Raw genomic sequence first — 72,089 nt, 5'->3', positions numbered from 1 at the left:
TTATTCTCTGCAGTGATATACTCAGCTGACAGCTGGGAGCTCTGGTACCGAGGAAGACAGGGAAATGGGCATTAGGAGACATAAGTGGATTCTGCCACATAGTCAAGCATAAAGTCCCCCCGGCTAAGTTCTCCCGTGAAGTGAAAACTATGGAGTGATCAATTCATGTTGCTTTAGGCCAGATGTGGGTCTTGGCACCTAATAGGCCCTTCGGTTTCTCCTTCAGCTGGTATAGACAAGATACAGTAGAATCACTTGTTTTCCTGACCTGTTGAATCATTTTATTATCCTTTACATATATTCGATGGAAGTACGGCCCAGTACAAAAATATGAAAGGGAAATTCCCCCTAAAAAACAACCAAAGAGTCAAACTCTAATTTTCTACCCTAAATTTCTTTTCTTGGGAATTTATTTTTACTAACAATTTACTTCAAGTCTTAAGTGCTCTTTCCATCCAGGGCTTGTCCAAAGACACAAGCACTAGAACATGAATGAATTATTTTAACTCATGCATTTCTATAAATTCACAAAAGAAACTTGAAGGGAAAACAATATGTTTATGATTCAGTGTGTATTGGTATCTACCTAAAATCACATTTGTTGATGACTTAGATGGACAAATTTTGTATTTATATAGGAAAAATAATTTGTTTCTGTCTAAGGAATGTCCATCACACAAAATGATTTCATCCTTTCTCTGCAGGAGAACAGCCAAAAGTTTCCTGGCAAATATTGTACTTTGGGCTTTCGGTTTGCCAAGGCAGCATCAGATCTGCCTCTGCTCAACTTTTAGTGAATTGTCTTCCCCGGGAAGGAGGCACTCTCGCCCAAGGCTGTGCATTCCCAACCCCAGGCCTTTGCTGTAACTAACTACCCTGTGGCACGCTTCCGCCTTGTGGAAAAAGGTGGGCATTGCAGACCTTTCATCACAGAAGAAAATGGATTTTGCCTTCACATGCACCTGAAAAATCTTCACTGTTCAATTCACAGTAGGCACACAAGTCACATTGGACCTTGAGAAAGATATTATCTTAACAGAAATTTATCCCCCAAATGTGAGTGTGTTTATTACAAAAAACCCCAAAACACTTCGTGTATAACACTGTATAACATGGCTATGTTTGTTTTACACAATGGGTTTATTACTCAAAAGTTGTCTAATTAGCTTTATTATAGTGTCAACCGTACTTTTAGTGCACCATGAGAGCTGACTTCCAAGAGGAGACATCTGGCTTTTTATAAAGTGAGGAATCATCTTATAAAGTAAATAAATAGTATATGCCTCCACCCCCCCCCACACACCAGTTCATTCTGTAAGTTGTTTGTAACGTGAAGTATTTCTTAAAGTAAGGAGTTCTTTATGCCATTACTTAACTTCCTGCAGTCGTTCTAGAATTTTCCCCCACCTTGTTTGGGATCTGCATGGGATATAGTCATTGTTTTTACAAGCTATTTCTTTCTTTTCTTTTTTTTTTTTTTGCCACATCTTGTGGCTTACAGGATCTTAGTTCCCCAACCAGGGATTGAACCCGGGCTCGCGGCAGTGAAAGCGCCAAATCCTAACCACTGGACCGCCAGGGAATTTCCCTGCAAGCTATTTCCGAATGAACAAGTCGATGAGCGGGAGGCCTCCACCTGCCCACTTTCAGCGCCGTGGACCACACGAGCTAAAACAAGCAACATCAAATCCACAGTGCGGTCAAGAGGAACTCACGGTTTTCCCTCACTAGGGGGCTGAAGACACTCCCACTTCCTGCTCCTCATTTTAAATCTTCTTCAACTTTTCTTCTTTGGCCTGTTGACTGAAAGAAAGCCCACCACCTAAAATTGGAGAATGATGTTTTATTTGGCGGACTTTCTGAGGACTCAAGCCCAGGAGGCAGCCTCTCACGTGCTCTGAGGGACTCTGCCCCGAGAGGTAAGGAAGTAGCCAGGATACACAGGAGTTCTGCAACAAAGACCAGTTGTTGGAGCATCAAAAGGCTACTGTTGGGATTTCCTGGTGGCGCAGTGGTTGAGAGTCCGCCTGCCGATGCAGGGGACACGGGTTCGTGCCCCGGTCCGGGAAGATCCCACATGCCGCGGAGCGGCTGGGCCCGTGAGCCATGGCCGCTGAGCCTGCGCGTCCGGAGCCTGTGCTCCGCAACGGGAGAGGCCACAACAGGGAGAGGCCCGCGTACCGCAAAAAAAAAAAAAATGCTACTGTTAATTCAAGAAAACCAGACATCTCAAATTAATGAAGTTAGCACTTTTTTTTGTATGGGAAGGTGCAAGAGTCTGGGCTTATTGAACTCATTGCTTTGACACACACCTTAAGTATCTAGGGCCAGTATTCTGCCCTTCTCCATCCTGAATCCCCTCAGAGTGCACAGTCTGGGCAGCTGCGGTGGCTGAGGGCTTGATGGCTGCAACATCCGTTGTTTACTGATACGGCAGGCGACACTCCTCATCCACAGGCCCTAAGAATGCTCACGCTGGGCCTTTTGTAGGAAATCAGGATATTGGCTCTGGAAGAAGCATCAGAGACCGCTGAGCCCAATCCGATCATTTAGAGACAGACTGGGTGCTGCGTGTCCTGACCCCTGGCCCAGGGCTCTTCTCCCTGCGCTGCCCGAGGAGGCCACTCCACACTCCAGTTCCCTAGAAGCAGGGCACCTTCTCAGGCCACAAACCAGAATCTGAGATCCGGTGTGCAAACCACACCATGGTCAGAGGCGATAAGGATAGCAAATAAACGACCTGGAGGAACAGAAGCAGAGACTTGGCGCTCAGCAGCCTGCAGATAAGCAAGTGTTTGACCTGGGCTGAGCACATCCGTTATCTGGTGACAGATAACATTCACACTCGAGGAAGCCTGTGCCTGCAGTAAGAGTGGAGCTGGCCTGGTCCTCACAGCCACAGAACAGTGGCTCTGAACGATGGACTCGGGAACAATAGATGGGGGGAAATGTTAACACCCGCCCAGGGGGTGCTGAGCTCCTGTGGGGGGGGGTGGTCACAGGCTAAGAGGACGTACCCAGAAGTCTCGGGAGTGCTCGCGGCCACAGTCCCTACTCATCTGCAAAGGGCCATCAGGCTTGCTCTGGATTTCCCAGATCTGCTCAGTAAAGCTTCTTAGGAGAAACGTCAGAAGCCTCATTCTCTTTCTCACTGTTCAGGCTACTGAAACTGAAGAAGCCCGTGAAGGGTGAACGAGGAGGGAAAACCATTAGCTTGCTTCTAGAAAGACTTGACCGAGATAACATATATAGATAGTAATATTGACAATCATAGCAGGTGATATTTACTGTGCACTATTCTAAGTGTCTCCCCTTCTGCATTAGATTCTTCAGTCCTCACCACAGAACTCTGAGGTCAGCACTGTCGTTGTGGATGTTGGCAATTGAGGGAAAGTCTTCAAGAGGCTAGGAGGTTTGCCCAAAGCCCCACAGCCAGGAAGCAGGAAGTGGAAACATGGTTTGTCCATCTCTAGAACCCAAACTCTGAACCTCACCTCTTTGAGACATTGGTGGAAGCTGTTGGGGCATTTTTTTTTTCCTATCAATTTTGCCCCTTTAACTTAAGGATATAAGTCCTGTTAGAAGGTGTTATCAGGGCTTCCCTGGTGGCGCAGTGGTTGAGAGTCCGCCTGCCGATGCAGGGGACATGGGTTCGGGCCCTGGTCCGGGAAGATCCCACATGCAGCGGAGCGGCTGGGCCCGTGAGCCATGGCCGCTGAGCCTGCGCGTCTGGAGCCTGTGCTCCGCAACGGGAGAGGCCACAACAGCGAGAGGCCCGTGTACCGCCAAAAAAAAAAAAACTGTTATCAGAGTGAAGGGAGACTTTGGGAGGGATTCTGGTGGGAGCATAAGGGAGCAGGGAGCACTGTAAGGGCAGGAGGGGAGAAGGAAAACTACCCCTCACGGGTACACTGGCACCGGTTTCCACCACACCTAACGACAGCCGGTGCCCACGATTTCCCCCTTCCTCAATAACAGAAGCCCAGTCTTTATTACAACACATAATGAAGATTACACTTGTCGGCCTCCCTTTCAGGTAGATGTGGCTACCATGGGGAGGGGGGCACCCTGAGGAAGACGGTAGAGCCTAGAATGTGGGGAGCCTGGGGCCTGATGGCCGGGGAGACCCCCCTCTGCCGACGGCCTGCCCCAGCCTGTTTACTTTCACTGCTGCCTGAAGACAAATGAACTTGTTTCTTTTTTAAGCCAGAGACAGCTTGGGAATTTCTTGTATGCGTGGATACTCGTGCTAACTACTGACTTTCACCCACATCTTACAAAGGGGAACTCAGGCTCAGAAAGAGTAAGTATCTTTATCCAAAGTCATCCAAGTATTACCTGGCAGAGTTCAGATGTGCATCTGTCCGTCTGACCCTAGAGTTTTCATCTTTCTAGCACAGTCTGTACTAGCAAAAGGAACAGGAACATGCATGTATGTAGTGCTTTATAATTTGAAAACATTTTCACATGCATTATGCAATGTGTATGGTTTGGGATTTGGGGGCTGCAAGCAACAGAAATAGACTCTAGATAACTTATATTAAAGAGGACTCTATTAGGGGGATTGGGGGTGGGTATCAGTTGGTGTTCAATCAGAGAAGCGAAGTCACTAGGGCTTGTTTCAGGGATGTGACCATACAGCTTGTGGAAGCTGGTTAAGCAGTCTCTGTAAGGCTGCCGCCCCCAGGTCTGATGCCGGAGCTCGGTGTCCACAGGGCAGACTGTGACCCAGCCTTCTACACACATCTGCGGTCCCGGCCGCCCAGCTGCAGGCCTGCTTCTCTGCGGGTGCAGCCTGACTTTGCTGTGGGAACCACCCCAAACTTCACGTTGCTTAGAATCTGTGGACCTATGATTGGGTCTTGTTGATGAAAATAATCAATAAACAATCTATAATAGGAATAGAAAGTTTTATTTGAGCCAATTGAGGACAATAGCCTGGGAGACAAACTCTCAGATGACTGAGGAAGGCTTCTGGAGAGGCATGGTTTCCAGCACAGTTTTCTATGTTGTCAGAACAAAGAACATTGAACAAGTCAGGGATATATTCCTTCAAGGTTTCAAAAAGACAGAACAAAACAGAACAACAACAACAAAAAAACACCACATCAGCACATACACAGTGGGTCCATATGGCCTTGGCACCTGGAAAGGAAGTCTTACCACGGAAGGAGTACCAGCATTGGTGTCCCAGAAGGGAGGCATTTAATCTTTATTTTTAACATGGACCATCTTTACTTCTGGTCAATGTGCCCTTCTCTTTAATAATTAAAGCACATGTACACCGTATGCTTGACAGGCCCCAAACAGGCTGTTTTAGTTGACATAAAATCCAAGTTAACTCGTGGCTAAGCCAGAATGACTTCCCCAGACCTCAGTATGTGATCATTTCTTTTATCAGCCTGGGTCATGAGATGGAAGCACTCCTTCTTTCTGACCATCCCGATTAGCTCAGGAGAGCCCAGGCCCAGCCAGGCCAGTGAGCTTCGGTCCCCAGACTTCTGTTCCTTCCCCTACAAACAGGCAAAATGACTCAGGTGGCGATGAATGATTACTCAGAACAGAGATCCCCTTGGCCTGACTGAGCTTTTGTCACACATGATTCCCATTTGACAAGTTCTATAGGACCCCATGGAGACTGAAAAGGAATTTTATTTGCTGTCTTTATTTACCAGGAAAAGTGAGATTTGGTTTGGGACTCAGAGCTTACTTGTCAGGCGCTCTCTGTGACACCTGTCGCCAGCAGGGTGGGGCTCCTGACGTAGAGTAGAGAAGACCCCGGGGAGGGAGGGGAGGTGATGGGCCACTACAACGGTCAGGAAGGATCCTGGTGGCAAGGTCACTCCTGCCAGATCCTCACCAGGGACAGGAGAGGCTCAGCTGCTGATAAAGGCCCCTCAGTCTTTGGAAGGCCACAGACACCACATTTATTCAATAGCAAATACGGATTGTTAGGCAAAGCCAACCATGAGTTAGGACAGTAGTCTCTTAATTGTGCTGTTGATATTCATCACTGTAATAAAACTGTCTAATTGAAAAAGTCCACATTGACAAACCAACAAGAATTGCATTGATGCAATAGTAGTTTTGAATTATTAACTCTGCACATTTTTATTCCGTGGACGTGTCACATCAGTCATCAGTCAGGACGTCTCTTAAAGCAGCGGTCCCTGACATTTTTTGGCACCAGGGACCAGTTTCGTGGAAGACAATCTTTCCACGGACCGGGCTGGGGTGTGTGGTGGGAGGGTAGGGTTTGTTCAGACGGTAACGCAAGCGATGGGGGAGCGGCAGATGAAGCTTCGCTCGCCCGCCACTCACCTCCTGCTGTGCGGCCCTGTTCCTAACAGGCCGCGGACCGCTACTGGGGCTTGGGGACCCCTGTCTTAAAGAGTGCTGAAGGGTTATTCTGGAAAACTCCTGAGACTGGAAGATAAGGAAGTTTTGTGGATCCTGCGAGAAGCTGTTTGGTTTTCTCTATGCACTGGTGTGTGTGTGTGTGTGTGTCTGTGTGTGCACGTCCATAGACTGATTTCCTTAGGTGATCTGAGCCAAAGATGAGAATGTCAAGTTTGCTCAGTCCTGTGGATTGAGATCACCTTTGAGGGAGAAAGGATGGGGAGTCAATGTACAAGGCCACACACCTGGTGGCACTTACCCCTCCAAGAATGACAGCCCAATTTGGGGATGGGCAAGGGCACTGTGATAGTAATGCACAGCACATGACTGGGCTCGTCATAGCAAGTACTCAGTAAAGACTGGCGTATTGGTTAAATGTTTGGAAGGAAAGGTGTCATTTAGGAATTGCATTCAGTTGCATGTAACAAAGACCCAGAAGATCCTGGGTTTATTCTCAATAAAATGGAAGTCAAGATGTAGGCAGTCTAGGGTTGTAGGGTGGTGCTCCATGATTCTGCCTCCTTTCTTTCTTCTCCACAGTGCCTAGTGCATGGTTTCTATTCTCATCACTTCATGGTCCAAGACGGCTAGGGGGATGCTAGCCATCCAACCACCATGCATGTTGGAAGGAGGAATAAAGGCAGAAGGGCCAAGAGCGGCATTACTTCCAGTAAGCAGTATTCCAGAATGTTCCACACAAACACTTGCACTCACAGTTCCGTGGCCAGAAGGTAGTCACGTGGTCACACCTAACCGAAAGTGAGTCTGTGAAATGCAGCTTTTAGTTAGGCAAAACACCACTCTGAAACGAAAAAGGGTATCTCTTACTAAGGAATTAGGGGCAAATGGACACTGCGTTGGCATTAGTAGTTTCTGTCACAAGCACCATTACATTAGCACACTTTTGGAGGGAGACAAATTGGTGACATCCCTCAAAATGTGAAATATTCATACTCTTTGAACCAAAAATTTTATTCTTAGAAATCCTTTCTGCAGATGACTCTCACATACGTACGCACACACACGTTTATTACAGCACAGCACTATTTATAATATCAGAAAATTGGAAACAACCTAAATGTCCATCGATTATCCAATTGTTCAAACACTGTGGTAATATGATGGAATAGTATTGCATCTATGAAAGAAGCATGAGGCGACTGTAAGTATTGAGATGGACTAGGATATGTTCTTAAACCAAGAAGCAAGCTGCAGGATATTATACATATTGTAATAAGTATATGATCCCATTAGTAACATTTTATTATACATGTTCCTGGAGATGTATCAGAGTCTTAGCAGACAGAGAAATGAGCCTGTGTAATTTGAAAGAGCTGTCAGAAATGCTAAAAAACATAATTAATGACTGAGCTGAACTCCTGATACAAATAAAAGAGTCAAGTCTGTGGTCAGAGAAAGTGGTACTAACCTAGCTTCCAGAAGAGTTCTGCTTGGACCAGATTTGCACCAAAATGTTGGGTGGGCCAAGCAGATGTGAAGCCTTTGCAGCACATCTTAAGGGTGAAACTGGGATGCTGCTGGCAGAATGATGCCCTGATGTAATATTCTGCTACAATGGCATTAGATCCAGATGAAACATGCTTTGTAATACATTGAACTCTCACAAGAAACAGCGGGAAATTTCCAATGACAACAAAACAGAATAATAGAACATACACATACATGCATAATGAGCTAAAACTAGAATCAAGAGAGGGAAGCAAACTGCAAGGCTTGGAGGATCAATGCCAGTGTCAGCCCCAAACGTAGGGCTTGGAAGCTAAGCCCTGAGCCTGCTGCCAGGGCCCATGCCCTCATTAAGAAGTTTAAAGCCAATCCCTGTTGGTAGGACACATGACTCCAGGAAAAAGTAAATGCAAATCCTTTTTGGAGGAAGGTGTCATTAATTCAGGCTTTCAGGATTCCCACAGATTATGTAAAACCAAAAAAAGATCAAAATAAGAAATTACCAAACACACAAGGAAACAAGATGCAATGATTATGTCACTTAGGACAAAATTTAGCCACACCTGGCAGAGAATCCAAAGTCATAGTGACTTAAACATACATGGTTTTATTTGTTTTTACGTAAAAGAAGTCAGGAAGCAGGTATCCAGAGCAGGTTTAACACAAATTTGTCAGGGACCTGCTTCCTGCTGGTCAGTGCATCCTCTGAGATCTCAGTTAGGGCCCTTGTTCTTATGATCTAAGAACTGCTAGGGCTCCAGATATGCACACTCCAGGTCACGGTGGAAGGAAGAGCATGAAGAGCATGCGTGTTCTCTTTAAAAACATTTGCTGGGAGAGAGGACCTTCAAGATGGCGGAGGAGTCGGACGCGGAGATTACCTTCCTCCCCACAAACACATCAGGAGTTGTGGAACAACTCCTACAGAACACCTACTGAACGCTGGCAGAAGACCTCAGACCTCCCAAAAGGCAAGAAACTCCCCCACGTACCTGGGTAGGGCAAAAGAAAAAAGAATAAACAGAGACAAAGGACAGGGATGGGACCTGCACCAGTGGGAGGGAGCTGTGAAGGAGGAAAGGTTTCTACACACTAGGCAGCCTCTTCGCGGCGGGGGGGGGGACTGCGGGTGGCAGAGGGGGGAGCTTCAGGGACGCGGAGGAGAGCACAGCAACAGGGGTGCGGAGGGCAAAGCGGAGAGATTCCCGCACAGAGGATCAGGGCCGACCGGCACTCACCAGCCGAGAGGCTTGTCTGCTCACCCGCCGGGGCGGGCGGGGCTGGGAGCTGAGGCTCGGGCTTCGGTCAGAGCGCCGGGAGAGGACTGGGGTTGGCGGCGTGAACACAGCCTGCAGGGGGTTAGTGCGCCACGGCTGGCCGGGAGGGAGTCCGGGAAAAGCCTGGACCTGCCGAAGAGGCAAGAGACTTTTTCTTCCCTCTTTATTTCCTGGTGCGCGAGGAGAGGGGATTAAGAGCGCTGCTTGGAGGAACTCCAGAGACGGGCACGAGCCGCGGCTAAAAGCACGGACCTCAGAGACGGGCATGAGACGCTAAGGCTGCTGCTGCCGCCACCAAGAAGCCTGTGTGCGAGCACAGGTCACTATCCACACCTCCCTTCCGGGGAGCCTGTGCTGCCAGCCACTGCCAGGGTCCCCGGATCCAGGGACAAGTGCCCCGGGAGAACGAACGGCGCGCCTCAGGCTGGTGCAACGTCACGCCGGCCTCTGCCGCCGCAGGCCCGCCCCGCACTCCGTGCCCCTCCCTCCCCCGGCCTGAGTGAGCCAGACCCCGCGAATCAGCGGCTCCTCTAACCCCGTCCTGTCTGAGCGAAGAACAGATGCCCTCAGCGACCTACACGCAGAGGCGGGGCCCAATCCAAAGCTGAACCCGGGAGCTGTGCGAACAAAGAAGAGAAAGGGAAATCTCTCCCAGCAGCCTCAGAAGCAGTGGATTAAATCCCCGCAATCAACTTGATGTACCTGCATCTGTGGAATACCTGAATAGACAACGAATCATCCCAATATTGAAGTGGTGGACTTGGGAGCAACTGTAGACTTGGGGTGTGCTGTCTGTGACTGATTCTGAATCTTATGTTTATCTTAGTATAGATTTTAGCACTTGTTATCATTGGTGGATTTGTTTATTGGTTTGGTTGCTCTCTTCTTTTTATTATTATTTTATTTTAATAATTAAAAAAAAATTTTTTTTCCTTTCTTTTTTTCTCCATTTTCGTCTGAGCTGCCTGGCTGACAGGGTCTTGGTGCTCCGGCCTGGTGTCAGGCCTGAGCCTCTGAAGTGGGAGAGCTGAGTTCAGCACATTAGACCACCAGAGACCTCCCGGCCCCATGTAATATCAAACTGCAAAGGCTCTCCCAGAGATCTCCATCTCAGCACTAAGACCCAGCTCCACCCAATGGCCGGCAAGCTCCAGTGCTGGACGCCCCTTGCCAATCAACTAGCAAGACAGGAACACAACCCCACCCATTAGCAGAGAGGCTGCCTAAAATCATACTAAGTTCACAGACACCCCAAAACACACCACTGGACGTGGCCCTGCCCACCAGAAAGACAAGATCCAGCCCCACCCACCAGAACACAGGCACCAGTCCCCTCCACCAGGAAGCCTACACAAGCCACTGGACCAACCTCACCCACTGGAGGCAGACACAAAAAACAACGGAAACTATGAACCTGCAACTTGTGAAAAGGAGACCCCAAACACAGTAAGTTAAGCAAAATGAGAAGACAGAGAAATATGCAGCAGATGAAGGAGCAAGGTAAAAACCCACCAGACCTAACAAATGAAGAGGAAATAGGCAGTCTACCTGAAAAATAATTCAGAGTAATGATAGTAAAGATGATCCAAAATCTTGGAAATAGAATGGAGAAAATACAAGAAATGTTTAACAAGGACCTAGAAGAACTAAAGAGCAAACAAACAATGATAACACAATAAATGAAATTAAAAATTCTCTAGAAGGAATCAATAGCAGAATAACTGAGGCAGAAAACGGATAAGTGACCTGGAAGATAAAATAGTGGAAATAACTACCACAGAGCAGAATAAAGAAAAAAGAATGAAAAGAATTGAGGACAGTCTCAAAGACCCCTGGGACACCATTAAATGCACCAACATTTGAATTATAGGGGTCCCAGAAGAAGAAGAGAAAAAGAAAGGGTTTGAGAAAATATTTGAAGAGATTATAGTTGAAAACTTCCCTAACATGAGAAAGGAAATAGTCGATCAATTCCAGGAAACATAGAGAGTCCCATACAGGAAAAATCCATGGAGAAACACATATTAATCAAACTATCCAAAATTAAATACAAAGAAAAAATATTAAAAGCAACAAGGGAAAAGCAGCAAATAACATACAAGGGAATCCCCATAAGGTTAACAGCTGATCTTTCAGCGGAAACTCTGCAAGCCAGAAGGGACTGGCAGGACATATTTAAAGTGATGAAAGGGAAAATCCTACAACCAGGATGACTCTACCCAGCAAGGATCTCATTCAGATTCGACAGAGAAATTAAAATCTTTACAGATAAGCAAAAGTTAAGAGAATTCAGTATCACCAAACCAGCTTTACAACAAATGCTAAAGGAACTTCTCTACACAGGAAGAACAGGAGAAGGAAAAGACCTACAAAAACAAAGCCAAAACAATTAAGAAAATGGTAATAGGAACATACATGTCGATAATTACCTTAAATGTAAATGGATTAATGCTCCAATCAAAAGACATAGACTGACTGAATGGATATAAAAACAAGACCCATATATATGTGGTCGACAAGAGACCCACTTCAGACCTAGGGACACATACAGACTGAAAGTGAGAGGATGGAAAAAGATACTCCATGCAAATGGAACTCAAAAGAAAGCTGGAGTAGCAATTCTCATATCAGAAAAAATAGACTTTAAAATAAAGACTATTAGAAGAGACAAAGAAGGACACTACATAATGATCAAGGGATCGATCCAAGAAGAAGATATAACAATTGTAAATATTTATGCACCCAACACAGGAGCTCCTCAATACATAAGGCAAATGCTAACAGCCATAAACAGTGAAATCGACAGTAACACAGTAATAGTAGGGGACTTTAACACCCCACTTTCACCAATGGACAGATCATCCAAAATGAAAATAAATAAGGAAACACAAGCTTTAAATGACACATTAAACAAGGTGGACTTAATTGATATTTATAGGACATTCCATCCAAAAACAACAGAATACAGTTTCTTCTCAAGTTCTCATGGAACGTTTTCCAGGATAGATCATATCTTGGGTCACAAATCAAGCCTTGGTAAATTTGAGAAAATTGAAATCGTATCAAGTATCTTTTCCAATAACAACACTATGACACTAGATATCAATTAGAGGAAAAAAATCTGTAAAAAATACAAACACTTGGAGGCTAAACAATACACTACTAAATAATCAAGAGATTACTGAAGAAATCAAAGAGGAAATCAAAAAATACCTAGAAACAAATGACAATGAAAACACAATGACCCAAAACCTATGGGATGCAGTAAAAGCAGTTCTAAGAGGGAAGTTTATAGCAATACAATTCTACCTCAAGAAACAAGAAAAATCTCAAATAAACAACTATCCTTACACCTAAAGCAATTAGAGAAATAAGAACAGAAACATCCCAAAGTTAGCAGAAGGAAAGAAATCTAAAGATCAGATCAGAAATAAATGAAAAAGAAGTGAAGGAAACAGTAGCAAAGATGAATAAAACTAAAACCTTGTTCTTTGAGAAGATAAACAAAATTGATAAACATTAGCCAGAATCATCAAGAAAAAAAAGGGAGAAGGCTCAAACCAACAGAATTAAAAATGAAAAAGGAGAAGTAACAACTGACCCTGCAGAAATACAAGGAATCATGAGAGATTACCACAGGAAACTATATGCCAATAAAATGGAAAACTTGTAAGAAATGGACAAATTCTTAGAAAAGCACAACCTTCCGAGATTGAACCAGGAAGAAAGAGAAATTATAAACAGACTAATCAGAAGCACTGAAATTGAAACTGTGATTAAAAATCTTCCAACAATCAAAAGCCCAGGACCAGAAGGCTTCACAGGCGAATTTAGCAAACATTTAGAGAAGAGCTAATACCTATCCTCCTCAAACTCTTCCAAAATATAGCAGAGGGAGGAACACTCCCAAACTCATTCTATGAGGCCACCATCACCCTGATACCAAAACCAGACAAAGATATCAAAAAGAAAGAAAAATACAAGCCAATATCATTGATGAACATAGGTGCAAAAATCCTCAACAAAATACTAGCAAACAGAATCCGAAAGCACATTAAATGGATCATACACCATGATCAAGTGGAGTTTAGACCAACATGTATCAAGCGGGATAAAAATTTCCACACCTAGACACATATCCGTATGATTCTACCAAATACCAAAGCCCAAGAGAAGATCTCAAAAATAACCAGAGAAAAAGGATCACCCACAAAGTAAAGACAAATTGGCTGATGGCAAACTTCTCAATTATAACAAAGGAAAACAGACAACAATAGAAGAATATCTTCAAGTTGGTTAGCATACTGTCAAAATAGGATTGTGTTCCAGGAGATTTTTTTATTTTAAGAACAAGGAATAAATAGAGGCATCTTCAGAGTAGCAAAGAATGAGAGGATTTACAACCAATGGCTCTTAACAACATGAACTTCTAAAGGATATAATTCAAGAAGAAGCAACATTTATCTCAGTAGCAAGGTCAGAAATATAAGCAGGAGTGATGAGCAAAAATACCTAGTAAACCTGAAGGCTAAATTGAGGTAAATGTAAACAAACATTGTCTGAATATGATTTATAATAATAATAAGATACAAATGCAAATTGAAACCAAATGAGACACCATTTTACACACCCACCAACTTAGCAAACACTAAGAAGAAGACTGACGATACCTAGCGCTGGTGAAAATGTGGACAAACAAGGACTCCTATACACATCTGAAGAGTGTATTTTGATGCAAATATTTTGGAAAATAATTTGGCCCTGCAATATCTAGAGAAATCCTTGTACATGTGTACCTGATGACAAGTTCAAAATTGTTCATAACAGCATAGTTTGTAACAGCAAAAACTGGAAACAATGCAAATGTTCCTTAATAGAAGAATGTATAAATAAATTGTGGTCTAAACAACAAGAGCCTACTGTATAGCACAGGGAACTATATTCAATATCCTGGCATAAACCATAATGGAAAAGAATATAAAAAAGAACGTATATATGTGTATAATTGAGTCACTTTGCTGTATAGCAGTAACATTGTAAATCAACTATACTTCAATAAAAAAAGAAATTGCATAGAGATTATAGGTTGAACTTAGTAAATTAGTTTCAAGCAGGTTATCCTGAATTATCTTTCTCAATATAAGATCCTTGTTTCTCCATGCAATGAAATGTGAATTATAATTTAAAATGTGAATAAAACACTTATTCATCCAAAAAAAAATTGTGGTCTATTTAAACAAACGGAGCCCAACAGTGGAAATGATGAAAGGGCAGCTAACCAGTACAATGTGGATGAAATTTAGAAACATAATGTTGAGTAAAAAAAAGGCAAGTCACAGAAGATTGTATATAATATAACCCCATTTTTGAAGCTCAAAACCAAACTAAACTTAATTTTAAGGATATATACCTATTAGATAAAAGCTGTTTTACAACACAAAGAGAGTGATAAACACAAAATTCCAGAATGGTGGTTTCTGCTGGGGGTAGGCAGGAGATGGGACATATGGAAACATGTGGCTCACTTCAAAGATATTGGTAATGACACATCTTTTAAGTTGCATGGTGGGTTTATGAGTATTTACGTTACTACTACACTTTGTAACATATGTGCCATATATATATGTGTGTGTGTGTGTGTGTAAGTATCAATTATTATAGAACAAAATAAAAAATAGTGAGAGTAGGGCTGGCTTCAAAGTCAGATTGCCTGTGTTTCAGTCCTGCCACCGCTCCTTAACTGGTTGTATGACCTTGGGTAAATCACTTAGCTCCTTCAAGCCTCAGTATTCTCACCCTTACAATGGGGGCAATAAGTTCCTATCTCTGAGAGGCTTATATAATACTTGTAGAGCACTTAGTAAATGCTCAGAAAATGTAAGGAGCAATTATTATTATTACTTTTATTTCTGGATAGTCCCTCCCTCTGGTCACTGTGTGCAATCAGGTTCATCGATGGTCATGTGTCAGGGTGTAATCCACTCATTTTCACCTCTAGGACCCCAGTGCATCTCAGCTTTAATGCTAGCATCCAGACCCTCTCCTCTCCACACCCCCCTCACAAGCATCAGCATGAGCGATAGCCAAGGCTTGTCCGACAAAGCATTTAAAAGCACGTATATGGATGCCAAAAAGGGAATTCCAAGTATGAAGGGCCAGAATCTTTGTGTTAATGCCCAGCAGATGTGGCTTGTGCGTCAGAATGTTTTTGGATGTTCACTCTGAATGCGTAATGTCTAAGTGAAGCATCCTGAGGGCTCCAGCCAAGTCATTCAGGTCTGATGAAATTAAATCAAGAGACATCCCTGTAGGAGGATTTGGTTGCTGACGGAGTCTGAATGGGTTGTGGAAAATGCCTAAGAAATTGGGATTCCCGAGCAATAATGGATGTGCCGATGACTGGGGCATTCTGAAAAACCTTGCTAGAATCTCGGCAGTAAAAGTCTCCAGCTAAAACTGTCTGTTCCCTTGGGACTGGAGGAAAATAAGTACAAAACCAACCTCTGCCCCCACTTTCTTCTTTTTTTAGCTCCAGTACAGCGTCTGGCTCAGGAACTGGGCATTTTGCGGCACATTTTAGAGCGCTTCCCTTTGTGTTCTTTGGAATTGCAGTTGGCTTCCTCGGCTGGAGACAGACAGAAATAGCAGCTCATATCTAACCGCCTTCACTCTCCTTCAAACCCTTAACTTCAGGAAGTACGATCCACGGCCTGATGCCTGATGCCTGATTTGGTCCTCTGTCCATGGCTTCCAGCTCCTAACTCTTCCTCAGATTTTGATCTTCTCTGGCTGTTGCCATGTGTCATGTAATAAATGATTGATCTGTGCCCCCCTAAAAAAGCTATGTTGAAGTCTGTATTAGTCAGGGTTCTCCAGAGGAACAGAACTAATAGGATCTATAGAGATAGAGAGAGATTTAGAATGAGGGGTTGGGTCACATGATTATGGAGACTGAAAAATCCCACCAATCTACCCTCTGCAAGCTGGAAGCCCAGAAGAGCTGGTGCGGTAGTTCCAGTCCCAACCCGAAGGCCTGAGAAAGGGGGGAGACAATGGTGAAAGTCCCAGTCTGAGTCCAAAGACCCAATAGCCAAGAGCACTGACGTCTAAAGGCAGGAGAAGATAGACATCCCAGCTCAAGCAGAAAAAGCAAGTTGACCTTCCCTCCACCCTTTGGTTCTATTCAGGCTGTCAACAGATTGGGTGATGCCCACCTGCACTGGTGAGGATGACCTTTTTTACTCAGCCTACCAATTCTTCCAGAAACAGTCTCACAGACACATCCAGAAATAACGTTTTACCAGCTATTTGGACATCCTGTCACCCAGTCAAGTTGACACATAGAATTAACTATCACTTCCCTTGATGGCATCCTTACAACCCTACGAGTTAGGTGCAATCATTAACCCTACTTGGTAGATGAGGAAATAAAGGTTAAGGGTCTAAGTAGCTTGCTCTTGGTCACCCAACTGTAAAGTGGTACAGTAGGTCCCCTACATACGAACGAGTTCTGTTCCGAGAGCGAGTTCATAAGTCCAATTTGTTCGTATGTCCAACAATGTTAGCCTAGGTACCCAACAAACACAATCGGCTATGTAGTACTGTACTGTAATAGGTTTATAATACTTTTCACACAAATACTACATAAAAAGCAAACACAAAAAGTAAAGAAAACATTTTTAATCTTACAGTACAGTACCTTAAAAAGTACAGTAGTGTGGTACAACACCTAGCACTTCTTAGCAGTACCAGCTACATCACTTGTGCTTTTATGCTTCTTTCCCGACATCCTGGGCTTGAAATAAAGACACTGTACTACTGTACTCTATATAGTACTGTACAGGAAGGTACACAAAAACACAACCCCACTTGTCGAGGATGCATACAAGTGACAATGTACGCCAGACACGTGAACTAACTTACATGACTGGACATGAGAATGCACATTAGCGTCTTTGAAAGTTTGCAACTTGAAGGTTCTTATGTAGTGGACTAACTGTAGTGAGACAGGAGGGAAGGGGGCAGGGCACAACCTTGAAAAGGATGACATAGCCATTGACAACATGACAAAATCTGGTTAGAACTGATGAGGCCCAAGATGCAGAAGATTCGACTTCCAATAGACCTTTGGCTTCATTATATGCTCATTGTAATTCATTAGTTAAATGCCCCATCAACAGGTGCTGTGAACGTTCTGAGGCAGACCATAAAAGGCCTAAAAGTGGGCGGTGGCCCAATTCCTGGAAATTTCTGCCCCTTCTCCAAAATAGTTGGAATAATCCTTCCACTCATTAGCCTATGAAATTACCCAGCCCATAAAACAACCAACCACCCCGTATTTCAGGGCCGCTCTCTCCTTTTGAGATGGTCCACACTCTGTCTATGGATTGTTTATCCCTCAATAAATCTACTTCTTACCTATCACTTTGCCTCTTGCTGAATTCTTTCCGCGCTGAGACATAAAGAACCTGAACTTCTTAAGTCCTAAGACCAGGTGTGTGATTTCAATTACACACCTGGGGTCCCCAACCCCAGGGCCGAGGACAGGTGCTGGTCCAAGTCCTGTTAGGGATCCCGCCGCCCAGCGGGAGGTGAGCGGCAGACGAGCAAGCGAAGCTTCATCTGCCTGCCCCCATCGCTCCCCATCGCTTGCATTACCGCCTGAACCATGGCTCGCATTACCACTCGCATTATTCCCAACCCACCCCCCCTCCATCTGTGGAAAAATTGTCTTCCACGAAACCAGTCCCTGGTGCCAAGAAGGTTGGGGGCTGAATTAAAAGGCAGTGGGTTTGAGTCCCAATCTGAGTTCTGGCTGCGTTCAAATGCCATCTGAGTTGTGTGGTTTCAGTAGAGCCAAGATTCAGGCCAGCATATCTGACTTCAGAGCTGGTGCTCTTGGCCCGTTCTGCTGTGAGGCCCATCAAAGGTGATGGACTGTGGTCGGCCTTCAGAATCTGCCTTAGCTGACAGCTATGCAGTAGCCTGTGCAGCCCGTCCAGAGGGGTCCTTTTCTCAGACCTGGGTATATATAAGAATCACCTGGGAGAGAAGGACAGCTACTGATGCAAATTTTTACCCTCCCAGAAACGCGCTTGCAGTAGGTCTGGAGTCGGCACAGGAGTCTGCATTTTTAACCAGGTGGTTCAGTGGGATATCTGCAAAGTTGGGAATTATAGGATAAACTTACTGTTAATTTACTAAAAGGATTGTTACCGATTCCAACATGAGAAGAGGTTTCCTCCACACCACCAAGCAATGCTCCAGACACCAGCTGGGTGTCCTGACAATTCAACACAATTCTAAAAAAAAAAAAAAAGTAATATAGTCGTCCCCCCTTATCTAGTGGATGCTTGAGACCGTGGATAGTACCAAACGCTATATATATTATACCATGTTTTTTCCCATACACGCCTACCTATGATAAAGTTTAATTTATAAATTAGGCACAGTTAGAGATTAAAACAGACGAATAATAAAATAGGACAATTATAACAATATAATAATAACAATGTAATAAAAGTTATGTGAATGTGGTCTCTCAAAATATCTTATTGTACTGGACTCACTGTACTTCGTGATGTTGTGAGATGACAAAATGCTTACTTGATGAGATAAAGTGAGGTGAATGATTAGGCATTGTGACGGAGCGTTAGGCTACTACTGACCTTCTAAAAATACATCACGGGGGCTTCCCTGGTGGCGCAGTGGTTGAGAGTCCGCCTGCCGATGCAGGGGACGCGGGTTCGTGCCCCGGTCCGGGAGGATCCCACATGCCGCGGAGCGGCTGGGCCCGTGAGCCATGGCCGCTGAGCCTGCGCGTCTGGAGCCTGTGCTCCGCAACGGGAGAGGCCACAACAGGGAGAGGCCCGCGTACCGCAAAAAAACAAAACAAAACAAAACATAAAAATACATCAAGGAGGATCATCGACTTTGGGTGATCCTGGATCATTAAGACATGATGATGTTGATGGTTACAAATCAGGAGCAGATGATGTTGGTGGTTGGGGACCCCTGGGCAGGACGGGGAGGGATGGTGTGAGATTTCATCATGCTACTCAGAATGGCATGCAATTTAAAACTTAGGAATTGTTTATTTCTGGGATTTTCCATTTAACGTTTCCAGACCTCAGGTGACCGAGGTAACTGAAACCTCAAAAAGAGAAACCATGGATAAGGTGGGGGACTACTGTGAATACATTCCAGAAATTCCAAAGGGTGTTCACAAGTCTGAGAAACACATTAAAAATGGAGGTCTTACTGCAATTTTTTCAAAATTGGGCCCCAGATTTTTAAAAATTGGGCCCATTGCTTTAAATTTAGAGATATTTCACCTGAAAACATACTGAGCTGATTCTTAAAAAAGTAACTAATATGACTGTTTAAAGTTTATCCTGTTATTTCCAATTTGCGAACACCTTGCATTTTGTGTGGTCTCAGACCACAGTCTTTGAAGAATATGTTTATTTCCATGACCTTATGGACCAGACTACAGGCAGAGCCTCTGCAGTGAGGTTGCTTCTCATACCTGGGGCCACACCCAGGGCCATCGTAAATCCCAGGGGAGATACTCCGGAACCAGATGAAATGTTTTTGCAAAAGAGAATCCAGAGGCTTTCCTTCACGCTTTTCTGTAGGAGGAGAGTTCATTACTGTCCTATCCACCTATCTAGATTTCTTTTCTCCTGGGCTGGTGACTAGGAAGTTTCTTGTCCAGATAACTGGTGGTTCTACACTGCCCTCCTTGTCTCACCCCACTTGCTTTATCTACTTCTTCCTTCTTTCCACGGACAAACCTAGCCGTTATCATACAGATGGAGTGTCCTGTTCTGATACAAATCCCCAGGCTGGATGCCTGATTGATGGCAAAGGAGCTCCACTGGAGAAGAGTAAGGGAAAGCAAGAGGGAGAAGTGAATGCAGCATATATCTGGGCAACGTTGAGAACATTTAAAGTGTGTCCCATTTGGCTTTCCTAAGAGAGGGTGAGGTTTTCTGTATGTGGCTCTGTCTTTTTAAACCCATGCACAGAATCGGTTAATCTACAAATTGGCAGACTTCCCACCCCCCTCCCCGCCTCACTCCCAAATGTGGAGTGGAGCTTAAAGGGAAGTGAAACACCTTGTCAAAAGTGACCCATCTAGGAAGTGGCTGAGTGGGATTCCAGTCTAGCCCACCTAATCCCACCGGCTTCTTTTTTTCCAGCCCATCACGCTCCTTCCAAAGAAATAGTGTCATGACAGTTGGAAAGCCATAGGTTTTAAAGGAATTCACCATTTAATGTAAATGAGGGTAGCTGTAATTTTTCTTGTTTTAATTCACGCTTATTGATGATCTATTTCACACCTGCTCCATGGCAGGCTGTGCAGGGCATCCACGTGAGCAATATTATTTGACCTTAAAATCCTCTGTAAGGTGGACACGTTTAATTGTTTGGAAACACTTGTTCTAAATTATTTTGTTTCTAATCTCACTTAAAATTAATCATTTGCACTTTATTTTGTGTAGATAATACCTGCACAAAATTTAGGTGTATGAAAAAGTATACAGCAAGAGTAAGAGTCAATCTCTCCCCTCTTCTATTCCTTAGGAAACTATATAGTTGCCCTCCTCACAGACATCCACCTGTTCACTGTTACCAGTTGATTTTGCAACTTTCCAGAACTGTTCTATGCACTTGCAACATGTGCGTGTATTTTCTTTTCCCCTTATACGTGAGAGTATACATTGTACTGCATCTAGTTTTTTTTCACTTTATAAAATTTCTTGGGGATCTTTCCACTTCAGTCTAGAACTGCCTCATTTTTTTTAGTTGATTTATGGCTTTATTTTCATGCATGTTCAATTTTTAATACAATTTTTAAAGGTTGCACTCCATTTACAGTTATTACAAAATATTGGCTATCGTCTCTGTGTTGTCCAATACATCCTTATAGCTTATCTTACACCCAATAGTTTGTACCTCCTACTGCCCCACTCCTATATTACCCCTCCCCACCTCCCCACTGGTAACCACTAGTTTGTAGAACTGCCTCTTATTATTATTTTTTTAATAGCTACCTTTGGGTAGACAAAATTAATTTCCAATATTTTGCTATATTAAAAACTATTGCAATGAATATCCCTGTGTGTATGTATATATTTACTTAATAGTTGTGTGGATATACAGTTAAATTTTACACATAGATGGGTAAAGCTCACTGCTTTTAAACTAAATTAAAAAATGATTTAAAAATTAATTTAATTATCTTTAAAAGCCATGAACCAAACTGTACTCTTTTCACAGGCCAGTCTCCTTTCCCAGTTGCAGACAGCCTATGCCATCTGAAAACGGGCCGACTTTTGCACACAGGCCCAAACACACACACGAATGGATAGCTCACTACCTCAAATCTTGCTGGTTTGATAGGCAGTAGGTCACACTGGTTAAATCAGCTGGAGGAGACTTTGGAAACAGACACCACAGAGCTTAAGAATTTTAGAGCTTGAGGGGTTTTTAGAGATCAAGTAGCTGTACATGAGGCCCCAGAAGACAAACTTATTTGTCCTTGTTCATGGAACTCATTCCTGATATACTGACAGATGGACAGATTTTAAGTTAAGGCCATGGTTGGAACTGCAATACCCAATACGGTGACAGCAAGCACTTGAAAAGTGGCTAGTCTGGGGAGCTATACTTAATGTTTTGTAATAACCTATAAGGGAAAAAAATCTGAAGAAGAAGAAAAGATATATATGTATGTATAACTGAATCACTTTGTTGTACACCTGAAACTAACACAACATTGTAAGTCAACTACACGTTGATTAAAAAAAAATGCGGCTACTCTGAATTGAATTGTATTCCTTTTGTGTGTGTGTGGTACGCGGGCCTCTCACTGCTGTGGCCTCTCCCGTTGCGGAGCACAGGCTCTGGACGCGCAGGCTCAGCGGCCATGGCTCACGGGCCCAGCCGCTCCGCGGCATGTGGGATATTCCCGGACCGGGGCACGAACCCGTGTCCCCTGTATCGGCAGGCGGACTCTCAACCACTGCGCCACCAGGGAAGCCTGCAGTGCATTTTTAAAAACAGTTACAAATACAAGATAAGGAGAAGACTTGAACACACAGAAGGGAGAAATGTGCCTAGTGTAGGTTCTGCAGTAATGGCCTGAGTCCACCAGTGGTCTGCTTCCCATTGGGAACGTGAAACGGGGCAGAACCAGCCATGATCCATTCTGCATGGTCACAGTAGAGTCCCTGTGATTTGCTCTGTCTCGGGTCACCCCATACACCGCCGCATTTGTGTTTGTATCTGTGCTTACATGGCCTCCCAGGAGATGGGCTGGAGGATGCATCCACCACTCTCAGACCCCTTGGAGGAACCCCAGCCTTTTCTTGGGTCAGCATGGGCACTTTGGTTGGAACGCTCTGGTTTGAGCGGGAGCCCTGCAGTCCCCTTGCTTGCCTGCTCCGGGCTCTGGGGTCTCACCAGCAGGGGCGCGGGTGGTCATCCTTGAGCCCCAGCCCCTCGGAGCCCCTGTCTACATGTGCTTTCACTCCCTCAGCCTGCAAGCATCAGATTTGCCATCGAAAACGATAACCTCTACTTTTTTCTTTTGTATTTGGATAAACACCAAAGAAGCTGGAGCTGTTAAACTTTGTCTTGGGGAAAACCTCCCAACTGGTTTATTTGGCATCATGGAACCTCTTACGGCTTTCAATACACAATGAATAATCCACTGTTTTGTATACTTGTTTTCAGTTTTCATTTCGACAAACAAGCACTATAATTACAGCTGTTAGAATAAAATCTGTTAACTATTAAAAAAAAGAAAATAAATAAAAAAATACAAGGGAAGCAGGGAAGTCAGATATGGAAGCAGGACAGGCCTTTGTGTGATCCACAGGGGTAGACTCTGGAGCAGTGCTGTCCAGTAGAAGTTACTGCACTGAGGGGAATGTTCTATGTAATTGGCACAATCCAGTACAGTTACCACTATCTACATAGGACCATCGAGCATTTGAAATATGGCTGGTGTAACTGACATACAATTTTTAATTAAATTAAATTAAAATGTAAATAGTTACATAAGAGTCATGGCTACTGTTGGACAACGCAGTCCTGGAGTATAAACGTCAGATAAGAATTGAGAAGAAGGGGTGAGCGTCTTATGCTCTCATTGTCTATGGGCTGCCCTGGCTTTGGTGGGAGGGTAGGTAGAGCATAATTTCCCAGGCAAAACCGTTAGCAGTGCTTTTCACTCTACATTTCTCTTCTTAATCAACAGATCCTGTCTATGTCTGTGAGTCTATTTATGTTTTGTAAATACGTTATAGGAAACAAACGTATGGTTACCAAGGGAGGAAGGGAAGAGGGATATATTAGGAGTTTGGGATTAAAATATACACACTGCTATATATAAAATAGGTAACTAACAAGGAGCTACTGTATAGCACAGGGAACTATACTCAATATCTTGTAATAATTTATAATGGAATAGAATGTAAAAAAAGAATATATATATTTATATATATGTATAACTGAATCACTTTGCCGTACATCTGAAACTAGCACAACATTGTAAATCAACTCTATTTCTATAAAAATTAAAAAAAAAAACTGTTAGCAGTGGACATTCAGACAGTCGAGGGGTGTGGGGTGTGCGTTCTGGCCAAGCAAAGCGGATGAGGCACTAGCGCGCCCCCTGCAGGTCACAGGATGATCAACTGGGTCATCCTGACGCCCTATTTTCATCCTACCTCACAGATTCTCTAAGAACTGAATTACAGTCCCAGAGTAACCTGAAGCCAACAACCTGGCCACCGACTTCATGGAGCAGAACAAACTTCCCAGTCCCCAGAGATGTTGGTTTCTCTCCCACCTCATTCTCAAATCATCCCTGGCAGTTCTACCGGTTTGCTGGTTCCGAGAGGAGGGTCATGAGGTATTGCACAAGTACACAGAGGAAATTTTTCTGTGAGCTTCTGCTTATTAGCTGTTTCAGCCATAGAGAGGAAATCTAATTTTACACTGTCTGCTGCCACCTTTGAGATGGCTAGCCCCACAGCTCTAAAACAGAAAAAACAAATTTGCCCTTTCTGCACTGGAGTGTCATAGATACGAAGTTATAAATAAGGAAACCCACGTTCATGTTTTATTTATACCTATTACACAGGATTTATGGTGTTGAAAAACACATTCAGCTTAATTTATGCAGGAATTAACTTTGGTAGAGATTAATTTTTGATCTACGGCCCCTCCCTAAAATATATTATCTCTATTCATGATCTTGGCTTGCAGACAGCGATGATAGTGAGTGAAAGAAAACAACAGTCTTTTCTATTGAGTCTGGACATTCAGTAGAGAGTTTTACATGAAAATACATAAAACAGAAGAAAATAAAAAACAGGACCTTGGCATATATTAATGCTTAATAAAAAGGAATTAAGAACTCTGAAATACTTAACCAGTATTACTCCTATGTTATCTATGTCACATCTTTACAGACTACCAAGCAGGGGTGTGTGTGTGGGGGGGGGGGGTGGGGAGAGGAAGAGGATGGGAAGGAGAGGGAAAAAAATCAAAGGGAAAATCAAAAAATCAAAGAGAAGCACAAAATATAGCTTTGAGCCTCTGGACAGTCAAGAGGAAAAGGGAATGATGAATGTCATGCCTACAAGAAAGTATATTAGTTTTCCAAGAAGCACTAATTTTGGTTTTGTTTCAGAAAGTTATCTTTATTTTAACAAACAAACAAATAACACAGTAGATGTTTCTTTTTTTTCTTTTCTCTTCTAGACTCCAGCCATCTTTACAGCCTTACACCTCACCGACTGAGGTGAGTCACTCACTGACATTACCTGCCTGACCCCAGGTGACACTTGTGTTGGGACCCCTGGTCCTGAGGATGCTGTTGAGAGCTCATCATGCCTGCCTCTTCCTGTGGAAGCCTCAGGCCGGTCAGAGTGCCACCAGGCGGGTAGAGGAGAAGACAAAATAAGTTGTCTCCCGCCCTTCCTATGGCAGGTGACACCCTCTCTCCACAGCTATTAGTGTTTCCGTGACTCTTCTCTCCTAAGCCCCCCTGCACTGTCATCACCGCAGCCTCCAGCCAGCACCCAAATATCCAGGCCATCACTGGTTATGGGATGGGGTATCACAGGAGAGTGTCTGGGGAGAGGGCACCCAAAGGCGTCCCTCATAGGAGGGGTCTTGTCTCTTAGTTTTTACTTGAGAAGAAAAAAATGAGGTAGAAAAAAATGCAGGGACATTCTCCCAGGCTACGTGTTTTGCTGGACCAAAGCAGGGAGTATATAGTATTAAGTCATTGTCCTGGAGAGTATCTGACCAAGGGAGTTGGCTTCGAGACTGTGTCCTCGGCGGTGGCATGATTTAGTTCTGAAAGGGAGAACAAATCTCTCTCCTTCACCAGTCCTCACAAAAAGCAATGCAGGAAGCTTAGTCAAGTGTGCAAATCTCTACTGTGAACTTTTCTGCCACATCTGGGGGAATTACTGGCCCTTGAAATCTCTCACAAACAGATAAGAAGCAAGGTTATAACGTGATTTGACACGGAGTTTTGAAGGCTCCACTCAGAAATGTGGAAAGTGTGGCTTTCAAGGCACCATTTGAAGAGATTAAGATTTGAAATTGTGTTGCTTTATCTTACCGTTTTCTTTCACAGGCTTTTCCTTAGGCCTTGCCTTGGAGCTTTTTTTTCATCCTTTCTTTCCCCCAGTGTACATATGAAGGTTTGTAACACTTCACGCTTGAAGACTTGAGGAAAACTGAGTAAATTCAATATGACCGACTTCAGAGTCACTGGCTTCACATGCATTTACTTGCTGTGAAGAGAAAAGCATGTGAGGAAAATATATTGCCACTGGAGGAACGGATCTGTCTCGTGTATAATGGCTCATTTTTATCCATCCCTCGTGTCTTACCAGAATAGGTTACTAAAGAGACTGGCCCCGCAGCACAGAGGCCTCTCAGCCTGAGCTCTGCGGATGGCCCTCAGCCCCAGGCCTCCTTGCCTTTGCTGGGCTCACCCCTCCTCCCTGACATTCTTGAGCTTCTCCCAGGTCATGAGCCCCCGGGCTCTTGGCAGCTGAAACAAAAGCTGAAAGAAACCCACTCGGCTCGGCAATCAGTGTGCTGAAGCCCCAGTTCATAGCAAGGGGCCAACCCCTTCCATTTCCAGTCCTGTGGAGGCTGGAGCCACTGGGCTCAGATCTGTTGGTTCATAGGGTTGGAGAAGTTGAGACCAAACTCTAGGTGCAGAAGGAAAGAGCAGATTCAGGCCCAGCCCAAAGCTGCTTCCATTTCCTGAGGAGAAACGAAGAAGCAGCCACTCTCTTTAGACTTTCTGGAGCAATCCTCTTTTGAGCACGCTTATTTTGTGGTGGATAGAAGTTCTTCTATCTGATGAGAGCATCTGTTCTAAGTGTGGCAGGGGTGGGCGGAAGAGAGGTTGGGAAAAATGTACGTCTAGGAGCAAACAGAAATTGAGGTTGGAGAACTGTTCATGGTGTTTCTGGGGAGACCTGTGCGATTAGCACAATGTGTTACTAAGAATGGCCATGGACCAGGGCTGCCGTGGAGGCTGGTTTAGCTGTTTGGCCCATTCTCAATCTCGTCCTGGACAGAAATCGGGGCTCTGATGAGTGGTGGGGGAAGAAGAATGGCAGGACATGGAGCTGGGAGCACAAGTGAGAGCCTGAAACCTCTGGCAAGTATAGCATTGCGTGTCCTGTACAGGCAGAGGCTTCCAGGTGGCCTTGGGGACCTAGGTTAGGAGGGACAGGAAGACTTAACAAAATGAAGAACTGGGACAAGCTTTGCCTGTTCCCCTGTCTCCCTTAAGCCAACCTTAATCCCTGGGGTTTGTGGACGAAAAATGTCACCTGCCATATCAGTAAACAAAGGATGGGGCAACCATCAAACTATCAACCACTGCAGACGCCCCGACTGTGCACCCACCCTGAGGGGATTCAGGATGGAGAAAAGCAGGACAGTGGTCCTAGGTAGTTAAGGTACGTATCAAAGGAATGATTTCAATGAGCCCAGACTCTCGCATCTTCCCATACAGAGAAAAGTGCTAAGTTCATTACTTTGAGATATCTGCTTTCTCTTTAATTAACAGTAATTCATTTTTGATGTTCTGACCACCGTTTTTTGTTGCAAAACCTCCAATATATCCTGGCCCCTCCATTACCTCTTTGGAACATTCCCTCAGAGCTATCTGAGAGGCTGTGTCCCAAGCTTAAGTCCTCAGCAAGTCTGCTGAATAAAATATAATTCTCAACTTGCAGTTGTGCATCTTTTTTCAGTTGATAGGTTGAACTTCTGAATAATGAATTAAAAATCTTACCAGGAATAAATATTGACCTAACATATTGGTAGCAGTGATGAGACACATTGCTGGGGCTTTTGATCAGTTCTTAGCAGTCTTGCTGGCATGTGTGTTAGCAGAAGAAAAGATACCACTCTGGTGTGACCCTGAGGGTTTGGACCATCTGGCCCCAGTCTATCTTTCCCAGTTCATCTTTTCCCACCTTCCCATCAATTCCTTGCTTCTGTCCTTCTGAACTCTTCCCAATTCCCAGGCACACCCTGCACTTACACAGCTGTGCTGAGGGTATTCTCGCTGCCTGGTAGAAATCCTTCTCTCTCAACTCTTTGGAAAAATCTTATTACCCATTCATTATGTTGCCAGGCAAGTTCCTTCTATAATGATTTTTCTAGCTCCCCAGATAAAGTTAATCCTATCCTTCTCTGAAATTTCATTTTCATGCTACTATAGCATATGTTGAATTATAATTATTCCTTCATTGGTGTCACTCTGCTAGATCACGTATGCTTTAACTGGGGAGACCAAAGTTAAACTGAATTGCCTTGTTCTGCATTGAACTAAATGAAAAGTCTAAGATAGGCAAGTACGGTCTCAGTATCTGGTAGGTGTTTATAAAAGAGGGAAGGGAATGGAGGTGGAGGAACTCTATCTCTGTTATCAATGTTGCATGCTGGCATATACACACACATACACACACATATGTGTCTATACACACACACACATACACAGATAGATAGAACTACTTACTATGTACCATATACTGTACATACAGGGATATTTTAATTTAATCCTCATAAGGAAAGAGAAATGATTAAAGGTTTAATTAATTTGCCCAAGGTCACGTAACTAGTAATAGAGCATAAATTCAAATTCAGATAGTCCGACTTCAGAGACCAAAACTTCATCTGTTATTATTAACCACCTCCCTTTATCACACCTCTAATGGACACCTGTCATTTCCTTGGCGACCTGCCTCCTAGTTTAGAAGCTGAAAAGTCCAGACATTGTCCCATCCTCTCTTGCAGCTAGAACGCAGGCAGGTGACCCAGGCCTGACTAAACAGATGCCTCTGCTAGAGACTCTGAATTGAGAGTTGGTGACATTAAAGAGGCAGAGACAGTGGAGAATCCAGAGGTGCCAGGGGGGTGGTAGCAGGAGGGGCATCATCTAAGTCCGGTGTCTGTGGTTGCCAGGCAATCTGTGGCTTCCAGTTTTCAATGGTGGATCAGTGGTGGTGGTTTCCCTACTAGGTGGGTTAGGTGATGTGTTTTGGCTGGGGTCCACCTGCGGCAAAGCTTCCCTCGTCTGGTTTCCTTTTCTTGCCTGGTTCCAATCACGTTGGAAAGTCCTGGAACTATTTCACAAGTCACCAACGAATGCTTTTTTTTCTGCCTAATCAACCAGAATTAGTTTCTGTTGCTTGCAGCCAACAACCCTGACTGGTATAATATATAGACTCATTATCTTTCATGTAGGTTGACTCCAACATACATCATTCCCACCTGGAAGAAAAAACACACATGGACCCAGAATTTTATGAAAGTTCAACAGAGTAAAGGGTGAAGGTGGAAGATGGCGGATCATTGGGAACAATTTCTAGCTCATTGATCTATTTATGATTCACGTTGCAGTTTGCATGGACGATTACGGGATTTTTCAGCGTGTTGTTACAAAACCGGTGTCCAGAAGTGGACTTTTACCTTCCAAGTGTAAATTGACTTCCAAGTCTGACTCTGTGCTTTAAAAATTTTGTGATGAATTTGACCTTTGAATAGTAAGAAAGAAAATTACTACATATCTTTCCTGCTGTTATAAGCAAAATGGCCTCCTCAAATTGTAGTACTTACAAAACTGAGATCACAGAGGAAGTTGAACTGCTGAATTATTTAACGTAATCTGACTCATTAGAGGCTTAGCTTCTGAGATGGAAGAAGATACGATAGCTTACAAAAAAGTTACTGATAAATTCCAAGATGGAATTCACTTTGAAGAGAGTGAAATGTGGTTGCTGGGTAACGAATCTCTCTGGCCTAATGCAATGAGAGAGTTGAATTTGCCATTTGACAAAGGGCAAGGCATAATTACAAGGCATCTCTGAACTTCTGGAAGAAGCTACTGCTTCAGATGGCCAAGTGGTCTACTGAGATGTCAGATATAAGATAGGAATAAACCTTACAGAGGCCAGGGGTTTGACCTTCGTAAGTCTAGACACACTAATATGATTATCGTCACTCTAATCAGGTTGTAAATTAAACACACACTCTACAAAGCAAAGACTTTCATGGGGTTGTTATTTAGAGGATGATGAAAAGCTGCTTTCTGTCTCTCCTGAGAACGGGAAGAAATGAGGTGACTTTGCTTAGATCAGTGGCTTTCAACCAGAGGTGATTTGGCAATGATGGTAAGGAGACGGAAAAGGGAGGGTGCTACTAGCATCTAGTGGGTGGAGGCCCAGAATGCCACTAAACATCCTACAAGGCACAGGAAAAAAATCCCACAACGAAGAATTATCTGAGCCAGAAATGTCAATAGTGTTGAAGCTGAGAAACTCTGGGTTTGATGTAAAAAAGAAATTTCTGAACTTGGAGTTATATAAGTAGCAGAATGGGTTCGCAGGTCCAGGACTACTGTGGGGTGAGTGAAGCATTGGCCTCTGGGTGCATAATTTGAGTGTCAAAAACCTCAGTAATCAAGATAAGTAATATTTTTAAAAAATCAGTGCAAAAAATCCATGATGAACAGTGTATCAAAATTTTAAATAAAGACAGGATCCAACAGAGATGGGATTTGCGTAGAGGAAGTTAAAATCTTGTTTATCTTGATGACTGAGGTTTGCGGCATCTCGCTTAAATTTTGTGCCCCAGGCAAGGACCTCAGTCCCCTCACTCTAGTCCTGACCTGTTGGATTATCAAGGGTGTGGAATCGTTTCAGCTAAAAGGTGATTCGATTTGAGTATTACTAAGCTGAGGAATAGTTAAGCGTGGTGGAGGTAAATGAGAAGGTCTTTTCCAGCTCTAGAATTTTAGATTTTGGTGACTAAGTTAAATAAGGAAGCAACCCCTATGTTAAGCTGCACAGAACTTCTGTAACATGGCTTTCTAACTTCTCTGATTTATAGCCTGGCCTGAGTTAGCCAAGATCATCTTCATTATAAAATGTAATGTATGAATGGCATCCCAAAGAAATACGTGGCAATAATTATACTCTTTAGCAACACTCTTCTATTGCAAATTTCCCTGTCAGAAAAATAAACACGGCGTGACTTTCCCATTTTACTATTTCTCCTTCTCATCCTCTCATCTCCCAGCCCCCCCTCACCATAAAGCCTCCTGACTCTTCTTTTTCGGGATCCATTGATATTGACATTCTTCTACATTACTTGCCCCTTTTGTTCCCTAAAATGCCATGGATGGAATCTTTGTGTGTGTGTGGAGAGGGGGAGGATTTTAAATATTTTTCCTTCTCTTAGGCTTGGGGACGTAGTCTGTCTATATCTGATGACTAAGTTTATATATGTGGGCTATAGAGTACTTACCACATAATGCTGACCTCTCAGAAATGCCAGATGAAAGCTTCAAAGATAATTTACTATCCTGGGCGGGGCAAGATAGACAGTTATAAAACATTACAGTAATATTACCAATTAGGAGAAATGTGGTCCTGGATCCGTATTAGAACAAACACTCTAACCGTTATAGGTCGCCTTCCATTCATTTCCCCAGTTTCCGTCTATGTGCGGCTCCCGTTAGAGTACCTGCATTCAACAAATGTACTCTTGCATGAAGTAACTGGATATGGACCCCACCGCTTCCCCACATCCTGTCACTTAATCTAACTGACATATGTACAATTCCTTTTGATCTATGCTAACCATCCTTATCTCAGTGCAGATCTCTACGTCTATCTGTTATTTTTAAAAATGCTTTAATCAGAGGGTCACGACAAGTTGGGTTGAATTATAGGGTTTGGGTTTAGAATTTTTTTTTCATTCTGTCAGAAACAAAGCAACATCAAACTTGGGCTCCTTCTTCCCAACCCCTTAGTCATTGCTATTTTGATGAGCTATTTTGTGTTTATTTCTTGAAAAAGGAACAAAAGGAAAAGAAAAGAAAAAGAGACTAAGTGGTAGATGGGTTGATGAGAAATAATTCTAATTTAATTGGAGTTACCAAAGCTAGACATAGCCAAATGTTTTCTTCTCTTTTTTCCTTATCCTTTTCCTTTTCTTTTTTCTCCTGGGTCCAGGGTGAACGGAAGTTCAAGTAGTCTGCCCACTGCTTAAGCAAAGGATCTGTTTAATTGTCTAGGATTTGGGACTCTGAGCTGCCTGGATGTATACTTTGCCGCAGAAAATCCACCAGGAGAGGGCATAAGAGAGCACTGGAGTGGAGGCTGTTGCCTGGGGGCAGAAGTTCTGCAGTCCCTTTAGGATTATGCATTTTGACCCAGGACAGGTCACAGGATCTAAATGACACATATGTGCCTAGATTCTCCAGTTCTCAAGAAAAATACTCAAAGTTTCCTTTATAATAATCAGGCTACATGAACATCAGGTTTGTGGGCTTCCTATGGCAGAAAAGAAATTATGCCTCCTGCATAATTTTAGTTAGATCTTCAGAAAGGAGATCAAGTGAGACAAATGGGGTATTTGTTCTCTTTTCTACATCCCTGTTCTCTAAACAGATGTTACTCCACCTATTTTATATAACATTACAAACATATACTGAACAAATGGAGGAGTAAGTGAATGAATCAGAGTTCATTGCAAATGGTAAGGATTCTTTTAGAAAACTTTTCTCTTGGTCATACATAAAGTATGAGTCACAAGGTAAAATTTTTTTGTTTTGTTTTGTTTTTTTACTGTGGTTTGCGCTAATCACTGCTGATAAGAGAGTATCATACAAAAAACACTACCACCCTTACCCCAAAAAAACAAAACAAAAAAAAAGAAAAGAGAGAGAGAGTACCATATGACACTTTAAACAGAATTCTATGACTACTAAATAAATTATTACTTCATTACTGGAGGCATAAGCTTAGGTTCAAACATTTTCCTTTAATCACTCTGCTCCCTGTGTTGCAATATAACTTCAGCTATGTTAAAACAACTCCCTCCATTGTACTATTGTGTTTTTGTGCGTGTTTGAAATTTTTCATAGAAAAAAGTGTTTTAAAAACTTCCCACCCACTGCACCAATTTATTGTTCATAGTAAATAAGTCAGGGAGTGTCTCTTATGTCTAATGCTTTGAGGCAAACCCTTTAAGTGCAATCTGGGTCATCTCAGTGATCTCAAGGTTTCTGTGCCCTAAGTTGTATCTTCTGTTCGGGTCTGTTTCAGATTATGTATGTAGGATGGAAAAAAATCTGTTACCATAGTAAACCAGCACCTTTTCAATATACAAGTTTAGTTAAAATATTCTCGCAGAATGTTTCCATTGAAAGAGGCTGACATAGAGAATGGACTTGAGGACACGGGGAGGAGGAAGCGTAAGCTGGGATGAAGTGAGAGAGTGGCATGCACATATATACACTAACAAATGTAAAATAGCTAGTGGGAAGCAGCTGCATAGCACAGGGAGATCAGCTTGGTGCTTTGTGTCCACCTAGAGGGGTGGCATAGGGAGGGTGGGAGGGAGACGCAAGAGGGAGGAGATATGGGGGTATATGTATATGTACAGCTGATTCGCTTTGTTATACAGCAGAAACTAACACACCATTGTAAAGCAATTATACTCCAATAAAGATGTTAAAAAGAAAACTTAAAAAAAAGATGAAAGAGGCTGACAAAAATAAATGCTAGGCTTTAGGAAATGATCAGTTAGAGGTTGCCTCTTCTAGAAGATTCATTTTCCTCTCCATTATAGGTATCAGTAGAAACTCAAAGAAGGGTGAACCTCACATTTGCAGGACACGTGTGCACCAGGCACGCTTCTAGCTGCTTTCATTCGTCACCTCATTACTCTCCACAGCGAACCTGAAGTGTTTGGTATTATCAGCCTCACCTTACAAGGGAGAACTGAGGCAGCTGAAGTTCTGACCCCATCGGTTCTGGTGAGAAGCACCAATGGTGGACTAAAATATGGCTAAAAACTTTGTGAGGAAATAGCTGTGTACCCACAAGTGGTGACAGGATGACAGGAGCCACCTCCTCTGGGAGGACACTTGTGAGGCTAGAGTCCTCAGGTTGGTCAGTCAGGAGGTAGAAGCTACCTTCCTTATTCAAGTGCTCTGGGTTTCTCATGAATGCCATCTCCTCTGGTGGGGCTTCAGAGCGCTGTAGAAGGCATCTGAACCTTCAGAAACGACGCGTTAGCACCCGCATGTGCTAGATCTATTAGGATGATCAACTTGCCCCAGTTCCCATTTTAAAAGTCAAAGTCCTGCATCCCGAGAACCCCGTCCATCTCCAGCAAACTGAGATGCCTGGGTTTCAACATGGCTCTGTAAGAGTTAGCTGTCTGGAGTCTGACAAATCACATCAATGTGAGTCTCATAAAATCCACCAAGTCACTGTATAGACATCAAATATGTAAAAGCAATAAAGTATTATATTTTCAGTGACTCCTCTCCCCCAGGAGAGACTACGCTTCTGTGAGTTGGCTTTGATAATGGGAAAATGCAGTCACTAGAGCTCACGCTGACAAATCAACATCATTTCTGGGCTCCTCTAAACACGAGGAATTGATATTTCTTTCATAGCTCAGCCCTGCCCCAATGACTTTTCACTCTTCCTGTTTGAATGAGTGGGTAGGCTAAACACAGAAAACTTAACTGTGTTATACCCATTATGAGATAAGGACAGAGGGTGATAATTTCATAAGATGAAGTGGGGTCAGGGGAGCCGTTTCCACTTGACATCATAATAGCATTAGCTTGGAAAAATTATCTGGAGCCGCGTAGAGAACACACTGGATTTAGTTCAAATCCACCAAGTCTGGCTATTTAGAATAGATTCCTTTGTACAGTCGATCCTGCTTGTTACACTTGACATGAAGTACTTAGCAGCCCTACAAAAAGAGAAAAGGTATTTGTAGGTATTTAGTAAAGTAGAGTCATTGAATAAAAAATAATAATAAAAAAGAAAGGGCAGAAAAAGAAAGATCCATCAGGATGAGAAATGAATAAACAGGGATGGAAATGGGGAAATAAAACAAGTTTCAATTTCGATTTGTAATTCACCTTTTTTTTTTTTTTTTTGCGGTACGCGGGCCTCTCACTGTTGTGGCCTCTTCGGTTGCGGAGCACAGGCTCCGTACGCACAGGCTCAGCGGCCATTCACGTGCGCAGCCGCTCCACGGTATGTGGGATCTTCCCGGACCGGCGCACGAACTCGTGTCCCCTGCATCGGCAGGCAGACTCTCAACCACTGTGCCACCAGGGAAGCCCTGTAATTCATCTTTTTAAAATCTATCTCAGGCCTGAGTTATATTGTAGCCCAGGAATATTTAGTCCAGACAAGGCTAAATGGTAAAGACAGGCTGATTTAAAAAAAAATTTTTTTTTTTTTTTGGCCACGTCACGTGGCTTGTGGGATCTTAGTTCCACCACCAGGGATCGAACCTGGGCCCCCTGCAGTGCAAGGGTAGGGTACTAACCACTGACCACCAGGGAAGCCCCAAGACAGGTTGATTTTTAATAGTAACTCGTTCAACATTAAATGTGTGTATCATTTTCTTCAGGACTGCTTATATATGCTCTGGGAGTCCCCAGATAGCAGTTTGAGCTTCACGTCTTTCGACTGGTTTTAAATAACTTTTCAGCTAGGCAAAAAGATTTGTCTTTCGGAAAACATCTCCCCCATTATTTTTAATAGTAATCAATATCAGGGAGAAAAGTTATTTACATCCTGAAACCAAAATGAACTTATATCTGTTAAAATACGATCGGCATATATTGCCATAGTTCACTTAAATACCATGGGTTGTGTGCGTCTCAGAATGCAGGCTGGAACCAGCAGTATCAGTGTCCCCTGGGAACCTGCCAGAAATGAAAATTTTCAGCTCCCCACTCCAGACATGCTGAATCATAAATTGTGCGGGGAGGAGAGAGGGAGCAGTGATCTGTATTGTAGCAAGCCTTCCCGGTAAATCTGATGCACACGCAAGTTTGAGAATCACTGCATTTGTGTATCCATAGTGGTGGCTTTTATTTCCTGTTTTATCACGTGGATAGGCTTTACCAACCAGGCCAGCTGTACTATATTCTTTTTTTTTTAAAGTACCATAGGTACTTTTAAATTTTTTTTATTTTTATTTTTTTAATTGATTAATTTATTTTTGCTGCGTTGGGTCTTCGTTTCTGTGCGAGGGCTTTCTCTAGTTGTGGCAAGCGGGGGCCACTCTTCATCGCGGTGCGCGGGCCTCTCACTATCGCGGCCTCTCCCGTTGCGGAGCGCAGGCTCCAGACGCGCAGGCTCAGCAGTTGTGGCTCACGGGCCCCGTCGCTCTGCGGCATGTGGGATCCTCCCAGACCAGGGCCCGAACCCGTGTCGCCTGCATTAGCAGGCAGATTCTCAACCACTGCGCCACCAGGGAAGCCCCTGTACTATATTCTTAAAAGTTCACTCATTCTTCAAAGATTGATCACACCTTGCCTGATGCTGTCTCTGCCTCAAGGTGTGATTGATCACACCTTGCCTGAAGCAACCTACAGAATAGTTCTAGCATATGGGTCATATTTTCAATCATTATTAAAATCCTTACTTACGTTTTTTCTTTTTTAATTTCAAAATTTTTTTGATATAAACGACATATAACATTGCATGTAACCTACACACATTCTTCCTTATATTTTAAATCATCTGAATTTACTTATAATATGACATACAATGTAAATGCTATGTAAATGGTTGTAAATACAATGTAAGTGCTATGTAAACAGGTGCTAGTGGAGAACAAAGTCAAGTTTTGCTTTTTGGAAATTTCTGGAATTAAAAAAATTTTCTTTTTTATATTGAATCCTCGGATGTGGAACCTGCAGATATGAAGGGCCATCTATATATGGTTGTATCACCCAGGGCTTCTGCTTGAACCCTGACTGATACAAATTGGCAGTGGTGCCAGATCAAACCCAAGGCCTGCTTTTGTATCACTCCTGAGCCAAGATGGTTTTTATGTTTTTAGAGGGTTGTAAAATAAAACAAAGAATGTGTGACAGAGACTTTACATGTCCCACAAGGCTGAAAATATTTACTCTCTGGCCCATTACAGAAAGTTTGCTGACCCTTGTAGGAAAAGTAGGAGTGTAAAATTCTATGGCTACTTTTTGTTTTTGTTTTTTGTTTTTTTTTTTGCGGTATGCGGACCTCTCACTGTTGCGGCCTCTCCTGTTGCGGAGCGCAGGCTCCGGACGCGCAGGCTCAGCGGCCATGGCTCACGGGCCCAGCCGCTCCGCGGCATGTGGGATCTTCCCGGACCGGGGCACGAACCCACGTCCCCTGCATCGGCAGGCGGACTCTCAACCACTGCGCCACCAGGGAAGCCCTATGGCTACTTTTTAAACAGTTTGACAGTCCCTTAAAAACATAAACATAAATTTATCATATGGCCCAGAAGTACTGCTCCTACATATTTACTGAAGAGAAATGAAAATACATGTCTGTACAAAGACTTGTACCTGAATGTTTATAACTTTTTAATTCATAATAACCAAAAATCAAACAACGCAAAGGCCCATTAACAGCTGGATAGATAGACAAACTATTATACATCCATAAAATAAAAGGGAATTAACCACTGATACCCAACAACATGGATAGATGTCAAAAAAAAAATGCCAAGTGAAAGAAGGAAGAATACATATTGCATGATTCCATTCCATTTATATGAGGTTCTAGAACAAGTGATATCAATCTATAGTGACAAAAAATGTACTAGTTGCCTGGGAGCCCAGTCTGGGGGGTTGACTGAAAAGGGGCTTGAGTGAACTGCCCAAGGCTTTTTTTTTTTTTTTTTGGCAGTTCCGTGCAGCGTGTGGGATCTCAGTTCCTGACCAGGGATGGAATCTGTGCCCCCTGCAGTGGAAGTGCGGAGTTCTAACCACTGGACCTCCAGGGAAGTCCCCGGGTGGCTTAAACAACAGAAATTTGTCTCATAGTTTTGGAGGCCAGAAGTCCAAGGTCAAGGTGTTGGCAGGGTTAGTTCCTTCTGAGGGTTTTGAGGGAGAATCTGTCCCATGCCTCCCTCCTAACCTATGGTGGTTTGCTGGCAGTCTTTGGTTCTCCTTGACTTTGGATACATCAGTCTGATTTCTGCCTTCTCCCAGTGTATGTTTCTGACTCTGTGTCCCAATATCCCCCATTTTATAAGGACACCAGTCCTACTGGATTAGGACCCACCCTAATGATCTCATATTTGCTTGATCATCTGCAAAGATCCTATTATCAAATAAGGTCACTTTCATAGGTACTGGGGGTTAGGATTGTAACATCTTTTGGGGTGGGGGACACAAGTCAATGTATAACAGTTGTTCACAAATTAATATAGAGGTGTAGGACTTGGCCTCATGAACATGGTCATCTCAACAAATTCCTCTCTTCCTTAGGCCATAAGTCTGGAATCTTTGCCTGTCTTTCTTGTCTATCATGTTATCTTGATCTAGGCCAAGTTCTACAGGGTAAGCATAATTGAATTGATTTGGTTTGAGGCAAACATTTAAACAGAGAAAAGACAAACATATGTACTCAATATTCAGCTAAACTGTTCACTCACTGATTTACGTTAAGGCCTTAAAGTAAATATTACCTATTTAGAAAGGTTACTTTATCTAAAATAGTGTGGCTGTAGCCGCAGTTGCCTTTACAAAGTCTATTTTTGAGACTTCTGAAGCTGTCATAGCCATAAATGCTACCAATAAACCAAAGGTAAAAATTACTTTTATTAATATAATTTTCTTCCCTTTTCAGAGCGTAAAGTTTCTAAAGGCTGACTTTTTCCCCATCCATTTATTTATTTATTTTTCTAAAATTTATTTATTTTTAAAATTTTTGGCTGCGTTAGGTCTTCATTGCTGCGCGCGGGCTTTCTCTAGTTGCGGCGAGTGGGGGCTACTCTTCGTTGGGGTGCCTGAGCTTCTCATAGCGGTGGCTTCTCTTGTTGTGGAGCACGGGCTCTAGGCGTGCGGGCTTCAGTAGTTGTGGCACGCGGGCTCTAGAGCGCAGGCTCAGTAGTTATGGCACACGGGCTTAGTTGCTCCACAGCATGTGGGATCTTCCCAGACCAGGACTCGAACCCGTGTCCCCTACATTGGCAGGAGTATTCTTAACCACTGCGCCACCAGGGAAGCCCCGTCCATTTATTTTTAAATGGAATACTTTATTCTAAAATTTTCTAATTAAAGAGTTAAGACATTTTTAATGGACAAAAGTGTATCTGTCTGGATTTTTCTTTGTATTTCTTAATTTCAGCATAATATAAAAATTTCACAGAAAAGAATAATTCTATTGGAAAATAGAATAAAAAATTCACCCAAATGCCATGACCTAATATAGCTACATATTTTTTTCTGAAATTCTATACACATTACATTTAGATGTACCGATTGAACAGAGCATTTTTTTCCTTCAAAATATAGATGGGCTTCTTCCTGCTAATAACTTTGTTAGTATAACATTTCCACTGTGTTTTTGTTCATTGAGAGGAAAACGATGTCAGATTTCTTTCTTTATACTAACCAGTTTACACATTTCCTAGGCTTTTCTTTATGTAATCGGTAAAAAGATGAACTTAATACCAACTAGCTAATCAACGACTAGACAGGGTTATAGTAATGTTCCAGGCACTGAAAAAGAAATTAGAGAAGGAGAAAAGAGGTCAGTGTCCTTAAGAACTGGAAATCTAGCTGACGAATTTACAAAAGAAGTGCAAGATCTGAACGCAGATCAAATTCCTTACTGCTGATCTGCACATTATACTTCTAGGCCTGGGGAAGCTCCCCCAGGGCCATTGTGTGTCGGCTGCCAAGGGAAGAGATTCAGTGTGACTTGATTTCTTCAAGCTTTTTGCTCAGTGAGGCTAACAGGCGGTTGAGGGAATGATAATAATAAGGTAGTGAGATATCATTTATTATTTAATATGAAAGGAAAAATATGCTATTGACATAAGACATAAAAACAGGGATTCCTCTCCCATTTGGAATGAAAGAAACACACATCAAGAGCGGTTGCTAATGAAAATGAGAAATTTCTACTACCCACCCTGTAAAACAAAGAAAACAAGCAATAGAACGTCGTAACACCCTACGCTTCTTTTATATTAAGTACTTAATTTCTGAATGTGGGACATTAATTATATTGTTGAGATTAAGCCGATTTTGGTAATTTGGATTTTCAAGCTCATTATCTCTTGTATCCAGATGCGAATATTTCATTCTAGGGACAGGGGTTTTACAGAAGATTTACCAAAAAGCAGGGTCCTCTCCACAGAGAGCTATTTATTTTCCATTTAGCAGAAGTCATGGCATAGAGCAAGTCCAAAATAGTGCAAATTACTACAAATGTCTCTGCTCAAACATTTTCAGTCTCTTTTGCATCAGGATAATTGTTTCCGTGTTTTAGTTTATTTTGTTAGCATAAACAGGTTTTTGAGTTTGTCTGGATAATTTTTTCACCTTCCAAGTTCCTTTTGCCTGTAGCGTCCCAGCCTTTCTTAGGGAAAGGACTCAACACTTCTTCAAATAGTCGTTGTGATTTATAATCCTCTAAGATAATTGGCTTGATAAGGGCTTCTGGGGCTTGAGTTCCAGGCATGGACACTCCAAATTCCCATTATATTGAGGACCCTTGTATTGACCAGCAGTCTTCACTTGGTTATTCCCCAAGCCCAAGTTATGGGATGTGTGAGCTTTGCCTCTCCAGAAGTTTTCCTCTAAATTCATCCTCCTGTGGAAACTGGTGGATAACCCAACCTTCCCATCTAAATTAGCCCAGTTACTGAACCACGATTATAATTAGCAGCATACCCATTTTTCCATTCACTTTAGGAGCCAAAAGTATTTTCTCATCATGAGTTAATTCACCAGGCCAGGTCTTGGGATTGTTGTCCTATCACTGTTGCTAAAAGTAGTCATACGAAGTCAACAGAAGAGAGTTTCAGTACACAGTTCCAGCCTTGCTTGAAACTTGGGTTCCAAGTACTATTTGAACTATTTATTAGTTGTTATTAGTGCTATGTAACAAAGAATTTGGCTGGCTTTTGTCTCTGGTTACTGGGAGAGAGCCTCTAAATTAATGGAATTTCCCAAGTGGGAGGAGAGTCTTTGCTGTTCTTGGTGAACCCCTCAGACCCCATCTGAGTTTATGCTCATGAGGTGACTCATGGTGGGCACCTGGATAGTTTCAGGATGGAGGTTGGCTAGGCTGGAAAGGTCAACCATGTGATTAGAGGGTTGGGGCTTTGAGCCAGGCCTTATCAGTGCCATATGGGAGGAGAACTGGAGATTGAGTTCAGTCATGTGGCCAGTGATTCAATCATTCCTGTCTATGTAATCAAGCCCCAATAAAAAACTTTGGACACCTGGAAGTCAGGTGAGCTTCCTTGTTGGTTATACTCACTGATGTGCTGGGAGGGTGACCTGTTCTGAGGACACGGAGGGTTTGTGTTTGAGAGCCTCTCAGATCTTGCCCTATATGTCTCTTCATTGGGCTGGTCCTGGTTTGGATCCTTTGTAATAAAACTGAAATCATAACACTGTCCTGACTTCTGTCAGTTTATTTTAGTGAATTATTGAGCCTGAGGGGGTAGTGGAAACCTCCAAATTTGTGGCCAGTTTGTCAGAAATGCAGTGGCCAAAGAACCCAGGAGACTGGGCTGGTGTCTGAGGTGAGGGGAGTCTGCTTACTGTGTCCTTAGCTAAAATTTGATCTAACTCTGCATAGTTAGTATCAAAACTGCATCGCAATGAGGAACTTACTTTAATTTTTTTAACAGAAGTTGAAGAATTTCTTACGCACACGTAAGAACACATGAGAATGCATGACCTGGTCAATGGTCCAATTAATTTTCTTCTTGAGATTTTTTTTTTACAGTAGACCTTCAAGTCCAAATAAAACAGATTTTTTGTTGTTCTTGTTGTTTTAGTATATTGAAATGCAGCATGATATTCTATTAATGGGGTTATTTAATACAGCCATTGTTTTCAGCAGTTTGGGGTTAATAACCAGCTAGGTTACTTTTAGTTCTTAAGTAGAAATGAAATGATCAGGTCTTTTAAACAACCACTTGCAAGACTTGGAGACTAAAGCTCTAAGAGGTGGGAATTCTACAGAACCACCAAGAAAAACCGGATATGTTGCTGAAGGTCTCCTAGTGACAAAGATTCAAGGGTGGCCCCAAAGTAGACACATCAACTTGTTTTGGGAACTTCAGAGGAGGAGAGAGGAAGGCAAATCATCTCCATGTCTCTTACCACATGGAGTCTTATAACAGAAGACTTTGCATATAGTAGGTGCTCAATAAATGAGATGCCATGAATAAGGCCCTTAAAGGTTATGTGAGGGCTGGATGCAAGTCCATGCGTAAGATTCTGGTTGCCTGCTGGTAGGTACTTTATGTAGTTTAATAAGCTTCAAGGACTGGCAGCTCAGAGACAGGGAACTAGAAGTAGTGTGAGGAGTCGTGGCTTCTAAATTACGCTTCTGAAACAGGTGTTTATATTTTCTGTTTCCAGTTAGTGCTTTAAGTACTGACACTTCCAACATGGCCCCCATCTGGATGGGTGGAGAATATGGAGCAAAATCAAGCAGTCTATTCTACAGAAAAATGTCTCCTCCTGCCCCTTGAAGAACGGTGAGGAATCCTGAGTAGCGAGCGTGATGCTGGGGCTGAGATAGAACAACTATCAAATGTGAAAGGTGACAAAAGTTTTCCAATCCAAATACTTGCTAGATGGCAAACACATCGTTTAAGTTCAGAAGGAACTTACATCATTCCCTTATTTCTCTTCTCCTTAAAAATGACATTTTGATTTAATTATGTAATTATTAATTTAAAAAAAGAACTTATATTGGAAACTACCTGAAACTGTATTTTACTGTTGCTTATATTAAAAAGTATAGTATGATGAATCTCCATGTACTCATCATGCAGTTGGGTGAATTTCAGTTGTGAGAACTGAACCAATGTTGCCCTACGAAGCAAAGACTAATGAAAAACATGTTCACTGAAATGGTAAAGATATCATTCGTGAAGAAATAAAACACTTTGGCATTTCTTCAAGTGTGTCTCTGCTGTCCAGATGAGTTTATGCTGCTCCAGAGCCTTCAGAAGGCAGTTGTGGAGCTCCATTCAAAATGTCCCTGGCTTGGGCTTCCCTGGTGGCACAGTGGTTGAGAGTCCGCCTGCCGATGCAGGGGACACGGGTTCGCGCCCCGGTCAGGGAAGATCCCACATGCCGCGGAGCGGCTGGGCCCGTGAGCCATGGCCGCTGAGCCTGCGCGTCCGGAGCCTGTGCTCCGCAACAGGAGAGGCCACAACAGTGAGAGGCCCGCGTACCACCAAAATAAATAAATAAATAAATGTCCCTGGCTTCTCAGTGGTCCTGGGAATCAAGGCCACTGACTGCAGTGGAAGCTTTTCCAGATACTCTTCCTTTGAAGGGGTGAGAGAGAGGAACTAGGGAATATTGGGAAATAGAGCATTAGAATTCCTGAATCCTCAAAGGACCTGCTGGGGCAAAATCCCCAAACAAAAGAGAGGATTAAACACTGATGATGGGACATGAAGAAACTCCCCATCATGGTACGTTTAAGGGAGCTATTAACACTTAGTGAGGAGCAGCTGGAAACACTTGCATTTCACCCTCACAGCTGGCTCTCTCGCTGGCCACATGAGGTTGTCATAATGACTTGGTAAAACACACCCAAATGACAAAATATTGGGAGAAAATATTTGCAAATGAATCAACAGACAAAGGATTAATCTCCAAAATATATAAATAGGTCATGCAGCTCATTATTAAAAAAAAAACAACCCAATCAAAAAATGGGCAGAAGACCTAAATAGACATTTCTCCAAAGAAGACATACAGATGGCCAAGAGGCACATGAAAAGCTGCTCAACATCACTAATTATTAGAGAAATGCAAATCAAAACTACGAGGTATCACCTCACACCAGTTAGAATGGGCATCATCAGAAGATCTACAAACAACAAATGCTGGAGAGGGTGTGGAGAAAAGGGAACCCTCTTGCACTGCTGGTGGGAATGAATGTAAATTGATACAGCCACTATGGAGAACAGTATGGAGGTTCCTTAAAAAACTAAAAATAGAATTCCCATATGGCCCAGCAATCCCACTACTGGGCATATACCCAGTGAAAACCATAATTCAAAAAGACACATGCACCCCAATGTTCACTGCAGCACTATGTACAATAGCCACATCATGGAAGCAACCTAAATGCTCATCGACAGACGAATGGTTAAAGAAGATATGGTACATATACACAATGGAATATTTTTCAGCCATAAGAAGGAACGAAATTGGGTCATTTGTAGAGATGTGGATGGATCTAGAGACTGTCATACAGAGTGAAGTAAGTCAGAAAGAGAAGAACAAATATCACATATATGTGGAACCTAGAAAAGTGGTACAGATGAACTGGTTTGCAAGGCAGAAATAGAGACACATGTAGAAAACAAACGTATGTACACCAAGGGGGGAAAGCATGGGTGTTGGTGGTGGTGGGATGAATTGGGAGATTGGGATTGACATGTATACACTAATATGTATAAAATGGATAACAAATAAGACCCTGTTGAATAAAAAATAAATAAAATAAAATTCAGAAAAAAAAGAAGTTGGAAGTTTGTAACAAGGAGAGAACCCTCACCTGACCATACTGGCACCTTGATCTTGGACTTCCATCCTCTATAACTGTAAGAAATAGGTGTCTGGTGTTTATAAGTCACCCAGTCTGTAGTATTTTGTTATAGCAGCCTGAAGGGGCTAAGACAGTATTGGAACAAATATCATTTTTCTGTGTTTTTAGAATGACTCATGAGCTGACAACCTATTTAAATATTCGCATCCCACCAGAATGTTTCAAATCAGTCAAGTACTCCTTGACACGGGGTGGTGGGCAGGGGTGAAGGAAGGAAAGAAGAAAGACAAGGCAAAAAAGAGGAAGTGGCTTATTTATTGAAGTTATTTAGGCAAACAGTAGAGATGGTGATGGCATCAATTCCTCATCCTCTAAAAACTCCTACCCTTGGTTTCAAGATAGAAAATCTCACCATCTGAGCATTCTCTGGCAGCAATACTCAAGCATACATCTGGAAGTTTTAAATGTTGAAATCAGTAATTATAGGAGAAAAAAGTTCGGTGAAGGAAAAGAAGAGGAAAGTAAAGTGGAAGAAAGGGGAGGAAAAGAAGAGGGGGAGGTATTCCCAGCTGTAAATTTGAATGTAAACTCCGTAACAAGGAAGGACTTTTTGTCACTGCTCTACTTATAAGACATAGAATAGAGTCTGGTATTTAATAGGGACTCAGTAAATATTTGTTGAACAAATCATGGGATTGTGGTGCTACTGTGGTGTTGATGGTTAGGTGTACAGCAGTTCAGGCAATGTGCCCCTCAGATCTCCCTTTAAGAAAGAATTTACCGTTCTGTAGTAGAAGTGCAGTTGACTGAGAGCCGCCACCTGGCAGCATCTTTAGGCTCTACTTCCGTTTTTAAGCTGAAGCCATGCTCTTGCTAATGACAATATAGAGGTGGGTGCCAGTTCCTGGCCATTTCTGCCCAATGTGGTCTCCTTTAAGGGGCAGTCTTTGCTCTGGAACTCACTGTTGGGGTGGTGAGACCCTGTCAGATGTCCATCACTGTCTGAGGCTTTCTGCTCAATCCTGCTTCCTATGTCTTTATCTTTCAGAGACATCTCTGCTTCCCCCACACCTCAAACCTCTTGTACTACTAACTCCATTTCAGTGTTTGCTTCCTGATGACCTAAATGACACAAGGTCTGACAATTTGCCTTGAAGCCTCATTATCACTTTGGTGCTGGATGACCTGTCAGGTTCTGAGTTATTCTGGGTGTTTCAGTTTTCCCAGATCTCAACAGTCTTCCTGGTAAGGTTATGCACCCAACTCTCAAGGATTGTGCTACTGAAAATGTGATCTCTGGACTGGCGCCCATCTCCGAACTATTTCTTATTACCTGTCCACAATGAGATGAATGCAGAAATTGAGAATAATCATTTAAAACCTTTTATGACAATTTGGCATCACTCCAACAACTAAGGTCTGTGAACTGGTTTTCTTGAGTAGGGTATAAGATTAGTTTGGATGTTGTTGAACTCACACTGTGAGTCCCAAGTTGTGTGGATTGTGTAGTAGTCATATGTAGTAGGACCACATTGCAACTTGCGATATTTTGAGGTGACTCTAACTATGTATAAAATCTGGAATCTATTTCTTTCATCAAGAGATAATTTAATCTTAAAGATAACTTTAAAGGATAAGTTGTTGGAAATGGCAATTGACGAAGGATTGAAGATGAATTTTGAAAACGTCATCATTTGTTTTATTTTACTTTTTAAAAATATTTATTTATTTATTTAGCTGTGTCAGGTCTTCGTTGTGGCACCCTGGGATCTTTAGTTGGCTCCTTGGTTGCAGCATATGAACTCTTAGTTGTGGCATGTGGGATCTAGCTCCCTGACCAGGGATCGAACACTGGCCCCCTGCACTGGGAGCATGGAGTCTTAGCCACTGGACCACCAGGGAAGTCCCTGTTTTATTTTAGATAAAAGTTAAAAATGGATATTCTTAGCTTGCAGAAATTTCTTTGAAAACTCTTCTCCCATTCCCATCAACTTATCTCTGTTTCTCTACTGACTGTAAAAACAAAACAGAGAAACAGTTTAGATACTCACCACCCTCAACCAGAAGCCTTATCTTTAATCCCAGTAGACTAGAAGAAACCAGAAGAAAGCTCATTTGCCACTTAAAATACTTTAGTATTGACACACACGGTGTTTGTTCAAAGTGCCTTTGTAGGCATTTAATATATGGAATCGCTATTTCATGCATAACTTTTCGTTAAATTACGATTGTGGAATAAAGTCAGGAATGTAAAAACGATGCTCCTAATCGTTCAAGTAGCAATATGCAATCTTTGTCTTTTTTTCCTCTTATGTTTGTTCTGATTTCATTTATTGCAGTGCAGTTTTATGTTTTTTGAAATAATTAGAGATCTAGGCTTCTCTTTTGCCTTTTAATCCATCTTTCAAGCAATTCATTTTGATTGTATTTTACAAAATAATTTCGTAGCGATGGGTTGGAAAAGCAAAGAACCCGAACTTTCACCACGGATAACTCGGGAAGCTGCTTTGGAGGCTAATTTTGAGGTGGAAAATGGGAGAGAACCTGGGCCCTGCAACGAGTTTCAGCGAACGTAAAAACCAGCACAAAGCTTTAGTAACTAACATTTTTTTTTTCTGGATAAATATGCTCAATTTCTAATCCGGTGGGCGTTGGCCAAATGCAAATCTTGAAAAAGGTGCCAGCGCCCCGCCCCAACCCCCTCCTACACCTTCGGCCTGCGGCGCGGTTGGAGCATGGCCTTTGGAGGCGGAAGGGAAAGGAGCGAAGGGGCGGGGCGAGCAGCGTGAGGTCACCGGAGAGCGCCGCTCGCGCCGCGGGCAAAGCCGGCGCGCTGCTGACGTCACCGCCGCCGACTGCTTTCTGGGAGACAGGAGTGGAAGGCCCGCGAGGTATTATTCAGAGCTGGGGTTGGAATTTCTCGTGCTTTTAGGTTCGCTTCTCCTGGAGCGCCCTGTCACCCTCCGGCTGACTGTGGGGAGGGGGACTGGGCTGCGTAGCCTTCCGCGAATGCGAGCGTTGGGGCAGCGTCGTGGCAAGATCCCCCACTTCCGCTTTTCTGTGGCTGCTTGCTGGCTTCGGCCTACCTTGGCCCTTCACGTCTCTGGGTCCGGCCTTTCGCTTTTTCCTCGCTTCTTAGCTCCGCCTCTCAAGTATTGGAGGGCGGAGAAATTAAGAGCACGTGACTTCACTGTTAATTTTCAGCTGCCTTCAAACCTGGTTGAGGGAGGAAGGCCTAAGTGGCAGATGTAGGGGAGTAGCTTTCCCGTGTCATCCGTTATCATTCACATACATGATCACGCACTGCCTGCCACTGCAACATTAGCCCACCCGAGATGGTAGGCTAATTTCGACTTTAAGATGAAATCTAATGGAATCTCAAAAAAGTGGTTTTTCTTTACGGCCCAGGAAAGTTTAGTGTGACTGAAACTTCTGTTTGAAAGTATCTTTTGTGTCTTGCTGTTTGTTGACTGCAACAGTTTTGGCTTGATAAAGATGTATCTGTCCCAGTGAGATGTTTATTAATCATAAGTAAACACTTATTAATCTTTTTGGACTGTCTGTAGTAGACTGACCCGAGACTTAACCGAATGTTGACTTTGGATTCGAAAATAACCAAATAATTCCTATTGAAATTCCGTGAACTGTTTGTGATTGATGGAAAATGATAGAGCTCACTGTTTTGTTGAAAGAAAATAATGATTGTGTGAACAATGTTTTTTCAAAATAATTAGAACGGTTCTGAGTCAAAAGATGTTATAGCTGTCTTCAGATAGCTGTGTTGTATGTATTGCAGTTCAGAGGTGATATAATTTTTCATAACAGTCTTAAAATTTTCAAATGGCTCTTTATGTGTTTTATCTCAGTTAGCGACTGTTTCCAAACAGTTGACCCTTAAAATACGGCTCTAAATAGTCCCCACTGGGTTGGGGTGTTTGATCATTTTCACTTTAGTAAAATAATAACTAGTATTACTAGTTAATGTATTGAGTCCTGAGCCAGGCACTGTTCTAAGAACTTTACCTATATTATTTATTTAACCTGCACAGTACACCTGAGAGGAGATGAGAATATTGTCATAAGCAAATTCCATAGTTTTGGAAGGTAATTTTACTGCTTCACATCAATAATTTTGAAAACACTTCGAATTAAACTTTAGAATTAACAATTGAAGTAATTTCATTGTAATCTGATTTAATTATTCATCTCGATCTTGAGCAACCTCTTTGTAATTTATGAGACTTTGGGATAAATTTGTTTTTAGAGGCCAGCATCTCTATCTTTTCTCCGTGATTTTACTCTAAGTATGAAGGAGAGTTACAGGCTGCACTAGTGTAGACTATCTGCCAAAGACAACAATATTTATGGAGAGATTGTTGTATATACGTTTCACTATCATTTTCTAAGGTAATGCAGTGCAAAAAGGTCATTACGTTAATAGAATTCTGATGCAACATTTGCGGATGTCTCTCTAGTTTTCTCCCCAAATTATATATATTTTGGATTTGTTCCTGGCTTAGTTCATAATTGTATGTAACTCTACTTAGTATAGGAATGGAAACAGCCCTGGAATGTACATTATTATATATTTTCTTTTGGATCCACATGGTCACTATCCTAATCTGATATTGAGATTCTCCAAAATTTGGTTCCAGTTTACTTTCATTGTTTTTAGTTAGTGAACAAATAGTTATTAAGTATGTGGCAAGACTTTATGTTAATCATTTGGAGATACAGTGGGTAAATAACCAGTGGAAGGTTTTGAACAGAGGAGTGACATGATCTGGTTTAGGTTTTTAATAGGATCACTCTGCCTGCTGTGTTAAGAGCAAGTTGTTGGAGAGAGGGGTAGGGCAAAGCCAGGAGACTAATTAGGAAGGTGTAATAATGCAGATGAGATGATAGCAGCTTCACAGCTGGAAAGACAGTGGTGAGTAGCAGTTCAATTTTGGATGTATTTTGTAGGTAAAGCTAACAGATTTGCTTATGGATTGAATGTGGGTTGTAAGAGAACTGTCAAGGTTTTGGGCTTGGGCAACTAGAATGGTTAATTGCCATTAACTGAGAGGTGGAAAACTATGGGAGGAGCAGGTTTGTGAGGGAGAATTGGGAGTTCATTATGATGTGTTAAGTTTGAGATCTCTGTTAGTCATCCAAGTGGAGATGTTGAGTAGGCAATTGAGTCTACCAAGTCTGGAGTTCAGAGGGGAGGTCATTGCTGGAAAAGAACATTTGGGAGTCAGATGGTATTTAAAATCGTGAGACTGGAGACAATCGCCAAAGGAGTGAATGTAAACAGAAAAGCAGTACAAGACGTGAGTCTTTAGGCATCTTAGCCTTTATAGGTTTGGGGAGATGAAGACCCAACAAAGTAGACAGAACAGCCATCGGGGGACAAGGACAGTTTTGAGAGTATAGTGTTGTGGAATTCAGGGTGAAGTAATGTGTTCACTATTCTCGGACGCTGGTTATGGATCAGATAGATAAACGAGGACTGGCATTTTTGGATTTATCAAGATACATGAGAAGGAGTGTTATTAATGGATAAGTGATAACGGTCTGGAGAACCTTGGGAGCAAAGAGGAAGAAGAGACTACTTTTGTTTGGGAGATATGGAAGCCTTTATAGAATAGAGGGCATTTGATGTGTGTTTTAAAGGATTAATAGGTTTTACTAGGCCCAGAAGACAGGGGAGGAGTTGGGGGAGGGGGTATTGCAAGCAGAGGAAAAAGCCTTACTTCTCTCCCTTCAAAGCCATACCTCCCAGTCAGCTGTCTTCAAGATGCTTTTGCAAGTCCTTTCCTTTGCATCCATTAGTCAGTTCCTCATTCTGGATTACCATTCTTGCTCCAGGCCTACTGAACCCTGCTGAAGAAATTCACAAAAGACCCAAATTAATGCTACCCACCTTCAAATGGGTCCTTTCTCGGTTGTCTGACAGTTGCTTTATTTATCCCTACTCTCTTCCTAGCACATACTCCACATTTACTCAGCATTGACTGCGTGCCAGGCACTGAGGAGTCATTTCTTTAATAGATATTTATTTAGCATCTATGACATGCTACCCTGATATTTGGAGTGTATATGAGCAAAGACTTGTCCTGCACGGTGCTTATAGTCCAGTGTGGATGATGGACACTATTCAAATAATCACAGAAATATAAAATTACAACAATGATATGGAGAAATACATGGTGCTGTGAGACTGTGTAACTAGTGGATGTGACTCATTGTGAGGCAAGAGGGAATGCTTCCTTGAGAAAGCATTGTTGATGAGGGAGCCGAGTTAAGCAGGCCAAACATGTTGGTGGCAGGGAGTCCTCACAACAACTCTAGGAGGAGTTTCTAGAGAGCACGAGGCTAGAAAGGCTTTTGTACCATGAGAATAGGGAGAAAGTGGCCTTATGGTGGCTAGAAAATTTAGGTGTAGGGAAGGCAATCCATTCATATAGTTCTTTGAATAAAATAGAGCTAAAGAATATAGGTGGTTTTTTTAAAATAAATTTATTTATTTTTGGCTGCGTTGGGTCTTCATTGCGGTGCGCGGGCAGTCTCACTCCTCTATTGTAAACGTCCCCTTTTATCTGTCAGTGAAGATTACGTGAATCTGTAATTTCACTAGGGGTTGCAAAATGGTGATTTTCTTTTTTTTTTTAAAGGTTATGATTTCCACATTTGTTAACTGGAATTTGAACTCTAGTTTTATTACTTGGGAACCTGACAGTCATCAGTAACATGTCTATTGTGGAAAAATGCTGTCAGAGCAACAATTTGTGATGCCAGGAATATATGTTTCCTGGCTGTAGTTCTGGAGGCTTGAAGGAGTGTGATGGTCTTTTTGATGTGTCAGCTTGGCTAGGCTGCAGCCCCCATTCAGTCCAACACCAAACTAGCTATTGCTCTGAAGTTGTTTGTAGATATAATCGAAATACACAAACAGTTGACTTTTATTATTCTAGATAATCTGGGTGGGCTTGATCCAATTAATTAGAAGGCTTTAGAAGCAGAGCTGAAACTTCCCTGATGAAAAAGAAGTTCCATCCGTGGACAGCAGTTTCAGCTTGCAGCCAAGAGTTCCAGCATGTTCTTTCTTGCTTACCTGCCCTGCAGATTCCTCCACAATTGCATAAACCAGTTTCTTGCAGTACATCTCTTCAGAATACCTCCTACTGGTTCCGCTGCTCTGGTTGAACCCCAGCTGGTACCAGGAGCCACTCTCTAGGCTCTCATGTGCTCTAACAAAGTGGGGTGAGGAGTGGTGGCAAGGGTCAGAGAACCTACGTTTGTTAGGGTAACCCTATAATTTATTGCTCAAACTGGGACTTCTGAAAGAGAAATGGGGAGCTGAGCAGTTGGCAAGCTGAAACAATAGACATACATGGGGACTCTCTTGGGCAAGTTGAGACATAAAGTCATTCTGTGTGTCAGCCACTGGTGACACATCAGCATGGCGGTGACATATTGATGACACCACCCCCTCAGGGAGCTTGTAGTCAAGGTTAAGTAAATCAACACATGTCACCAGATAGTGTTTTAGGTGACATGAGAACCTGTAGCTGTGCTTATCCAGACAGAGGGAATGGGAGGGTGGCACTCAGAGAAGTCCTATGCACTAAAGGGAAACCTGATCTTACCTCCAAACGTAAGCAGGGTTTGAACAAAGTGAAGTGGGAAGGATGGTTCACGTATAGAGAGCCACACAGGCGAAAGGTTAGGCTGAATGGGCATAGAACATCTGGAAAACTGCCGTGGTGGCTACAGCTATAGGATTGGAAGAGGGGAGCAATGAAAGATGAGGCTAGTCAGGCAAGCAAGGGCCACATTGTAAAGGGCCTCACGTCCACATAAGGGGTTTGGAGTTTACCTTCAAGGTGGCGGGAAACTATTGCAGGATTTTAAGCAGGGGTGTACCATGACCAGACTATCTTTATGGAAAAGTTATGTTTTGTAACATCCTAACATTGAGAGTGGAGAAAAATTGACAGTAGGGAGACTACTCCAAGGCTCTTGAAATGATCTAGTTAGTGAGAATGGGGGAAAGCTTGTGGCTAAGGAGATTAAGGAGGCCGTATTGACAGAACTGATGGGACTGGGGCCTGAGGAAGCGATGAGGGGCGACTTCCAGGTTCCAGGCTGCACTGAGCTCCCTGAAGCAGAGAATGGAGGGGAGGAGGTAGGGGATGATGTCGTGTGCCCCTCCTTTTCTCCTGTCGGCACTGTGGCTCTCATCACCAACGAGAGGAGGGAAGGAATGGCAGTAACGTCCTGTAGGGATTGCTGGGCAGGGTTTCTCCCCTCTGCCCCTGAGTCTCAGCCAGACCTTCCTGAGGGATGAAGAGAGGCACCTTCTCTCATGCCCTCTTCCACTTTCTCCACTTGCAGCCTGCGCTTTAGAAGGAGTAGGTGGAGGGGTGGGGAGTCCCTGTAGAACCAGGCAGCGAGTGAAGGGCAGAGAGAGGTGAGTTCTCTTCTTTCTCTTCTTTGGACATTTACCACGTACAGTCTCGGGCAAGTTACGGAAACTCACTGTGGGTCCGTTTGTTGTCTGTGAGGAGTAAATGAATGAATGTGTGTGGCTGCTTAGAGTAGTGCCTGGCTCACAGGCAGTGGGGTTCAGATGTTGGCTGTGGCTGCTGGTAACCATCCATTCACTGCTTCATCCTGGCATCTGAGTAACAAAGGGGACCAGAGGGCAGCTTCTGCGGCTCCCTCCTTGCAGTGCTCCCTGTGGAAGGAACAAACACTCAGGAGCTATCTGTACGGAATGTTAGGAGAAATCATTTGAATTGGGGGGAATTTCTGATAATAGAAGAACCTTTATTTTTCAGTCTACCTTGCCTTTATTTTTTAGTTAGGAAAAAGGCAAGTGGTTCAGTTCAGATTTAATGAGAGTCATTATTCTTACTTACTGCCTTGCTTTCAGTGTTCACCGTAACCCATTTTAACAATAAATAGCTACTTGTTTACTGGGGCTTAGGGACAAGGAATAATTGCAGGAAAAATCCCTATCACGATTTTGAGAGGGGAAATATTTTCCAATAGAAAACTCGAATGAAAAAATTCACATTTAAATAAAGGCTTTTTTGTGTTTTTTATACTTGCAGTATTTGTTAAAAGCCAAAATACTTTATTAAAATATGCCTTTATTTAAATTTAATGATTGTTTATTTTTATTACAATTTTAATACATGCTTTTTGAAATAACGAAATTTAAACAACGAAGAATGAAGAGCTAAAAACATGAGTCTGCTTTGATCCCATTCGCATTTCCTATCCCTTCTCAGAAAGAATGTCTATTTTTGTATGTCTCCTTCCAGACCTTTTTCTACATATCTACATATACAATTTTTTAAAATAAATGGCATCTCTTAGACACATTACGTGTTATATACTATGTTCTATGACTTTTTTTCACCACTTATCGTGTATTACAACATAAAGATTTACTTCTTTATTTTTACTCTTTTGGATGGATGTGGTATAATTCATTTAACTGTTCCCCTATTGATGACTATTTAGATTATTCCCAGTATTTGGTTATAATGTCTTCATTCAACAAATGTTTATCGACTGCTAGGCAGTGGTAGTGAACAAAACTGCCTGTTTTCATGTAGTTACCTTCTTTTGGAGGTAGACAGACAATAAATGATATATGTCAGATGCTGTTGAGGCCTGAAGGGTGAAGAAGGAGATAGGAAGTGCTGGGAATGAGAAGAGGGGTATGCATTTTAAAATAGGATGGTCAGGAAAGCTTTACCAATAGATAACATTTGAGTAGAGATCTGGCAGCGGTGAAGTCATGAGCTTTGACGCCATTGGTGGGGGAGAAACAGTCTAGGAAGGAGAGAAGTCTAAAGGCTCTGAGATAGGGGCATACCCAATAAGAAGAAGAGCAGTGAGGCCATTATGGCTGGAATGGAGTGAGCCAGGGGCAGAGTGGGAGGAGATGAGGTCACAGAGGAGGCAGCAGAGAGTCAGGGTTTTTTCGGCCACTGTAAAGATTTTGTCTCTTCCTGAGTGAGGCGGCAAGCCTTTGAAGGTTTCCAAGCAGAGGCATGGTAGAATCTGACTTAGATTTGAGATGATCACTTTCTTGATAATAAACTATTGGAATGGAAACAGGGAAGCCGTTTAGGAGGCTATGGCAACAACACAGGCAAGACACAATGATGGCTCGGACTGGCTCGGACTAGGGTGGTAGCAGTAGAGGTGGTAGAATGTGAATATGTTTTAAAGATAGGGTGAGGGCTTCCCTGGTGGCGCAGTGGTTGAGAGTCCGCCTGCCGATGCTAGGGCACATGGGTTCGTGCCCCGGTCCGGGAAGATCCCACATGCCGCGGAGCGGCTGGGCCCGTGGCCATGGCCGCTGAGCCTGTGCATCCGGAGCCTGTGCTTCGCAACGGGAGAGGCCACAACAGTGAGAGGCCCGCGTACAGCAAAAAAAAAAAAATAAATAAAGATAGGGTGAGAGAGGAGTCAAGGACTATTCTGTAATTTTAGGTCTGAGCAATCGAAAAGGTGGAGTTGCCATGAAATGAGATGGGGAGGACTGTAGTAGGCAAGATTAGATTCTTTCTTTTTTATTGAAGTATAGTTGATTTACAGTATTGTGTTAGTTTCAGGTGTATAGCAAAGTGATTTGGTTATATATATGTGTGTGTGTGTGTGTGTGTGTGTATGTATACACACACACACACAGTAAGTCCCCTACATATGAACCTTCAAGTTGTGCACTTTCAAAGATGCGAATGTACATTCACATGTCCAATCATGTAAGTTAGTTCAAGTGTCTGGCGTACATTGTCACTTGCATGCATCCTCTACAAGTGGTTGTCCTTTTGTGTACTTTACTGTATAGTACTGTATAGAGTACGGTAGTACAGTATGTTTATTTCCTGCCTGTTCATTCGATGCCAGCCCCTGTATGCCAGCTGTTGTACTGTACTACTGTACTTTTCAAGGTATTGTACTGTAAGATTAAAAATGTTTTCTTTATTTTTTGTATTTGTTTGTTTTTTATGTATTATTTGTGTGAAAAGTATTATAAACCTATTACAGTACAGTATTATATAGCTGATTGTGTTAGTTGGGTACCTAGGATAACTTTGTTGGACTTACGAACAAATCGGACTTACGAACGCACTCTCGGAACTGAACTCGTTCATATGTAGGGGACTTACTGTATATCCACACACATACATACATACATACATACATACATACATATACTTTTTCAGATTCTTTTCCATTATAGGTTATTACAAGATAAAGTAAGCAAGATTAGGAATTGGGCTTTGGGCACATTACATTTGAGAATATATTAACAGCCAACCAAGGTACTGAGTAAGCGGTTGGACATTAAATTTGGAGTTCAGTGGCGAGGTCAGGGCTGGAGATGCAAACCTGGGAGTCATCAGATTATTAATATAGTTTAAACCCAGAGCTCACCTAGAGAGTAAATTAGAGAAGAGATTCAAGGACAGCCCTTGGGCACGTCAAGGTTAAGAGGCTTGAGGATATGAAAAGGATGCAGCAAAGAAGACCAAGAAAGCAACCTGTGAGGTAAGAGAGAAACCAAGGAAATGTGCTGCCCTAGAAACCAGACAGACTGAGCCAGCTATGTCAAACGACGAGAACTGAGAATTGACCATTGAATTGGACAATGTGGCTGAGTGGGTGACCTTGACAAGAACAATTTTGAGTGAGAAATAGGGGGCCTGATTGTAGTAGATTCAAGAAAGAATGGAAGGAGAGGAACTGGAACTCTAGTATTCAATATTAGCAACCCTTTTGAGGAGTTTGTTCTAAAAGGGAGATAGAAAATGGGGCTTAAGCTGGAGGGGGATATGAAGTCAAGGTGTTTCTTTTGTTTCTTATCTAAGATGGAGGAATAAAATGTTTCAAGCTTATGGGCAGTGATCCAGCAGAGAGAAAAATTGATGTAAGGCAAAGTCCCCACTTTAAGAGAAGGGTCTGAAGAGTCCATTTTAATAAACTTATATGCATGTATACAAGGATTTCTGTAGGCTACTTTCTGAAGAGGATATCCTGAGTCAAAGGGTGTGTGCATTTAAGAAATCTGTACCAATTTATATTCCGCCTCCAGTGTATACCCTTGCTAACGTCAAACTTCGCCAGTCTTTAAAATTATTGCCAATCTGATGGGTGAGATCTTCATTATTTTAATCTGTTTTATGCTTTGTAGGAACTCTTTATATAATCTGACTAATCCTTTGTTGTATTTTGGCACATATTTTCTCCCGTGCTGTTTCTTGCATTTAACTTTGCTTATGGTATACTTTTACCATATAGATGTTTTTTCAGTTTTTATGTATTTAAGTCTGTCAGCCATTTCCTTTTATAGCATTTGGGTTTCATTTGGATTATATACACATTTTATATAATGTATATAATCTTTTAATACATTTATCTTTTAAATTCATCTGGAGTTTATTTTTGTGTATGTTGTGAAATAGGTATCTAAGTTTTCCATCTCCTTCTATGTTCTTAAACAGTTAAATACCATAAAAATTAACTGTTTCTTAAAGGTTTGGAAGAAATTACCTATAATATTTTCTAGACTTGGAACCCTTTTGGAGCGTAGATCTTTGACTTCTTTATAAAGTGTGGGGTTTTTTTGTTTTTTGTTTTGTCTGTGTAATGATCTATTTGTTTTATGTACTTCTTTTTAGGTTAGTTTTGGTAATTTTTTTTCCTAGCACCTCATTCTTATCATCCAGATTTTTCAAATTTATTGGTTTAAAATTTTATGTAAAGAAAAGAAATATCAAGTCTTCTCTATATTTGTGTCTGTCCCTGTACTAATACCCTTATCTGGGCAGTAGATGCTGGAGCTGTCCTTTCACAGATTGGGAGATTGGTTTAGCAGCTTTCAGCCCGCATGGTTCACCTCTTACTGTCCTTCATCTTGGGTTTATTCCTAGATTCTCCTTCTCTTTTGTTTGTAAGGGATTGCAGGCTCCTTGGTTCTGTTCCCTATCAGTCTAATCCCATTTGCTCTTTAGCTTATAAAAATTTCTGCTGTTGAGGTCGGCTGATGGATATGTGCCCTTCTTGGTTTCCAGCATTACTATGGACTTATTTTTGTGTTTCTTCTGTCATTTTGGAGAGATTTTTCTGGGAGGAATGAGAGGCAAATCCGTATTTTCAGTTAACTTTTTGAAATAGGAAGTCACAGTTCTTTCCTTTGTGGTTTTCTTTTCTCATAGTCCTTTGTTTAATTGCTGTTTGCACAGTAGTTGGATAATAACTTTACAGTGTGAGTAGTAATAGACCCCTGGACTTCACTTTTTTAAAATTTTAAATGAAACCAGATGTCTCAGTGGACTGTATTTGTTGAATAGAAATGTGGGTATATTGTGACTAAATATTCAAGTAGTACTTTTAAAACTTAAATGACATAGTCATAACATTTAGAATTATAAGGGACTTTAGAGATCATTAGACCAAATGCCTTATTTAATGGATGAGATATTTGGGGCCCAGAGAGATTCAGTGATTTATCTAAGGTAACGAAGTCAGTGATCAGGCAAGGTGGAAAGCCTGAGTCCCTTTACTTCAATTTGGCTATGCTGTTTGTTATTTTGCACATTCTTGATGTTCTCCTTAGCTGTGTAATGAAAGAGGTATTTTCAGCTAATAAAACCTAAGGATGGTACAGTGGCTTGGAATTGCTTCTGAAATTTGATCTTAGATACCATATTAAATACATTGATGTGGACTTTTCTTTTCCTCATATAGCTATTAAATATTATGATGTAAATGTGAATTTTAAAGAATGGGCCGTCAAGGTATGCTCTAGCCTAAATGAAAACCATATAGTTTATTTCTCCCATGTTTCATCTTTTCTGCTTACAGACTTTATGTGATCTATTGACTCTTGAATTTCTTATTAATATTTTAAGCTTAAGGAATATATATAAATATAGGCTTGAAAAGTAATTTTAGTGATAAATAATTATAAAATATTTCAGATCTAAGATTTCTAATTTTTTGGTTTAATATACCATGCTGCTAGATCAACATCTAAATTTACAAGTGCTAATATGTATGTTTTTTAAAAAAAGAGCTTTGCTTATTTTTTTCAGCAAGCATTAGGGGGTAGTGTATATTTATCACACTTTCATTGCTTTGCTTGGTCTTTAACTTCAACAGAAAGTTTTTAAAATGTAAGATTTTTATTATTGATATAACATGTTTGGTAGTCGTATCTCTTTAGTTCTCAAAAAGCATCGAGGGATTGAGGGATTGATATGTGTAGCATTAATGAACTTGGGTGGGTCCTATCCTGGCAGCCCACCCCAACTCCCCAGCAGCCTAAGAAGAGGGGAAGTTTAAACGTGGTTGCTCCAGAATTATATTGTAAGAAGATTTGTTTAATTAACTTCAGGTTTTAACTCTTTTAGCACTTTTGAAACATATGATATGACCTATTAATTTTTTTTTTTGTAACCTAGAGAGCATTCTCTGTCTCCAGTATGAACTAAGAATTTAATTTTTTCCCAGTTGAACATAATGGCAGGCGAAGAAATTAATGAAGACTATCCAGTAGAAATTCATGAATATTTATCAACATTTGAGAATTCCATTGGTGCTGTGGATGAGATGCTGAAGACCATGATGTCTGTTTCTAGAAATGAGTTGTTGAAGAAGGTATTTTAAGTAATTTCTAAAAATGTATTCATAAAACCGAGTGCTGTGTTATGAAACATATAGAAGAAACAGATACATGAAATATGCCCCTTTCCCCCTTTATTTCAATTTTTAAGTGTTTGGATATCTTTAAGGGGAAAATATAACAAACTCCAAGCTTAGGAAATACCTCCTAACTATATTTTTATTTTGACTTGGTTTTGAATAAAAAAAAGCTCTCCCAGCATTCTTTTTGACAGACTCTACCTTTGACCTTTTAAGTATTACAATGATGTTATCAGGGTTTCTGGAAACCCTATAGGACAAAAAGAGTAAATTGACTTTGACAGTCTAAAACAAATCTCATTATGTTTCTTCTCTCTTTGGTATTGCCTAAGCATTTTAGCCTGCTTCTTATACATAAATGCATCATGTACAATGTTTATATTGATGAATTACTTTTGACATACAAAGCCCAGATTGTAAATCCTGAAATTAAAATAATTCAAAAGATTTTTTTTTATTTTGGATTATACACATTCCTTGTTTAACTTAAAGATGGTATGCTGAAGTGAAAATTTGTGGGCAAAAATCACTGGTTAACAAAACTTTTCTTTTTGCAAATTATTTCCAGATTATTTGGTTTGATTATTGGATTATAGGAAGTGAGAAAAACATTTCTTTGATACATTGTACTTGGCGAAAATTTAAAATATGTGATGGTGCTCAAAGTTTTAATTTCTTTTTCTTTCTCTCTCTCCCTCTTTTTTAATAGTTGGACCCACTTGAACAAGCAAAAGTGGATTTAGTTTCTGCTTACACATTGAATTCAATGTTTTGGGGTATGTATATTACTTTAGAGTTAATTAGAAAGCAAATTATTTACCATGTCAAAGGTGACTTATTTTTTAAAATGCTAGCAGTTATACTTTATGGCAATTTTAATAGTCAGATATTTATTTCTTTTTAAATCAGAATACCAGATGCCCATGAGCCACACATACATTTAATATTACAAAGAGGTTGAATAATTTAAGATTTAGTTAATAATTTGTGTGACGTTTCCATTTTGTAACTGGAGTTTCTTTAATTAATGCTCTTAATTAATATATATGCATTTTATTCCATGAAATCTTTCTCTTGTAGTTTATTTGGCAACGCAGGGAGTTAATCCTAAGGAACATCCAGTAAAGCAGGAATTGGTAAGATTGCAGTGGATCGATTTCTTTTTATTTTACGTGTAATGTCTGTTGTAGTGTTTCTAAAGGTAAAATCGCAGTACCTTTATCACACTAATTGTGGAGAACAGAATTATTTAGGGATGAAATTACGAAAGTGAGCCAGATTTCATTGTGCCTTTAGTTTTTCTTTCTCTCACCTTTGTCAGAGAAGGGTGTTCCATATATTATATAAATCTGTGGATGGGAAAATGTCACGATTCTAGTAATTATTTATAAGTGCTATATTATTTTTCCTATAAATTCTTGAAATCCTGTTCATCTCTACAACTGCCTGTTTTTTTTTTAAACTCTGATGCAATTCTTAAAAGTATATTCTAGTTGATTTACTAGCCAAGACGGGAAAGTTTCTCCTCCACCGTTTCAATTCTTCCATTAATTCATTTTCTCAGCAGTAAAGAATCCACTTCGGCAACAAAGCTAAAAGCTTTTTTGGCACCAGTTGTATGTGTACTGTCCAGTAATTCTGCATTAGTGACATATTTACAACCTGTAATAAATCTTCTAGGTTTGTCTTTGTATTCCATTTAGATGTATAAGTATAGTATATTATATAAGGTCTGGTATCTTGGAGTTTTTGCTGACTTCAAAAATTAAATCAAATCATTCAATTTGAAAGAACAAAATTTAGAAATCAAACTTATGGTTACCTTCTTGACTTGGCTTTATGAATAAGAATATTAATAAATTTATTCTTTGTGTTTATAAAATATAAGGTAAATATATATGTGAAATATACTTGACACTGTATTATTGTTCTAAAGTTTTATGGTGGTTGACATGTATTTTTTTATAACTTAGTAAAGCACTTGGTCATTTATTTAAAAAAATGAGTAAACCAGATCTGCCGTCTTCAATTTTTAAATGTGTAGACTAAGACATTTTCTTATTTTAAATTTCTTGGGGGAAAAGTAAATTTATTTTTAAATACAGAAATTGTGAAAGATACTTAAAGCAAAAATATAAAGCAGTATGATCCACAGATCTTGATTTGACAAGTGATACTGGCTTTAAATCTTAAGAAGTATGCATTGTATCATCTGCTTTCACCTTTCTAATATGGACTTTACATTTATAAAATTCCTCTTCTCTTAAACACAAAGTTATTTGGAGTAGTGTAATACTTAATTCTGTAACTGGAAAAAGATAAAATCATCTGCCTTCTTTTTCCCTCAGAATCCACTTTATGGAGGAGTACATTTATATTTTGGACAAGGGTTGATAAATGAAAAGCATCCATAAACCTATTCCCCTTTTCTGACCTTGTGACAGATGTCACTAATTGATCACAGAGTTAGTATATGAGAGGAAGCCTATTTGCCATATCTATCATGAATGGAGAAGGGCATTGAAAATAGTTTATTCATTTGACAAATATTTGAATGCCCACTGGAAGCCAGGCATTATTTCCAAGTGAGATAATTCCTCAGTGAATAAAGCCAATAAATATCTCTGCCTTTGTGGCAGGTGCCAGACTATCTAGTGGAGGGAAACAAACAACATAATCAAACAAACAACAAATAATAAATACATATGAATATATAGTATGTTAGAAAGTTACGTTGTGGGAAAAAAGAAAAAAATAGCACAGAGTAAGGGGCATTGGAGTGCTTGGGTAGGATTGCCATTTTCAATAGTAAAGGCAGCACTTATTAACAAGGTGAACATTTGAGGAGACTGGAAGGAAGAGAGGGCTGGCCATGTGGGTTTGTGAGGGAAGATCATTCTGGGCAGGACTGGGTTGGGTGTGTGTTGTGAGGACTTTGGCTTTTACTCAGATAAATAGGGAGCCATGAGAGGGTTTTGAACAGGGTTGTCAATTTCTTAAAATTAAAAAATTCTAAGGTTCTGCATTTTTCTGTGTATGTTTATATAACTATATTGATTATTTTAATGAAACTTTTAAGCAGTGATCAATCATTTACTCTGCTGTTTTATAGCTCTCACGCCTTTATTTCTCCAGCTGAAGTATAGAATAGCCCTTTATTCTGATTAGTGGTCTCAGAAGATTCAAAGTGGTACAGCAACCTAGTATGTTTCTCACCTTGTAAAGTCTGATTAGAACTGTATATTTCATTAGAAAATATCATGTGCTTTTCAGTCAGAACTATGACATTGGATAAAAAGATCTTGTATTTTCATTATACTTATTTTAATTGTGACATGAAGGTAACACAAAAAAATAAATAGTTAAATATGCCTTAGCCATTTCCTGTTTAGAAAAATTTCTGGAGAGTTTAGTTTGTATGTTGAAAGTATGTAAAAGCTTTATTTTAATTACTTAATTATTTATTTATTTAGGCTGTGCCAGGTCTTAGTTGCAGCATGTGGGATCTTAGTTGTGGCATGCAGCTTTCTTAGTTGTGGCATGTGGGCTTCTTAGTTGCGGCTTGCAAACTCTTAGTTGTGGCATGCATGTGGGATCTAGTTCCCTGACCAGTGATTGAACCCGGGCCCCCTGCATTGGGAGTGCAGAGTCTTACCCACTGGACCACCAGGGAAATCCCGAAAGCTCTATTTTAGATTATAGACTTCAGATACAAGAGAGTTAGTATGTGGATTTAGGTGAATGCTAAATTTAAAAATTTAGTATAACCACATATAAACAATTAAATGTTTATCTCTGTAGTGTCTAGATCTTCCTCTTTTGAAACATTCAGAACACTTCTGACTTTTTCGATATCTGTATTCCCCTCAGACTGTGAACTCCAGGAGCACATGGAATGTGTTTATCCTATTCGCTTTGCACTTATTAGTGCCACTCAATAAGCAATAAATACAAAGCTGTTGAATTGAACTGAGGTATAGTATAATAGAACTCAGTGGTGAGCAGCTTAGTAAATCTGTTGCCTTTCTTCTTTTTTTGTCTTTAAGGAGAGAATCAGAGTATACATGAACAGAGTCAAGGAAATAACAGACAAGAAAAAGGCTGGCAAGCTAGACAGGGCTGCGGCTTCAAGATTTGTAAAAAATGCCCTATGGGAACCAAAACCTAAAAGTGCATCCAAAATTGCCAATAAAGGAAAAAGTAAAAGTTAACCTTTTGGTTTTGATGTACACATATTCAAAAAGTACATAATTTTTATTGTTTTCCACAAAATAGATGATGATTATGTGCCATTGTAAGGTTTAAATGTATTCCATATTGAATTCGTGTGTAAAATTTGCATTTTAAATTTGTAATGCTAAATACTTTTCCCCCAGAAAGATTAAGTTATCCTTATTGATTTTCCTATAGAACATTATGTGGTTTTTTTAACATTGTGGTATATTTTATATTTATAGTTTACTGTCTCTTGACAAGACTCTTATTTCCTTATATAGGTCAATTTTGCAAGTGCCATTTTATAAGCAACTATGAAATTTAAGTTAAATGTTCTTTGCAAACATTTGTGTATTTTCGATGAATAATGATTTTATGAAGTATGCTGAAGTTTTAAATACATCTGTTTTCACTATATAATATTAGGAAAGAAAGAAATGACTTAAATGTCCATTTTTTCTGTGAAGTTATTTCATTACGCTTTCATGATTTTGGGAATTACTGCTTTTTGTGATATTTGAAGTATGAAATTAAGACTTTTAAGGTTATTCTTTAATTCTTGGTACTTTGCCACTATGTCCCATTTAAAGTAAAATATATTCTCATTAACTTTAGATGGGCAATGAGGTTGTATATTGATGGCTGAATTTTGGCATAATGGCTGTACCCTATCAGTAAAGCTGTAAGTGTTGTGTAGCTGACCTGTTTTTTATTTTTCTCTTTTGAGTAAATTTTCTCTTGAAATTAGGAAGGTAGTTTTTAGAAATCCTTAGGAATGGGGGAATTCACGAGTTTTTGTTTCTTATGCATAGTGCCCACAGTTCTCTTGGCCTCATGTTTTCAGAGTTTTTTATTGTATGTTTCTGAGGCTATAGCAATTACATAGAAGTATTTTGGAACAACTTTGTATGTTATTTAATGCCACTTAAGCAGAGGAGAAATCCAAAGGAGATTACATTGTGTTTATATTCTGATTTATTTTTCTGCAGTATTTGCTACAGAGAATTCTAAATATTAAACGAATTTTTTTATGTCTAAGCCCATGAATTTTAATTATATACCCTTAATGCTTTCAGTCTTTGAATTCACATCATTATGTATAGGAATGCCAAGTACAGTAAAATACTTTAATTTTTGAAAATGAAGTTGTTAAAATTTTTTGTGTGACTAATTCTCCATAAGTAACCTTGAATAAATAGATTTCTTGATTTATGGTAGCAGATATTGGAAATGGTCTTAAAATGTAATGGATTTTGTAACGCATGTTGAACTCTTTCTATGACACATGAAGAGGAGGTCACTGATAGATGCAGAAAGACTTCTGGCTCAGATGTCAGACGATTTTTGAAGTGGAAGAACACTTATAGTTAGTTCACTCCTTTTTTCACCTTCGGCTCCTCAAAATTCAAATTTTTTTTTTTAAAGTAGCTTCTTCATGAGAGAAATAAATGTTATTAAGATCAAATATAGTGGCCTAGTGTTATTTATTGCAAAGAAGGTTATAGCTTGCATTTCTTTATATTTTCTCATTTCATTAAGAAAAAAAAAGTTAAATGAAAAATGTCATGCAGTTGCAGAAAGTCATTAGCCAAATTATTGGTTTGTGAAAGTCCAATTCTGCCTTCTCTTAATCTGGAGATTCTTAAGTGAACAATTCTTTTAAGTGTTTATTAGAGGTAAAAAACAATTTGAGTGTATTCCATTTTATTATGTATGATTTTAAGTACTTACTAGCACATAGTAAGGAGCTGAGTGATAGTAAGTGTATTGGGTTGCTTATTTTTTGTCTATTCATTTCACAAATACTTAATGACATTTACATTGTTAAATACTGTGCTAGGTTCCAGATATGACAACTCCAGCCTTTATTCTATTTTAAGTATTATGATAATACTAGTCTTTTCATTCAATTCAGTTTTTCAGAGTTACTGGAAAATTTATGACAAGTTGTGCTCATTAACCTTAGTCAGAATCATAAAGGGTGATGGGTTGATCTATTTGACTGTGGTACAGTTATTGTTAGCATAGTTTGTTCCAAATGACAGTCTGCTCTAAGGTTAGATGTTAATTATATCTTGTATTAATCTCTTTGGGAATTAACAAATTGGAGGGGTTATAGCTATAGATACTTTTAAGATTAGAATTATGGATTATTAATCTAATACTAAATAATGAGATTTAGTCTTTTAATATTATTTTAAGCACAATTTTCTTATTGTTCATAATTGCAGGATGGGAATTCATTTTAGTAAGTAGAATATTTTAAGAGGAAAACTGAAGCTTGAATTATGGTTTACATTCCTGGAATTTGAGGTTATATCAAATTGATTGGTTTTTAAGATACCCTGCAAATTAAAAAAATTGTTCTACTTAGCTATTAGAAATGGATTAGTATTATTTCTAAATGAGCCTTTAAAAATTGACTAGAAATACAGGAAATGCTTAAAAAATGGACAGTGTATTGAATATAGATACTTTTTCCTAAGCGTAGGTCATTGGAGAAAAAGATGTTTTAGGAATCACTTAGCTTATAATACTGTTAAACCATACCTCTATGCAATAAATTATCAGAAATTCTGGCTTTACAAAGTAACATTAACTGAGAAAGGTTTGAACAGTGATTCTGAGCCTCATGTAATAGCTAAGTTTGGTAGATAAAGCGGAGAAAAAGAAGAACTGGCATCTTGTTTTCTCTCTTCATAGAATAGTTAGTAAACTTGCTCTGATAAATTCAGGGGCTCTTTTAACTGGATAGCAACCTATTTTATATAAATGTGATCTGAATGTACTTAACTAATAAAAACATTTCTTTTCCCTATATCCTGGTCTAAAACTCATCAGTTTTGGAAATACAAACCATATTTTGCTTATTTTAAATATTAGCATTTTATAGTTTTCATTAACAATTATGTTAGGGGGAAAAGTATACAAATTTTATTACATTATTCTGTAGATTTGTTCTCCTTGATTAATCTGCTATTATATTGCTTGTGTGCAGGATTTCAAGAAAATGCTTTGAATGATTTTGGTTTGCAGATTTGTTTGCCTTTCAGAGAGCAGCCACCCTCTGACCTGATGTGCCTTTTAAAGTGTTTATTTTATGGTATAATTTTAATATAGCCAGGAAGATTAGTTAAAGCTGTCCAGAAAAGGGGGTAGCTATAGTGATATCTACTGGCAATTGAGACTTAATTTTAATTCTGTAACCCCCTACTCCCAATCTTAGGCCAAAAACCAAAACCAGCCTAGCTCTTTATTCCTTATCTGTTTATAAAAGGTTGAGAAAACATGCCAGTCCCTTCCCTCCGACCCCCCTCCCCAAAACCTTGAAGTCTGGCAAGTGTATCATGGCAAAATAACTGCATGCAAGATGTCAGTTTTGTAAAGTGATATATTTCAGATAGTACACAAAATTTCATGGCAGGAAAGATAAGCTTTCACAAATAAAACATTTAAGAGACTCTTTTATTATTTCCTTTCAGTTTAGTGTTGCCTTTAAGGTGTGCCGTTTCAGTTTGGCAGCTACAATAAATGATTGAAGGAAATTGAAGATAATTCAACATTTCAAGATGCTTCTGCTGAAATGAATGTAGACCTCTCCAGGGCTTGAATTTAAAGTTTATAGTAGTACAGTATTTTAAAGCCAAGTACCCAGGAAATTCATGGTGATAGGATTTGAATGAGATGATTAGGAGAAATAGAAAAGAATACCTTCAGTTTCTTATTAGGTGAGTATTAGCTATTGAGAGCCTATGTTGAAAAATGTTATTGTAAAAAGGATAGAGGCTTGTTATATGTAATTTACTATAGTGTATAATTCATCTTGGACCTTGTCCAAAGATGTTTAATTATTAAAATACAAAAGAATGATTATAACAAGGAATCATTTCTGATTTAGTGCTAGAGCAGTGGTCTGTAGACCATGTTGTAATGTATCTGGCTGATATTGTTTCATTTAGTGACCTTTGCTCTCTCTAATAATACATTCCTTGACTTATTTAAATTGAAATCATTTACTATCCCATTTCTGATCCTTTCCTTCTTTACTATTTTCCCTTAAGAAAGAAATCATTGGGCTTCCCTGGTGGCGCAGTGGTTGAGAGTCCGCCTGCCGATGCAGGGGACATGGGTTCGTGCCCCGGTCCGGGAAGATCCCACAAGCCGCGGAGCGGCTGGGCCCGTGAGCTATGGCCGCTGAGCCTGCGCGTCCAGAGCCTGTGCTCCGCAACAGGAGAGGCCACAACAGTGAGAGGCCCGCATACCGCAAAAAGAAAAAAAAAAAGCATTAAAAGTATGTATAAACATTTAGGGTGCTAGTTTCTTTTTTAGTGTTTTTGTTTTTTTCGGATATATACCCAGGAGTGGAATTGCTGGATCATATAGTAGTTCCATTTTTAGTTTTCCAATGTTCATTATTTACAATTGTCAAGGTATGGAAACAACATAAGTGCCCATCAACAGGTAAAATGGATAGAGTGAGTTCCCTGGTGGCCTAGCGGTTAGGATTCCAAGCTTTCACTGCCATGGCCTGGGTTCAGTCTCTGGTTGGGGAACTGAGATCCCCCAAGCTGTGCGGTGTGGCAAAAAAACCCTCACGGGCCTAGTTGCTCCGTGGCATGTGGGATTCTCCCAGACCAGGGCTCGAACCCGTGTTCCCTGCATTAACAGGCAGATTCTCAACCACTGCGCCACCAGGGAAGCCTGAAGTCCTAACTCTTGATACCTCATAATATTACCCTATTTAGAAATAGGGTTGTTGTGGTTGTAGTTAGTGAAGAGGAGACCACAGGGTGAGCCCTAATCCAATATGGTGTCCTTATAAAAAGGGGAAATTTGGACATAGTCTTGCACCCAGGGAAAACACCATATGAAGATGAAGGCAGAGATCAGGGCGTTGCTTTTATAAGCCAAGGGATACCAAAGGTTGCCTGCAAAGCACCAGACGCTAAATGAGGGGCATGGAACAGATTCTCTCACAGCCCTCAGAGGGAACCAACCCTGCCAACACTGCAGTGTTGGACTTCTGGCCTCCCCAACTGTGAGGCAAATACATTTCTGTCTTGTAAGCCACTCAGTTTGTGGTACTTTGTTATGGCAGCCCTAGCAAACTAATACAATGGCCGTTTAGATGGAAGGAATTAAAAAGATTTATAACTTGGAGTGAAAGTATGTGCAAAGAAACTTCATGACACAAGATGAAAATGTAATGTTGAAGAAAACCAGGAACTTATGTAGACTTAATCTAGGACTATTTTTGAATTGGAGCAAAGATCTCAAAATTTAGACCTTGAAATGTCAAGGGTCTGTTATACTTTTTCTGAAGCCAAAGTCTTCAGACCTCTCTAGCAGGCTTTGTTAGTTTTGATTGAGTGTACCATCTTTTAAACTTTACCTTGGTTTGAAGAAACTCATTTCCCTGAAGGAAAGAAAACCCTGTCAGGTTTCCATGGGGGAGAGATTTTCACTAAGCCTATTATCATGTGCCATGTGGTCTCTTCCTAATAGAACACAGCAGTCAGGTTCAAATAATGAAAATAAATACATAAAACATCTTACACAAATTGTATGTAATTTGTGCTCATCCAAGAGCACAAACCACTTAAAAAATTGCTTATTGAATTCATCTGTATAGAGATTTTTTTTTAAAGCCCTAAAACTTTCCCCCCCCCGAAATTCTTAACTCTAGTGTACCATTCAGTTTTTTTTCCCTTTAAAGTTAGGTATTAGAGAACTCAGAAGTGGGTTTTTAATCTTAATGATTAGGGACCAGTTTAATTAAAAGAAATTGTAAATGTTGCTTACTGGTTTTCAGCTTTTACAATCAACCAGTAGATTAAACAGAAGACAAGAATGTGAAGGAAATCAACTTTGATAATATAAAAGTGAAGGTATGGTAGACAGAAGTGAGGTAGAAATGGGGAGGAGGGAAGAGGGCATGCTCATGGCAGGAAACCTGGATGCTGCACAACACTGTTGGGTGAATGTGATTTTAAGTAAGTTGTAAAGGTAATAGCTATATTTTTTCTTTCTTTTTTTAAATTGAAGTATCATTGATTTACAATGTTGTGTTAGTTTCTGGTGTACAGCAACGTGATTCAGTCAAAGTGATTTCATTTCTGGTGTACAACAAAGTGATTTCATTCTTCTGTCAAAAACTGGAAGGAGTAAGGGAGTAAGGTGCCGGGAGTGGTATAAATTAAATCCTCATTTTTAGGCTGGGGAGTCAATAGACGAGGGCCAACGAAATAGCAGTGTAGGTGTGTGTTATGAAGGTAATCACCAGAATTAAAGACCAGTTATTTAAAAGTGATAATCCCTCACATGAGCAGAAGTAAAGTGGGAGCAAAGGTTTTTTGTTTTCTGTTGTGTTGTGTGCATGGTTTCTTCGGTAAAAAGAAATGAGAAAAAAAAGTTGTACTGATCAACATTTGCTCAAAGAAGCAGCATGAGAATCGGATAACCTAGTGAATGCTAGTTATTCAGTTTGTGAGATGTTAGGCAAGAAGTAAAATCCTTCCGTGACAATGAAATAATGTGAGAATGCTTACGTGTAATAGCAGATATTTCATTGTCTTAAAAAAAACACCGTGTGTATATAAAAATGTAGGCATTTAATAGTTTCCTATATGTGGGCCCAGTTTATTTTTAATTTTAATGTTAGACAAATTACATTCAGATATAGCCAGAAAAATGAGAATTCTTAGTTGAAAGTGGCTCTTTTTCTAACCTGCCTTCTATACTCTTTTGAAACTTGTAAATGTTGTTTAAGGTAAGGTGAGATACCACAAAAATAGGGTTATGTGTAAGTGATAGTGGGATCTTTGCTTGATTGTCTTAATAATGCCGAATCAGAAGAGGGATCTTACTGCACCTAATTTTCATAAAGCGAGGTTAGTTCATAGGAAACATGCTTATATATTTTTCAGGATCTGTTTTCTCACTGCAATCTAACTGTATTGTAGTGGAAATTAATTGTTCAGTATCAGAAGTTATATACGTCAGAAGTGTAGCAAAATATAAAATCTTTTTTAGGATTTCTTCTAAACAATTTAAACTAAGCCTTAAGGAATTACAATTGCTAGATTTTATCTATCACTTTTTAAATTTGTAGAAGACAGTAATAAAGACCAACCTAATAGTGTTTCCTTAATTATCGACTACTTAAATTTTTATTTTAGCATAAGTTGTTATTTGAGCTACATTACATATACTTAGCTATATTATACCTAGATACATAACATTGGAAATATCTGTAATTAAATTTCATTCTCTTACTTAGCTAGGCATTTAAAGTAACTTACAATAATTTAAATATATAACATTGAAAAATGTTAAAAGCAGCTGTTGGGAATAGTGTCAGTGTGTGTTTTAATCCTTTAAGGGAGGTACCAGGTACAGCTTAATACATATCTTCTTAGACTCTGACTTGTTAAGCTTAGTTCTTATGTGTTGCCTTGAAATTTACAGAAATATTTGAATTAATCATTTTAAGCTATAATTGTATGAGATGTCCTTGTTGCCTGTACTCCCCTTCCCTCTTATATGTAATTTTTAATAGATTAATTAATAAACTTTTATGTTTAGAGTAGTTTTAGGTTCACAGCGGAAAACACAGAGAGGTCCCACATACCCCCTCTTGCCTCCACCACCAGACATCCACCACCAGAGTTGTACATTTGTTACATACCCGGATGAACCTACATAAATACATCATTATCGTCCAGGGTCCATGCTTTACATTGGAGTTCCTTCGGGGTGTTGTACATTCTTTGGGTTTGGACAAATATATAATGACATGTCTCCCTCATGATAGTCTTGTACAGAGTAGTTTCACTGCCCTGAAAATCCTCTGTGTTGCACCCATTCATCCCCTCCTCCTCACAACCCCTGATCTTTTTACTGTCTTAATAGTTTTGCTTTTTCCGGAATGTCATACAATTGGAATCATGTATGTAGTCTTTTCAGATTGGCGTCCTTCACTTAGTAATTTGCATTTAAATTTCTCCATGTCTTTTCATGGATTGATAGCTCATTTCTTTTTAGTGCTGAATGATATTCTGTTGCCTAGATGTCCCACAGTTTATTTATCCAGTCACCTACTGAAGGGCATCTTGGTTGCTTCCAAGTTTTGGCAGTGACGAATAAAATTGCTGTAACCATCCACGTGCCTGTTTTTGTGTGAACATACGTTTTCAATGCCTGTAGGTAAATGCCAAGGTGTGTGATTGCAGGATCATATGGTAAAAGTATGTTCAGTTTTGTAAGAAACTGCCAAGCTTTTCCAAAGTGGCTGTACCATTTTGTATCCTCACCAGCAATGAATAAGGGTCCCTGTTTTTCCACGTCTTGCCAGCATTTGGTGGTGGTGGAATTTATTTTTAAAGCTTTTATTTGTGGATTCTGCTATATGTTTTTGTAGGGGTTCAAAGCAAAAAAATTATTTAAGTGATCAAAGGAGAGGTAGAAAATCTTACATTTCTTGATGATAAAATAGAAATGGAGCTAGGGGCTGCATCCTGAGAAGCTGGCAACTAGAACATTTCATTCTGAATAAGACTTGGGCTTTCCTTTAAAATGTGTCCTAAAATTTTTTGAATTTCCTGACTCATTGGAAGGTATTTTCAATATATTCAAATTTCTATGAGGCAAAGCATAGGAATCCTCTTCCCCAAATACATATTTTTTGTTAGAGAGAAATAAGAAATGCTTGTTAATATGTGAGTTGGGAAGCACAACTGAATTTACTAGGGCTTTGTCCTTTCCAATTGTTTTAAATATTTTTGCCATTTATCAAGATAAAGTGGAATAAGTGATATCTTAAAGTTCCTACTGGATTGCCATTTTCACTGCTGGATTC

The 72,089-nt window shown here is 40.7% G+C and overlaps 1 protein-coding gene across 1 annotated transcript; it reads left to right on the top strand.

Moving 5' to 3' along the window:
• Positions 1-46,655: 46,655 nt before the first annotated feature.
• On the top strand, positions 46,656-66,960 carry C1D (C1D nuclear receptor corepressor). The gene is made up of 6 exons (XM_082852304.1): positions 46,656-47,190; positions 58,826-58,972; positions 59,727-59,793; positions 60,098-60,153; positions 63,064-63,260; positions 66,715-66,960. The coding sequence occupies exons 2-5, from the start codon at positions 58,835-58,837 to the stop codon at positions 63,226-63,228; spliced, it is 426 nt and encodes a 141-aa protein (XP_082708430.1). The 5' UTR covers positions 46,656-47,190; positions 58,826-58,834; the 3' UTR covers positions 63,229-63,260; positions 66,715-66,960.
• Positions 66,961-72,089: the final 5,129 nt, after the last annotated feature.

The sequence above is a fragment of the Leucopleurus acutus genome (assembly GCF_964270905.1).
Source record: "Leucopleurus acutus genome assembly, chromosome: 12".
Taxonomy (NCBI): Eukaryota; Metazoa; Chordata; class Mammalia; order Artiodactyla; family Delphinidae; genus Leucopleurus; species Leucopleurus acutus.
The sequence above is the reverse complement of the archived record's forward strand: the minus strand, read 5'-3'. Positions and strand labels throughout refer to the sequence as shown.

Excerpts from the sequence above, each read along its gene's own strand:
- C1D (XM_082852304.1), top strand. The coding sequence starts at position 58,835 with ATGGCAGGCGAAGAAATTAATGAAGACTATCCAGTAGAAATTCATGAA. Across the intron at positions 59,794-60,097 it reads ATTGAATTCAATGTTTTGGG|TTTATTTGGCAACGCAGGGA; the intron begins GTATGTATATTA and ends TTTCTCTTGTAG. Across the intron at positions 60,154-63,063 it reads ATCCAGTAAAGCAGGAATTG|GAGAGAATCAGAGTATACAT; the intron begins GTAAGATTGCAG and ends TTTGTCTTTAAG.